Source organism: Triturus cristatus, chromosome 1_2 (genome assembly GCF_964204655.1).
Source record: "Triturus cristatus chromosome 1_2, aTriCri1.1, whole genome shotgun sequence".
Classification (NCBI taxonomy): Eukaryota; Metazoa; Chordata; class Amphibia; order Caudata; family Salamandridae; genus Triturus; species Triturus cristatus.
This window is the reverse complement of record NC_140580.1, coordinates 843,593,521-843,665,609: the sequence shown is the minus strand read 5'-3', so window position 1 is coordinate 843,665,609 and position 72,089 is coordinate 843,593,521. Positions and strand designations below refer to the sequence as shown.

Sequence of the window (72,089 nt, the reverse complement as noted above, 5' to 3'; positions counted from 1 at the left end):
ATAAAGTGAGGCACGTGACCCCTCCAGCGCACCGTCCTCCCAGCCCCGCGCCTTTATTGCGGCGCTGCCTTTCTGCGCATCAGCTCTCGCAGACAGCTCGAGGGAGCAGCGCAGAGGAATTCACCCTTGACCTTGGCGCGAGGTCAGCGGGCTCTGACCATCTCACTCCAACCACGTGACGTCAGCAGTTTCCTTATCACCCTCTGGATTGCCAAACAAATACAAAATACAGACAGACTATAGACGGACGGAACTCTAAGTACCCCCGCCCTCCTGCCTCACACATCTGGAGATGTCCTAGACCCCATGCACCAGACGAGCCGGGAATTTTTTTGTCATGTAAATCTTGCAAAAGACATCATCTAAAAATGTGATAAAAGTCTCGTCAAAATTTAACAGAGTAAATTTCTTTAGAATGTATGTGTTTCAGCTTAGTACATCAAGTTATATCACTGCATTAAGAGGCGCCTATTATTACTGATAGTTTTTCCCTGAAGACAATGTAATCAGTGAACTAAAAGCAGGCCAGTTGTCATGTTCATTCTATAAGTGGTCTCGAATATTATTAAAGGAGACAACACTATTAAATGAAACACAAAGTTGTTTTTTGTGTAGCACACTTCGTTAACTCCCATATTTGTAGGTCTTCTCAAATGTGAAAATAAAGAAAAAGGAGGCTTCATGAAACAAAATATTTGCCTAGGATCACAAAATTTGATTATGTGAGAAAGTCAGAATTTGTGTAAGGTTGTATGCTTTCGGCTGTAATTCAACCACTAAATGGGTATCTCATTCACCGTACGTTTTAAATTAAATGCTAATAATTTGGCCCTTCTTCCAATGTCGGGCGGAAGGCCACCCGACAGCTCGTCTGTGGCGGTCCGCCCGACATCTGCTGCTGCGGTCCGACTGCCACTATACAATCCGTGCGGTCGGAGGCAGCAGGCAGAGGGACCGTCCAATGCTCAAGGAGCCCGTCGGACTGTCGGGCAGACAGTAATCCTTACAATAGGCCTGATCAGATACCACTCAGATACCGCAATAGGGATTACAATGTGCCTTTCCACCTGCCTGTGTATGGCAGTCAGACCGCCATAGAAAGTAGACAGATAGGGACTTTGGATGCCCCTAGAAGGGCCCCCGTCTCACCTGGACCTCCACTTTGGGCCCCGGAGGGCCCTTGTGGTGTCCCCCAAACATCCCTGCATAGTGTGGCAGGCACAGCATGGTGCCTGCCACACGGCGCAGGGATGTTTAAAAAGTGCATATTGCCTATTATGGCTTGTGCTGCAGCCGCATTAGGAAGTAGGCACTTTCCGACCGACGTGAAAGCGGTCGCATCATTATCAGGGAAGCTGGACCTCCAACTCCTTGTCGGGAGGTCCCGTTTCCGACACGATGCCGGTTGGAGGCACGTCTGACCGGCATCGTAATGAAGCCCTTTGTCTTTATTTCTTGGCAAGGTTAGATTGAGGATGGCAGATAGAAGTCTCGGCTCGTTTTGGGCTTGAGGTTCAAAAGGTCCTGGAGCTGAGTCAAAGCTTGGTATCTGGCTTGAACTTAGCTCAGGCTTTCAGCGATCACCCACCTCTATATGCCACACACATAGCATCCCACTATGAGCCTCAGCTCCCCCTTGACTTTCCCTGGCTCCGTAGCTATCATATGTACCAAGGTTCCAAGATATGCGGGTGATTCTCAGTTTTAAGGCAATAAAAAAATCAGAATTTAGCATTGAATGCTTCCTTTACTTGAATGCAAGTTAATGAGAAAACATGATTCCCTCATTTTTATTTGTTGCCAGATGTTTTTTCCCACTATACCAGACTCATATTACCTCTATCCTTCTGCATTGGACTTCTACTATCTCAATCTTCGCACTCAGTGGTCGAAGTGCACAAAAAACTATGGGTCTGTGATCCAGAGTACAATGGTGGCTGGGTCAGTGAGTTTGTTGATGTGGGATCAGAGACATAGCTAAAAAGAAAAAAATATGCCTAACTACTTTGTTGACTTTCCAACACAGGTAACATAATATAAAATATAATGCACACACCTTAAATGAAAAATACATGTAGGTTGAATTAAACTGTGGGAAATGCATTGATCTGATTGTAAAGCTCAGCTGGTTACTACATTCACTGCACATGTCATCATGCTTAATCAGAGGGTCATTAATATGAATCCTGGTTGGTGCACTGGGGACTAGTGACGTGTGTGTTTATAGTGCTATGAAGTCCCAACCAATGACCGAAAGCACTGTGAATATGTAAGTCATTGTTTAAAAATGTATTACACATAGTATAGGATAATGTGCCACACAATGTGTAAATGATTCAGTGTTTAAGTGCTTACAATGCTTTTAAAATGTATGCATTTATATTTTCAGTAATGCACAATCCATTAAAAGGACAAATTGCAATACTAGTAAAACCTTTATAGCACCCCTCAATAAAAAATACTTTGCTAGCAAGAAGCTTCAAATTATTCTATCAATTGAAGTATAACTGGATCACAGGCAACTTGCTTCTAGATTTGTTCATTAACCAATTGCACACATTTACATTTCTTTCAGGTAGCAGGCACCCTATTGGGAAGACGTGTTTCTCCTTTAGCTGTCTGTCCCTCCTCTCCACTGTAGGGGGGAACGGTTCCTTCCCTTTCAAACTGAGGCAACTCAATGTCGGCATTAAGGTTCGGGTTGAACGGTTGTTTTTTTAAGAAACAGTATAGGAACAGTTTTGGTAGAAGTAAAAATGTTTGGGGAAATTGTTCCCAATTGATCCTGCCCACTTAGACCTCTGTCCAAACTCCACAAATTCCACTATCCTCCTCCCATTACACTTCTGCTGCATCCATTAACATGATTTTCACTACCCTCACACCTCTCCCATCCCCGCTGTCTCCATTCCAACTGAACTCCCACTGTTTTTAATACTAACATCCTTTATCTCCCACACTCTCCATTCTACAGATCTTTCACTATCTCTAATGATACCCCAATGTTTTCAGACTATCACTGCCCCTCCTTTACACTGGACTCTCACTAGCTCCACACATCCCACAAACCTCCACTATTTCCTTTCCCACCGCACTAGTTAACTAGATTTCTACATTTGCCCAGTCTCCAGTTTTCCCTATCCCCACCCTACTCGACTAACCTTAGCCCCATATTCCTCCACACCCTTGAACTACCTCCTCCTATCCTACTGGACACTTTCTGCATCCCTTTTCCCACTGACTCCACCCAACTCCACCCCCACATCTCTGGCCTACCATTACTTATATCCTTCCCTAACAACCCGGATGTCCCTTTAAGACTGTCCTCAAACCACTGAGCCTCCCACTGTCTCCTCCCCCTGCTTACACCTCACTCCCATTATCTCCATCCTCTGCCATTGTACCTCCCTCAGGCTCCATCCCTGCATTTGGATTGGTTCTGTCTCCTCATGCCCCATGCATGAAGCCCGCGCCACATCAACCCTCCCACAGACTCCAGCTATTTTATCCCCCTCTCGGCTCCCACTGTCAACATACCCACCACACTAAACACTGTGTCTTTGCATATAGTATTCCATCTATTACCATACCACGACTACGGGCTCCGCTATCTCCAGGCACACACATTATCCTGAACCCACCATCTCCTTCCTATCGTTAAAGCACTCTTACCATGTATATCACCATTCTCAAAATATTTCACTCCATCCTAACTCCCATTGCCTCCATCTCCACCTTACTGTACTTTCACTGTCACCCTTCTTTCCTTCCCAAACAATCATCTCAGTCCCTGTTGCCACCACCGGCAACTACTATCCTTAGCTGTATATTCACTACACTTGTATTGCCGCTGTCACCAACCACATCAATATCTAATTGTCTCTGTTTCCTCCTCATCTGATTCCTTCTGTCTCCTTCCAATAACAACCCTGTTATGTCCTTACCCTCTGCTACTCGAGTCCCACAATCTCTAACCTACATGACCCGCACTATATTCATATCTCCTTCCAGAGATGTCCTCTTTCTCCATCCCTCCCATTGGACCTGCTCTGTCACCATCGCGGGCATGAACTCCACTATGTCCACAATCCTCTCACGGATTCTAACTTTCCCCATGCCCATCGAACTCCTCTTGTTTGCATACCCACCACACTGGACTCCATGTGCTACCCTACCCATGATTATCTCTATTTTACTACCCCCCTACTCCATAGATGTCTTTATATCATTCTAACAGGGTTTCCACTATCTCATTCACACACACCGAAGGCGCCTAATAACTTCCTTCCCTTCTTCAAGATAGTCCCTCCCTTCATAATTGACTCAGAATATCTTCTCCTCGACCCTTCTCAACTCCTACTATATCCATTCATTTCCACCCCAGATAACCATAATCTCAGCTCCCAGCCCCCACTGCTCCCACGACCTCCATCTGGAGAACTTGATGCTCAGACACAGGTCCCTTCTTCCACTGCTGGAGTTGGGCGTACATGGAGGTGGAACACTTCAGGTGTACCTGAAAGAAACAGTTTACATAGGCATCAGAAATCAGAGGCAGAGAACCTTGTAAAAAACACAGAAATTTACATTTTGAGTCACTGGGATTCACAAAGCAGTAAGAAAAAACAATGTAAAATCAAAAAGAATGGAGACTGTGGAGGGCAGGACATAGGACTGTAGCCAGCAGCTGCTGGTGCCAGAGGTGTTAGGCAGGACTTTCAGATTAGATTAATATCAGAACCAATTAGAGCAAGGTAAGAGGGAAGGTGTGGGCTTCTAGGGGTACTTAGGAAGCAGCAGTGGAGGCTGGCAGTCACTTTGCAACTGCTAAATTTGTATGGATCCTCAATCTATAGATCGACCACCGGATTTCCTTTCCTGCATCTTTGTTGTTTTTAACTACCCTCCCCTGTTACCCCCCTCTTGCAGTTACCACCATGTTTGTGCTCACCTGAATTCCCTGGCAGAGTTGGATTTTTCGTATTCTAGACTGCGCTGCTTTCTAAATGACTACCCACATACATACATTCCATACCCATACCGAACCCAACTTAGGGCCTGAGTACGATCTGGCTAGGAAAGCCCTCCATACGACTCGTATCCGGAGGACTTTCCTAGCGAGCTGTGCTCTGCGAATCTGAGCGACCAAGTATGATGCACCCGTATGGTGACGGACTCGGTTTGCTCGGACTCCCATTGAACTCTATGGGAGCCTGTATACTGAACGCTTACACAGACTCCTATAACAAAAATAGGTGGGTGGGGAAAAGTGTACACCCTGTGGTGGACACCACACACTGTGCATGCATGGAAAGGGGGGACCCATGGGTACCACCACGGGACCGATTCAGAGGGGCCTGCTACAGCCCCCTAACGTCCAATTCCCACAGCCGTTTCGTCTCGCTGAGACCGAGTCGATATGGCTGTCCAAATCGTGCATCGTGCTCGCTCATTCGGAAGCAGGCTCCATTGCGTGGCACGATGTGGCTGTGAGCGAGTCGGACTGACAGGATCGGGTTCGGAAATGATTCGTTCGACGCGGACGAGATCTTCGCAACGTACTGGGTCGTTTGGAACGGTGGACGATTTGGTCAGAAACATAGGCTCTGAATCGGATTTGCTCGTCCCGGAACCCGTCTAGAGGCCTTCCTAGCGAGATTGTACTCAGGCCCTAATTTTAAAAGGATGGATAATTTAAACTAATGTGTTGTAACTGGTTTTGTGTTTTATGTAATGAGGTTTTTTCAATTGATGTAATGACTTATAGACTGTGATAAAATTTACAAATACGATTAATTAATTTGTGCTAAATTGTGAAATCTGTGTGGGACAACTATTTGTAGGCTTAATTCTGTATATTTTAACTGTTATAAAAAATAAAATAAAAATTATATATGAAGAGTAATGAACATTTTTTGACTAAGAATAGGAGACAGATATGAACCAATAACATATATTATTGGTTCACAATAAGACACATCTTTCAGTGCAGACTTATTGGATGATAAGTGTCTTTCATAGCACAAAAGGGAACCTGTGTTTTTAGATTGTTCGATCTACCCTATCCATTTTGGCAAAAGAGGGTGACTCTCTTAAATTTGGAGGTATCACTCAGCTCATACACAAGACAGACCAGGGCCTGGGCTAATTTGTGGAGTACTGTCTGTTGCATTGGTACAGACCAGGCCAAAGGTAAAATTGAAAGGTCAAGTCTATCGTAGAACAGAAGAATGAAATCTGGTGCTAACTTTGAATGGGTATTATTGTCCATCACTGAGCATCGGTGCCAACTAAGGACTGAAATGAAATATACAGTTGCTCAGCATTCGCGCAGACCCCCAGCTTGAGCTGAGAATGTAGATCTTCTTTATCACACAACACCAGTGCTGACCCCCACTTAACTGAAACTGAGGGGGTCCTGTATCGATGCCCAGGTGTTTTGTCCCTTTTGTGTTGAGCTTGAGGGACGTCTTTAGGATGAAACCTACCAGACAGTGCAGCTGTCTGGTTTGCTAACGACATCTTGGGGACATTCGTAAGGCTTCCCCAGGAATGCACTCTGCTTACCATTGGCATTGTGGTTTGTAACTCTGCACCACTGTGATCTACGCCACTCAACTCTGCACCACTCTACTCTATGCCACTGCACTCTACACCAATGCTCTCTACGCCACTATTCTATACACCACTGCTCTCTACAACAGTCTGCTCTGCAACACTTCACCATCTGCCACTGAACTCTATGCCATTGTAGTCTATGCCCCTGTACCACTCTACTCTATGCCCCACTATGCCAATTCAATCTACACCACTGCAATACTACACTATATGCCACTGCACTCTACCCTGCACTACTCCACTCTACTCTGCACCACTCCACTCTATGCCACTTGTACTCTGCAACAATGCACTCTCTGCCGCTGAGCTCTATGCCACTCTACTGTGCACCACTGTAGTCTATGCCATTGCACTTTACTCTATTGCACTGTACGACAATGGACTGTATGCCACTACACTCTGCACCACTCTGCTCTGCATCACTCCACTCTACACCACTGGACACTATGCCAATTTATCTAAGCCACTCTAATCTACCCTGCACAACTGCACTCCTCGACACTTCACTCTTCAACACTCTACTCCGTGTCATGGCAATCTACGCACCTTTACTCTACTCAAAGCAATCTACTCTACTCCACTGCACTCTAAGCCACTCTATTATACTTCGCATCATTCACCTCTATGCCACACGACACTATGGTCCTGCAATCTACCCTGCACCTATCCATTCCACTTTGGACCACCCAACTCTATGCCACTGCACTCTATGCCACCGCACTCTACGCCAATGCATTCTACATGCATTTCATTAAAACCAATACACTCTATGCCACTGCACTCTATGCCAATCTACTCTTCACCAATGCACTATCCACCACTATACTCTACCATGCAACACTCTTTTCTATGCCACTTCACTCTACGTCACTGAACTCTACACCCCTCTAGTCTACTCTGCACCACTGTACTCTGTGCCATTGCTCTCTATGCCACTTTATTCTGCACCACTATGTACCACTGCACTCTACACTAATGCACTGTACGCCACTCTACTCTATACCACTACATTCTATGACAGGCTACTCTGCAACACTGCACTCTCCTCTACTGAACTATACACCACTCTAGTCTGTGCCACTCTTCTTTGGGCCAAGGCACTGTGCTTTGCGCTACTCTACTCTACGCCACTCTACTGCACTCTATTCCACTACACTCTATGCCTCTGCACTCTATGCCAATATACTCTATGCCAAAGCACTCTACTCTACAACACTCCACTCTATGACATATTTATTCTGCAGAACTCCACTCTCTGCTACTGAACTCTACTGAACCACTGCACTATATGCCATTGCACTCTATGCCATTGCACTCTACTCTGCACCACTCAACTCTACGCCCCTCAACTGCACTCTATGCCAATGCACTGTACGGCACTCTACTCTGCATCTCTCCACTTTATGCCACTGCAGTGTACTTGCCTCTACTCTATGCTACTCTAGCTGCCCCACTCCACTCCAAATGCCATTCTAGCCTTCATCACTCCACTCTATGCCACTTTACTCTACTCTGATATAATCTAGTCTATCCCACTACACTCTAATCCACGGCACTCTACTCTGTGCCATCCCACTCTATGCCATTGCACTCTACAACACTCAAATTTACGCTGCGCCACTCCACTGTACTCGACAATGCGCCACTCCACTCTACATCACTGCAATCTATGCCACTTCACTCTACCCTGCACCACTCCACTCTACACCACTTCACTCTATTCTGAAACAATCTACTTGATGCCACTACAAACTACTCCACTGCACTCCACTCTGCACAACTCCTTTCTCTGCCATTGCACTCTATGTCACTACAACCGATGCTGCACCACTCCACTCTACTCTACTCTGCATCACTCCACTCTACGCCACTCTACTCTATGTCAATGCAGTTTACGCGAGTGCAGTCTATACCACTTTACTCAAAGCCAATGTACTCTATGCCACTGTAGTCTACACTGCTAGGTCACCCTACTCCAATTTAGAACACTCCACTCTGCAACACACCACTCCACGATGCTCCACTCTCTGACGCTCTGCTCTATTAAACTCTACTCCACTGTGACGCTCTACTCCACTACACTCTACAGCACTCTACTCCACAACACTACTCCACTTGTTAGAATTGAAAACGTACTTGCTTTATTGCCCATGTTTCATTCTGTGTTAAGTTAGCATTCATAGCACCATTTTATTAGAAGCCACCATCATGTTCAATGATTGAAGCTGGGTCTCTGTCACACATTGCTTGCCTCAGCAGAAAAGCTGCTTCGATGTCTCCTTAGCTGATAACAACCCAAGGCCGAGTTTCGCTGCACTAATGAATGTACACTCTATTATGACATACCTTCACTGTTAGGTACGCTCGTTCCCACCTTCTATAATGGCAGGTGTGGGCGAAGCAACCTTGAGGTGAAGATAACGGGTACCCGGTCTCAGGACCATGGCTTATCCTTCTGTGCCTCCTTTGTTCACTGTTGCCCGGACCAGAATTTTCCAGCCTGGGTGTGTTCTTGGTGAATTGGAAATGTATAATATCTAATGAAATGTTGGGGGAAGCCAGTCCCTCGGCAGTCATCTTAGTTGGCTGGTCAGACTGGGTTCCACGGCAACGCAGAACTAATAAATAACTTGGCATGTATTCTCTACTCTCTGACCGACTCTTCATTTGTGTGGCAGGCTGAGAGGTGGTCATGAGTGACCCGGGTCGTCCTAATCGGGTCACTTCCTTCAGTTGGTGCCCGAACATGGACTCCATCGGATGACCCATCCTTGCCTGCGGATGGGTGAGGAGGACGGAGAGGTGGATCGGGGATCCCTGCACGAGAGAGCCTAGTACTTGCAGCTGCCCCGCCAGTCTGATCAGGCGGTGCCTCACCCAGTGGTCGTCCCGGCTGGGGCCCTGAAAGGCGAAACCCTTAGATTAGACCATTTGGTTCGGAGAGTTGGCATTGGAGAATAAATTTGTTCGGCCTGTGTGCACCAGGTGAGTTTGCTTTGGTTCTTTGTTCATGTGGCGCCCTTTTGAATAATATTTGATATGGTCTAAGGACCATTTGCTTTGCACTTGGCAGGTCTACGGACCGCTTTGGGTACAGAGTGTCTGCAGACACTTTGCCAGGCAACATTATGGATTTGGCTTACTTTTGAAAATGCCTGGGACTTGGCTGATTTTTTTATTTTTGTTGTATTAACTTTGGTTTGTCAAATTCAAAATTCAAATAATCTTTATTCGGATATTAAAAATAACCATAAAAGATACATGTTATATTCGGACCATCTTCCATTCAAAAATTCAACCCAATGTACACATATCTCATTAAAACAATAATAATAAAAAGCCCAACAATATAAACGTTAAAAACCGGGACAATTCAATTCATAGTTCTGTTCATTTAGCCATGTAGGGTTTCCCCCATCACATGGAAGGAGAAATCATAAAATACACCAGTCTCACTGCAAACTTTGCTGTGCCAATCATTTATGTATCTTTCAGTCCTTCCACCCTTTGTTTAGACCATCATGATTAATCCTCTCCTCTGGTCTTTCTTAATTTGACTGCCAATCGTAAAAAATGTACTGTGCTAAATAGGGTGAAAGGGTCAGAGGCGAGTTTAAGAAATAAAAGGGCCGCTTTAGCCTGTCTTATATTAGAACGTATTAAAATTGTTTTTAAAAACAGAGACCTTGGGTAAGCATAGAAAGGGCAAATTAGGACGAAATGAAGGGTGTCTTGCGGAGATCTAAGATCGCAGCCGCAACACCCTTTTAGGCTTACATCATGTGCAAAACCCGCTGGAACCGACAGGATATGATGGAAAAGATTTAGTCTAAATCTCGACATTAAAAATCTATCCTGTCTGTTGTACATGTTAGAGAGATAAAATTCCATACTCGGTGTTGCTTTAGTAAGCTGATATAACCTTACTGTAATTTTCCGCCCTTCTCTGTCCTCTCTAGCCCTAGCTAGGTGCTGCATAAAAACTGTCTTTATAACACCCTTTGGTTTGTCTCTTTGGTGCAGTCTGAGGAATGGCTTTTGGGTTGTCTTTGTTTGACACGGTCTAGGGACCGATCTTTCGGAAGATAGTTGTGGATTGTTCATCTGGTACGAATAGTAAACTTGTTTCCTTGAGCAAGTTGTGTTGTTTTGGTGCCGCTGTTGTTCCGCTGATGCTCGATTGGAAGAGAGGCTGCCTGCGCCTCCGGAAGGCACCCCCAACTTTGACATGTATGTGAAGCACGGCCTTGCCCCTATTATTTTTAGTACACTATGGCACAAATATACGAGGGGCAATGCCAAGTTGTAGTGGCCGCTGACAGGTATCTTTGATGAACAGAATTTGAATTTCCTGCAGGATAAATTATTTGCAAGACGAAGTAGGCAGTCGATGTTTTATTAGCTCCAGGTATGGCAAAAGGAAGCTAAACAAAGACGAACGAGAAAAGAAAAAGAGACTCGAAGAGGAAAGATGCAGACAGTAACTCAGAAGGCAGTAGCGTATGATAGATCCAAAGTTTAGGTTGCAGTGTGACAATTACTATGTTGCTCGAAAAGAAGGTGTTACATTTGTAGAGGATCTGTTAGATACCTGAGCCCCACCTCCATATGCTCCGCAGAGAATATACCCTGCTGTCCCACAGCCCCAGTCTTCTGTATCTCTTGCCCCTACCTCTGGTTCTCCTGCTATTGACCTGGCTGCTTCGGCTACAGCACCTCAGGTTTCTATTTCGGCTTTGCCAATCACGTCTGCAGTAACTGGAGGTCTCCCTGTTACGTCTCTTACTCCAACTGCTTCTCTCTCTCCATCACTTACACCCATGACACATTCGTTAGTAACTTTGGTACCGACCCCTTCGACTGTTGTCCCCTGTCCACATCTCCTCTCCCCGACATTATTGAATATTGGAACGCCGGTGCTTGGACTGGATGACGGAGATTGAGCGACTGCAAAGGAGCGAATGGGGCGGATGCTGATTCGGTTTGATGTGGGAAATGCAGAGAAGCAGATGGTTGCTAACCAGGCTGCCCAGTGGACCCAAAGTCCGATTTATAGTGTGGAAGATGTGTAGAGCATACTGAAAGAGTATGAGCTGTTTGTACAGCAGCATGCCCTCAAGCATTTGCCGGCTACTTTGATTGGATTGTGGGAACAGTGCTTTAATAGTGTTGGGCCACAAATTATTTATGACATCCGGGACCACTTGTATGCAACTGACATGGCCCCTAATGAAGTCTTTAGTAATGTCGCAACGTTGATTAAATACCGAGGCAGGTTACACCAGAAGAACCCGACAACAGTGTCTCAGTTTCTGATGAGGGAAGTACATCCCATCTTCCACCCTAAGATACTGGAGTTGCAAGATCAGAGGGATGCTGTCATCAGACAGTGAGTAGAGGCTCATTTCCAAGAGCAGTGGCTTTACACTCCTTGGAAGAGCCAGTTACTTAACCCTAGGAAAAATCCAACGGCATACTATAAAGAATTAACAGAGGCTGTGTCGTCAACGGTTATGACGTTGGCTGATATTGAAATGTTTTTCAGTTTATTGGTGCCAGTTGATATCTGGCGGCAGGTGCATATGCAGGACCATGTTGTGGATTTGGGTGGCACTTGGGATGAGATCAGGGTATGGGATAAAGAGGGGAAGCCTGGTGACATGCCTAAAGCTGAGATACTAGCTTTGCCAGGTCGAATTATTTCTTACATGCACTCTCTGATCACACCTAGAAGAGTGGATTAGGATAAGTTAACAGCATGTCGTCAGAAGAAAGATGAAAGTGTATCAGATTTCTTTACTAGATTTGAAGGTGTGTTTTGGGATTTCAGTGGGCAGGACTTGTCGATGGAGGGAGGTGTCCGATTGTTTGTTAAAAGATTTGTTACGAACCTGCTTCCTGAGATCCCGACTCGGTTGCAAGCTTCGGAGAGCACTTGGCCTACCGCCTCCCCATCAGTGATATTGAGTACGGCACTGTATTATGGGCATAGAGAGAATGACGAGAAGGAGAAGGTAGAGAAGAAAAATAAGGAGTTGAAGACGAAGGTGTTGAGGCAGCAGGTGTCCAGGGGGAACGGTAGAAGACGAGGCATTGGTCGGGGCTGACAGCTGCCCCGCACTGGAAAAAATGCCGCGCCTGTAGGGCCGAACCAGTGTGCATATTGGAAGAAGGAGAGACATTGGCAAAGTGAGTGTCTGACATTGTTACAAAAGGTTGCAGGCTCCTAGAGGATGGGGTTCTTGTAGACGGGGTCGTGGGATCAGTTCAGATACCTGTAGATAAGCGCGGACCTTATGTTACGGCCGATTTGCAGGGATCAGCTAAAACATTCTTAGTGGATACAGACGCAATGAATAGCTCCGTTTCTTGTTCACTAGTCCCCTTGGCAGCCCTGTCCAGCCAAAACAATGTTTCGGTAGGCTTTTGAGCAGGCCTGGGCGTAGTTTGCAGAGTTTTGCTACGCGGAACTCAGCGAAGTTACAAAAATACTCTGTGAAGTTCCGCGAGTGGTGGAGTGCAGTGCGAACTGCAGTATGTGCTGGTATTCCTGCTGCTCGGGTAGAAATTCTACCTGAGCGGCAGCTCACGCTCGCGAACTTACCGTTTGCGATCGCGAGCGGGGAAAAAACTCTGCTGCACATCGCGAAGCGGAGTTTTCTGCACTCCGCGAGCTCCGCGGAGTGCGGAGTGCAGAGTGCGGAATGCAGAAAACTCTGCAAACTCCACCCATGCCTACTTTTGCGGTATACCTGTTGTGAGCCCCATTTCTGAGCCACTTGCCTTGACTATTGGTCCTTTCACTGTACATTCGCACATTCTGTTGACATCTAAATTGCATGCAACAATTTCTTGCTCCCTGGATGGTGTCTGTATGACAGTAGGACCTAATGTAGTGAGCTCTGGGCAATGTTTGTCAAAAGATAAGCTCCTTCCCGCTGAGTTTAAGGACGTGCCAACCACTTTATGGGCCACAGGTGATACGGTCGTAGGGCTGTTGCAGATACCTCCAGTTTCTATCAGGATCAAGGACAATGCTGTTCTTCCTTGTATCTCTCAGTACAAAATACCACAAGCAGGGGAGCGTGCGCTATTGCAGATTATACAGGATTTGATTAGGTCAGGGGTTGTTGAAGAAACGACTGCGAATGTGTGTAACAACCCTATTCTTCCCATTCTTAAGAGGGCACCATCGGGTTCGTCTGATGATCATCTGGATGTTCATCGGTTTGTGATTGATCTGTGTGAGGTTAATAAGATCGTGGTCCATCGGTTCCCCGTTGTTCCAGATATCACTGCCCTTCTGACTATGATTCCTTCCTCTGCCAAATTCTTTTCTGTCATTGATTTGAAGAATGCATTCTTTAGCATTCCAATACATCCAGATAGTAGGTATCTGTTTGGATTTACCCTTGCTGGCAGAAGCTTTAAATTCTGTCGAGCTCCTCAGGGCTATACTGAGAGCCCTAGTATCTTTAGTCAAGCGTTGAAAGGCCAATTGGATTCCCTCACACTTCCACCAGATAATGCCTTACTGCAGTATGTGGACGATCTTTTGATCGCTTTTGACGCTGAAGACGGTTGTAAAGACACAACGGTTAAATTGCTGCTACATTTGGCACATCATGGACATAAAGTGTCCCTTTCTAAATTCCAATATTGTCGACAGGAGTTCACCTATTTAGGTCACCTGCTGTCAAAGGAGGGAATGAGACTAACACCTAACACCTGACGAGTTAGTGCTATTGTTAAAATGCCCATCCCTGCGACTCAATGGGATGTGCGTGCTTTCATAGGCATTACTTCGTATTGTCGGCACTGGATTCCTAACTTTTCCTTACTAACAAAGCTGCAGCTAACCACTAAAGATGTGCATGAACCCCTGCCCTGGGTACCTGAATGTCAACAAGCTTTTGAGCAACTAAAGGTCGCACTTTGCTCTGCGCCTGTGCTTTTCACGCCTGACTGCCAGAAGCCGTTCGTGTTGTATGTACACAAGACGGCTGGCTGCACACTCTCTGTCTTAACACAGGCCTTTGAAGGTAAGCAGAGGCCGTGTGCTTATTATTCTGCACTTCTGGATAACGTCGCAAGAGCCCTCCCGAGCTGTTTAAGAGCGGTCGCAGCCGTGGCTGTCTCTATCCGACAATCGGCAGGGATCATTCTTGATACCGATCTCACATTCATGGTAACGCAGCTGTGGATACACTTTTGAACAGAACAAAGACGCAGCACCTTACCAGTGCACATCTGACTGGCTATGAGCTGACCCTGTTCGCACCACACATCACCATCAAAAGATGTGCCACCCTGAACCCAGCCACGTTACTACCCCTCCCTTCTGAGAGTGAGGAAATTCACATTCATGATTGTCTTTTTTGTACTGAAGAGACGAAAGGATGGGTAGACCTGACTGATGTTCTCCTATCAGTCCCCCATGGGGAGCTATATGTCGATGGCTCTTGTTTCAAATTACCAGATGGCACCACAACTGCGGCAAATGCAATCACTACCTCACACACAGTAGTCGAGACATCACGAGTTCCTTTATTAATCGGCCCAAGCTGAAGAATTAGTTGCCCTTCTTCGAGCTTGTGAGCTAAGTGAGGGACTGACGGTCAATATTTATACTGACAGTCAGTATGCCTTTGGAGTGGCCCATAACTTTGGAAGGCTCTGGGCAGAGAGAGGATTCCTAACTTCACATGGATTAAAGATTCAGAATGGCCCATTGATACATAGGCTTTTGTCAGCGCTGACACTTCCCAAGAAGTTGGCGATAGTGAAGTGCAGTGACCACAAGGCAATTACTGATGATGTGGGAAGGGGAAATGCATTTGTAGACTTAAACAGCTAAGGAGACAGCTCGGACGAAAATTAAAAGAATGTTTGTGGCAGGCCCTGCTAGATCAGTACCCGATGTTACTATGTTTGAGGATACACTGGATAATGTCAAGGAAATCCAAAGTGAAGCAACGATTGAGGAGCTAGCAGTATGGCAGGAAAGCACAGTACGTTTAGACGAAGATGGGTGTTGGACGGATAAGTCAGGAAAGCAAAGGTGAATGTTACAAGATGCCTATGTCCGCCCTGTAGTCACTATGGTGCATGGCCCAGCTCACATCAGCACCAGGGGCATATGCAAGCTATTGGACCCTGTGTGGCATAATAAAAACATCCCGAAAGTAGCTGCCCATTTGGTCAAGTATTGTATGGTATGCATGATGTACAACCCTGGGAAGGGCACTCCTACACCTCCTGGCAATTTCGCACCCCTTTCGTTCCCTTTCAAGGTCCTACAGATGAACTATATCAAAATGGAATGGGTTAACAACTTGAAATATGTGTTGGTGGTTGTTTGTGCATTCAGTAAATGGGTTGAGGCTTATATCACTAAGGAGACTACAGCTTTGGCGACAGTGAAAGCCCTCCTGAAGGAGTTCTTTCCCCGTTTTGGTTTGCCTCGTTTGATTTGGAGTGAGAATGGTAGTCACTTTAATTCAAAAGTTATTCAGTTGGTGTGTGATGGGCTACACATTAGACAGGAGTTTCACGCTGCACGCCACCCCCAATCAGCAGCCTTAGTTGAGAAGTACAATGGTACTCTCAAACTAAAATTGGCAACTCCTCTTTTGTCAACAAGAGATACAGCGCACACTAGAAGAGGACTATCACCATATGAGGTAGAGTTCGGATGCCCAGAAATGTTTGGGGCGTCCCTCGTCCTAGATGCTTCTCCGATATTGAATACCCACTGTTAATAGATTATCTTTTTGAGTTGACTAAAAATGTGCGTTCTATTTATCAACAGATCCACGAGACGCTTCCACCGCCAACACAGGGGCCCGAACACACCATCCGACCTGGGGATTTTATCATTGCCCGGCACTTCCAGAGGCGAGGGGGCCTGGATCCTTGGTGGAAGGGGCCCCTGCAGGTGCTCTTTGTGGCCAGGAGTGCCGTCAAGGTGACCGGTTGAAAGAACCGGCTTCACCTCAGCCACTGCTGCCAGGTGCCATTGCCTCTCCCCTATGACCAATGGGTGATCGATGGCATTTGTTGTAAATTGGCAGCGATTGGGTTAGCATTAGCGGAATCCATCTTGTATTTAGAGGCTATCTTGTCCATTTTGTGGAATCCATTTTGTATTTCTGGCTGCCATTTTGCTTGCCATGTGCTGCCACGTGCTCACCATGTGCTCTGTCCTCCCTCAGTGTTGACTGCTGTTGTAATCTGCCTTGAAACGAACTATATTTAGCTTCTTCCACCTTCGCACATGCCCAGTTGAGTATGCAGCTGTCCTTGCAGCTGTTAGTAGTATGTAACTGTCAGGATGTGTTTACTAGCATTGGCAAACTGTTAACTCCTCCTACTTGTCGACTGTGCATTTCTATATGACCTTATATGTACATAAAACCTTCTCCTGTACTTGTACCGCCCTCTTTTGAGCCCCTGTGTGGGTATAAAAGGACCATGTTCCTTCTGTTCGGTGTGCTACTTCATTCAATACCGAAGGGTGCTGTGTGAATGTAGTTCCACCTCATCAGGTTTATTAAACTTTGTTTTTTCTATTCCAGTTTCTGTGCCAACCTCTTCCTATTGGTCTGAGGACTCTGTGCAGAGAAGGGCGAACCCCTAGCACTGGTAGGCCTAGCTGAGGTCCACTTCTACAAATTGGCACCCGACAAGTGGGGCTCATCGGCGACTCGGATGCCCAAAGGATTGGTCGCGACAAAGGATTGGAATCTCGCTCTGGACGCGATTGCTGCCCGATGAGACCCGAGTCTTGGCAACCACGGCGTTTTGCTTACTTTCTGCTCTGACCATCTAGGTGGTGCCGGTCCTCGACTGAGATCTCTTCTGTTGATTTGCCGTGCAGTGACCATTTGGTCGATTTTAGAACTTGGTAGTTGGAACCTGGACACCAAGTGATTGGTAAGAGTCGTTCTGCGGCGCTTGCTAATGGCTTTTATGCCTGAGAATGGTAAGGTAGTTTAGTAACACTTACTGCGGCTTTTGTATTTTGGAATTTGTGTTGGCCAACTTAGATTTCTATGTGATTCATATATAAATTGCAATTTATATAGGCAGGTAATGAGGAGAATTTTCTCTATCTAAATTGATTTGAACGGCACATCGTACTAAAGGCACCTTAAGTGCTACTTTAATTATAATACTGCATATTCTGCACTATTTTTGGCATGCCTGTTTTTAGCACACTTCGTAGGATGTGTTGCTTTGTAGTGGTACCAATTTGAGACTCGATAAAGCACAACCGGCCCCCCCCCCCGGAGGGGACACCTAATAGGGATATGTATATTAAGTATGGTCTTTCTTCTATAATGTACAGCACATTATGGAATAAATACACTCGTAAGGATCCTGAGTTGCGTTGGCCTATGCATGGGTCATTTGATTTATGAAAGATTGAGTATGTGGAACAATGTATGTTTAAGCGAAAGACTAGGCAAGATATGTTTGACTGTGTACGAATGTGGGAGAAAGAAGTGCGTGAACGAATGAAGTGTGAGCAAGCCTTGATTGAAAAAGAACAGCGAAAGAACATTTATGCGAAAGCATTAGAGTTGAAAAACAAAGAAATAAAAGAGTTGAAAGAGAGAGAAGATAGGGAGCGCAATTTACAGGTAACTGGCCAATACGCTGTTCGGCGGCCCCTTTATCCTATACTTAATAAACCACAAGATGATTTCTTATTATTAGATCGTCCTCCACCTCCGTATACTGTTCCTTCTGCCCCTCATGAGTCAGATGAGGACTCCGGTTCGGTGGAACACAAGGCACGAGAAACTCGTTCTATGTTGACCGCTGAGCGTGCGTCCCAGTTTAGATCTGCTGCTCGTAAAGCAGTTCATGGCACTGCCCCCGCCTCTGAACTTCTAGATAGTATGAAAGGGTGGCAGGAAAGGGAGCAGCTGTATTTTACTGAGGTGTTAGCCGCAGAGGTCCTTGAGCTGTTTAGGAAATATTCTGAGGAGTTAGAGCCCGAAGATGTAGCAGATAATTGTAAGCAAATGCGTGATGGTCTTTTTGTTTTCTCCCAGGTGACTGATACAATCAGGCGTTTGCTTAAACTGCGTGTTGATGCAGTCCGTTTGCGAGAGGAGAAAAAGGTTGCAGACGTAGCTGCAGAGACATCTCAGACCGGCATGGCACAAGCTTCTATCTTCGGAACAGATAAGACTATGATAGTTCATGCAAAACCTATGCGGGAGGCCGCACCTTTGTATGTTCCTCCTAAAGGACAGGGTACAAGTGATGATAAGGCTTCTATTGATGCAAAGGGTTATTTTATTTATAATTGGGTTTACACTCCTTGGAATAGGACGGATGTCATGGCACTTAAAACTGCATTGCCTGATCCGTGGAAAAATCCAGCCGCTTTTTATGAGGAAGTTGAGGGTGCTATTAGCTCTTGTACCATGACTTTGCCTGATATTGCTTTATTTTTCGGATTGATATTACCGCCTGATATGTGGAGAACTGTTCGTAAAATTGATGATCGTGCAGCTTTTGGGGCATTATGGAAAGACTTAGAACAAATGGATGTAGAAAGGGAACCCGCACAGAAGCCATGTCGGTTAATTTTAGATCTTCCCGCAGCTATATTAGTTAAGGTAAAAACGATTATTCCCCCTAAAAAGATAGGTTGGACTGTTTTAGCGTCTTGTAAGCAAAAGGCAGATGAATCGGTCTCTGATTTCTTTACACGCTTTGAAGAAGCATTCCACGATTATAGTGGCCAGTCATTGACAGATGACACGGGTAGACATCTGTTTGTCGATAAATATGTCGCAAACCTGTTGCCAGGAATAGCTAGTCACCTAAAAGAAAGTGAGAGTTCATGGACTACCTCTTCTCCGGTTTCTCTCTTGACTATGGCTCAGTATTATGAACGCCAGGAATTAGAAGCAAAGGGTAATGAGGATAAGAAGACTGAAGAATTAAAAACGAAGGTTATGTTGGCTCAGGCTTATGGTCCGCCTTTTAGAGGTAGTGATAGAGGTGGACGTGGATCTTATGGTTCGACTTTCCCTTCTTATACTCGTTTGAATTTGTCTGTTGGCCAGTGCGCGTACTGTAAGAAATTTGGGCATTGGGCTTCCGATTGTCCAGCACTGCATGCTCAGCAGTGTCCACGTGGTCGGGGACAAATGAGAAATCGTTCAGGATATTCAGGGCCTAGAGGAAGCACAGGTGATCGTGCTAGGTTTGATGCGAATATACGTGGGCAGGATGGGTTTAACACTTTTGATAGAAGGAACCAATATCAAATGTCTGACTATGTGCCGTCTAATTTTCAAGATTCTGCTTATGCATAGGATTGCCTAGGATGGGGTAAGGAATCAGTTGAAGTTCCAGTAGATCAGAGGGGTCCCTATGTTACAGCACATGTTTTGGGTTCTATTGATCAGTTTCTGGTTGATACAGGAGCTACTCATAGCGCCTTGTCTAAACAAATGGTTCCAAGGGCTCCCCTGTCTGGCTTTAACCATTACATCGATAGGTTTCGATGGAACCCCTTCCCTTAGCCCACTGTCACAACCACTTGCATTCCATTTGGATAAATTTACTGCTCCATGTCCATTTTTGCTTTCCCCGAATACACCAGACAATATTGTGGGTCTTGATATGCTCAAGTATTTCAGGGCTACGATACGATGTTCTCCAGAAGGTGTTTGTGTTATCTTGAATGACAACCATCCTGTGACGGAGAGAGATTGTCTTGTTAAAGAGGATATTGCATTAGCTTCACTCCCTAGTACTTTGTGGGCTACTTCAGACACTGATGTAGGGCAAATGGCTATACCACCAGTACATATTAGTGTCAAGGAGGGCGCTGTGCTACCATGTTTGCCTCAATACAAAATTTCACAGGAAGGCGAAGAAGCACTCACACGTATTGTCCATGATCTCATTGAAGGGGGGGTTGTTGAGGAAGTTCCTTACAATGTTTGTAACAGTCCGATTCTTCCTATTCTGAAAAAAGATACTGACACTAGGATTTACCGATTCATTATTGATTTGCGAGAAGTTAACAAGATTGTAGTACCACAATACCCTGTGGTTTCTGACATAACAACACTTCTTACTTTGGTTCCTCCGACAGCAACTACATTCTCTGTTATAGACTTGAAGAATGCTTTCTTTTCGAACCCTATTCATCCTGATAGCCGATATTTGTTCGGTTTCACTTTGAATAACCGATCGTATAGATTTTGTAGAGTTCCTCAAGGCCATACTGAGAGTCCTAGTATTTACAGTCAAGCATTAAAAAGACAACTTGATTCTTTCATTTTGCCCGAAGGTGTGGCTCTCATACAATATGCCGATGACATCTTGTTGGCAGCCGATACCCCTGAACAGTGTGAAAAATGTACTTTGTCCTTGCTTTCTTTTCTTGCTTCCCATCATCACAAAGTGTCACAAAAGAAATTGCAATATTGTAGACCGAAGGTAACCTACTTAGGTCACCTTCTGTCTAAGGAGGGACGTGCACTCACACCAGATCGTATTCAAGCTATTTTAGACACACCAGTGCCCCGTACTCAGAAAGATGTCCGTGCATTCATTGGTCTTACTTCTTTTTGTAGGCAATGGATATTAGGGTTTTCACACATTGTTAAACCCTTGCTAGCACTTTTGACTAAAGATACTCCTATGCCCCTCCCATGGACAGATGAATGTGAGACTGCTTTCCGACAGTTACCGCAAGCTCTTTGTTCAGCACGAGTGTTAGGTACTGCAGATTATACGAAGCCTTTTATACTCTATGTACATGAGAAAGATAGATGCGCATTGTCAGTTTTAGTGCAGACACACGGTGACAAACAGCGTCCCTGTGCATATTTTTCAACAGTACTTGATTCTGTTGCTCGTGCGTTACCTGGATGCTTCCGTTCAGTTGCAGCAACAGCTGTGTCAATATGTCAGAGTGAAGGGATAGTTTTGTCACATAAGCTGTTGGTGCTAGTCCCCATACGGTTGATGCCCTTTTAAATCAGACGAAGACGCAGCATTTAACTAGCGCTCGTCTGACAGGATACAAATTGACATTGTTGGCCCCTCACATTACATTGAAGAGATGTGCGACACTAAACCCAGTCACTTTGTTGCCATACCTGATGACTCAGTCTCAGTCACAGGAGTCTCATGATTGTATATTCCTTACTGAGGAACAGACAAAGGGTTGTGTCGATTTGCAAGACACGCCCCTTTCAAGTGTTGATGGAGAACTATGGGTTGATGGGTCCTGTTTGAAGTTACCAGATGGTACGTCATCTGCATATGTAATTACAACACTTCAGACGGTAGTTGAGACAGCTCGGATTCCACAGAAGTCAGCTCAGACAGCTGAGCTAATAGCTTTGACACGAGCGTATGAACCTAGTACTGACTTATCTGTGAACTTTTATACAGATAGCCGCTATGCTTTCGGAGTGGCTCATGATTTTGGGCTACTCTGGAAGGAGAGGGGCTTTCTTACATCCCACGGGATGCAAATAATGCATGGAGAATTAGTACATAATCTCTTGACTGCTTTAACATACTCGAAGAGAATAGCAATTGTTAAATGTAGCGCACATAAGAAAGTAATTGATAAGATAGGACAAGGCAATGCTTTTGCAGACCAAACAGCCCGTGAAACTGCCATGCAGCGAAGCACCACGTATATGTACGTAGTGAAGTCACAGGCTGAACGCTGGCATGATACAAGACAGGAAGTGCTAGATATGCAGAGATCTGCTTCTGCAGAAGAAATTGAGCAATGGTCTAAGGAGGGAACATTGGACGATGAGGGCTGTTGGAGGAATAAAGAGATGAGCAAGTGGAGATTGCCTACAGCCTATTTACAACCTATGATTCATATGGCACATGGGCCGGCACATGTTGGAACCTCCTCGATAACGAAATTGCTCACGCAAGTTTGGGAGCATCCAGAAATTGCCGGCACAGCTAAGAAGATGGGGCAGTCTTGTCTGATTTGTCTTCAACATAATCCTGGTAAAGGGACACGAACTCCTACAGGAGGGTTTGCTACACCAACCGCACCTTTTTGAAGTTTTGCAAATGGATTACATCCAGCTTGAGCGCTGTAACAACTTAAAGTATGTATTGGTAGTGGTATGTGCCTTCAGTAAATGGATAGAGGCATACCCTACGAAGGACAATACAGCTCTCACTACAGCAAAGGTACTTTTGAAGGAATTCTTCCCTAGATTTGGTGTTTGTAAACTTTTATGGAGTGATAACAGACCCCATTTTATTGGGCAAGTTGTCGAGTATGTCCTGAAGGGATTAGGGATAAAGCAGAAATGTCATGCTGCTTTCCATCCACAATCAGCAGGGTTAGTGGAAAGGTATAACACCACACTTAAATTGAAACTGGCTAAAATACTGTCTTCCACATCCTTGAATTGGCCAGACGCATTACCTTTGGCGTTGTTGTCCATTAGATCAGTGCCACATTCGCGATCTGGTCTTACACCATATGAGGTGGTGTTTGGAAGCCCTATGAACATTTGGGGAATACCTAAACCACGTCCCATACATGATGTACCATGTGTGTTGATGAGTGACTACCTATCACAATTGACTGACAGTTTGATTTCTATTCATCAACAGGTTCGAGAAGCTCTTCCTGATAGGTCTGCAGGTGTAGGCCATGGACTTCAACCTGGAGACCAGGTGATGATCCGATCATTCCAGAGGTCGAGCAGCTTGGAACCGAGGTGGCGCGGCCCGGAGCAGGTGCTCCTTTCAACGAGAACTGCGGTCCGAGTGATGAACAGGAGGAACTGGGTGCACTCCACCCACTGCAAGAAAGTGCAATCTACCTTGGTGGATCCTGCTGCCTTGATCGACCATCTGGACATCCTGGATACAGAGAGAGGCCAAGCCATATCACCTGACGAACCTGAGGAAGTCTTCCCGAACCACACGATTCCTGGAGTATCCCGATACCAACTGAGACAACGGAAAGAGCCTGCATCGCCGAAATAGACTGGTTGAGCAACCGCCCTGGGTTAGTGAAATGGAATGCCGATGTGGCAAGGGGGGGATCAGTCTTGTATAGTGTAGCGACACCCGTCTTGACCCTCGGTGATGAAACCAACGGCTGCCCAGGGATAAGAGCTCCAACTATTGTTTTCAACGACAAACTGATCATGTCCACAATGATATCAACTGTTGCTAAGAGAAAGATCATTTGTGCTATAGGGTTTGTTGTTGCTATGGTGGCTGTAGCAATAATAACCTGGTTTGTTGAGAAAGTGGCTCCTGCTCGAGAGCTTTTGCTCGCCACTACTCCAGTATCAGTTGAACACTACTACTTTACGCTTCCCTACCATGAGCAGAAGCATCGACAATCCTACTTAAATAATACCTTTATCCAGATGTTGCATCATACTCATAATGCCACAAATACTACCAACTGTTGGGTGTGTGGAATGATACCTGCACATCACAAGAAAGGAGGAACACCTTTTATTCCTCTTCCCTTTTCTCATAATGGTTCTTGTCAAGCTTGGTATGCGCTTTTGTTTGCATCTGGAAGACGTACAGTAGGCGGGCTTCTTTTTCGCCTTAATAAAGTATGCTACCAAGATAAAGATGGTTATCCTCAAGCCAACGGGACCAAATGGGAATGGGAAGAGTATCAACCGGACAATATTTCAACACAATATGTCTTCACAAATATGAGAACTTTTACCAGTAATGAACAATTTGTGATTTCTGTTACTAGAGCTAAAGCAGATCTATGTATAAGCAGTATTGGGAGAATTTTGACTATTGAAGGTGTAAATAACAGTAGTTTTATAGCCTCAGATAATACTTACTTTATCTGTGGTAGCCACGGATATTATCAACTATTATCAACTACCTGCTGGGTGGTCAGGTATGTGCTATGTGTCCTTTCTATTGCCCCCTGTGTTTCTGGCACCTGCATCATACCACCGGGACCTTAAATTATTCAACGATATCTCTAGAAATAGATACAAAAGGACAATAAGTGCTGATGAAGTAGACCAAACTGATACCACTCTGCAACAATATGTCAATTTTAATTTAGGTTTGTTCTTCTTTGTGGGTGCTGCATTAAACAGTAGGAAAATAAGACGCTTGACTAGAGTTGTGGAAGCTGTTACCAATCAGACAGCTATGGCACTTGGGAACATTACGGAGGAGCTGCAAATTGCAAGGATTGTAGCTCTCCAGAACCGAATGGTTCTAGATGTGGTTCTGGCTGATCGAGGTGGTGCATGTCGCATCATCGGTAGCAGCTGTTGCGTATTCATACCGGATCACTCACCTTCAGTATATGACACAATATCAAAACTGCATAAGATTGCTGCAGAAATTCATCCAGAAACTGGTACTTGGACTTTTGCTGGATGGTTTTGAACTATTGTTTCTGCTTGGGGCTGGAAGCTACTGACTATCCTGTGTGTAATGATTACGATACTTTTTACATGCTTTGTATGTATCCAATGTGGTCCAATGCTTTGCTCCATTTGCATCTCTGTCTGTATACCTGTCTAAAGGAATGTTGCAGAAACAAAGGCCCAACAAATGTTGAATAAAGAGGTGGCCGAAATAATGCTAATAGATGTACGGGATGCATATTTAGATTACCCCAGAGGAACAAATGTCTTCAGCTAATGTTAAAAGGGTCATCTGTTGTAAATTGGCAGCGATTGGGTTAGCATTAGCGGAATCCATCTTGTATTTAGAGGCTATCTTGTCCATTTTGTGAAATCCATTTTTTATTTCTAGCAGCTATTTTGTTTGCCATGTGCTGCCACGTGCTCACCATGTGCTCTGTCCTCCTTCAGTGTTGACTACTCTTGTAATCTGCCTAGAAACGAACTATATTTAGCATCTTCCACCTTCGCACATGCCCAGTTGAGTTTGCAGCTGTCCTTACAGCTGTTAGTAGTATGTTACTGTCAGGATGTGTTTACTAGCATTGGCAAACTGTTATCTCCTCCTACTTGTCGACTGTGCATTTCTATATGACCTTATATGTACATGAAACCTTCTCCTGTACTTGTACCACCCTCTTTTGAGCCCCTGTGTGGGTATAAAAAGACCATGTTCCTTCTGTTCGGTGTGCTACTTCATTTAATACTGAAGGGTGCTGTGTGAATGTAGTTCCACCTCATGAGGTTTATTAAACTTTGTATTTTCTATTCCAGTTTCTGTGCCAACTTCTTCCCATTGGTCTGAGGACTCTGTGCAGAGAAGGGCGAACCCCTTGCACTGGTAGGCCTAGCTGAGGTCCACTTCTACACATTGGTGACAACGAGACGGAGAAAATGCCACGTTTCGTCCCCTTTTCGGATACTCGACTGACGTGTGTACAAACAGAGGAGGAGAATGATGCTGCATTGAATGAGGCAGTTCCCCCAGAAATAAGGGCTGCCCAGGATTCCTCTCCACCTAACCCACAAGTGCTTGAGTCTCAGTCCTTTGGCCCCTCTGAATTTGAGCCCCTGTTTACTGATCACTCCGTGCACGGAGTGGCTAGGTACAATTTGCGTCCTTGACGGAGGGACAGTGCACTGAAGGAAAAGTCAGATTAGTAGCGATGGACTACATGGATGAAGAATAGGATGTATATACTCTGCCCGCAGTACCGACAGTAGTTTAGGGAAAGGGAGTTTGGTGCATTGTCCGAGACATTGGACAGGATAAGCTGAGGGTGTTTCCCCAGAAGAGGGGGGGTGCCCTATCCTGGACGGCATGGGATTTTTTCAACAGGCTGCGATCGCGCAACCCCACCGCTGTGCTCAGTAGCACCACCATGAAGGAACAGTAGGAGTCTCCCAGCGAGACTTAGAAGGACGCTGGAACATTGTTGCCCATCCTCTTGCTCACTTGTCAAAAGATCCCTTGCACTGTCTTTTCCTCTTTGACCACCATGTATCCTTTTGGCCGCCCAATTGTTGAAGAGGAACAGCCTTTTACAGCACCACGTTTGGAGGAGAATGGGGTTGGTTGGCCCAGTTGGTTGAGAAAAAGCAATATTGTGTTGTTGTCAATAGTCCTTATCTCTCTTGTAGCAATCTTGGCATAATGTGGTTCCTCAAAGAGAAAAATCCTGTGCATTCCTTGATTTGTACAACGCCTGCTGCCCTTGAACATATGTTTGTAACTTTGGAACCTCACAAGGGCCAACACCGAAAGACGTATGTAGATAATGTGTTCCTCCAAATGTTACACCAAGTTCATGGTACGTCCAACGTTACCAATTGCTGGATCTGTGGCCTCCTCCCTTCTGTGGCACACAAAAATGATGTATTGTTGTCAATGCCTTTCTCTTACCTCGGGAGTTGCGAGGGCTGGTTTCACCTCTTCACTATGGTATACACTCATTATCACTCCGATACTATGAATATGACATTAGCTGACTATGAAACAGTCTTAGAGTATATACGTGTTCATCAAAGATTTACCCCAGGGGAACAAGGGACACCAGACACCTTGTCTCCGACAGCTTGCATGAATGTTTACAAAAGATAACAAAATGTCACATGGCTTCAAAATGAGATGTCTGATTTTTGGGATTTTAATGTCACTGAATACTTTATGTCCTTCCAGATGCGAAACATTACTCATGCTGTGGCAATGCTAGTGCCAGTGGTAAACATAACAGCAAGTTTCTGTGTCAGGGGAAAGGGGGAAGTAGGGGTAGGGGTGAGTAATTGCAACTACACCTATGTACTGAGCACTGCCAATAGCCCACCTTTGCTACCCCCTCACAACGTTTACTTTGTCTGCGTGTCTCAGGCCTATGTTTGGCCTCCACGAGGGTGGTCTGGGATATGCTATGTCTCTTTTCTCCTCCCCCCAGTGTATATAGCACCATCCAACTATCATAAGGGCCACCGTCTGCAACACAGGAGTGTCCATCTGACACGTGTTAGACGAGGTATAGACACTGGAGACATTGATCAGACAGATACCACATTGCAGCAGTTCACCGATGCCATGAAAGGTTTTGTCCCCTCCTGGGGCCCCATGTCCAATAGCCTAAATATTCGCAGACTCACTAACGTGGTGGAAGGAGTGATAAATAGAACTGCTGGTATTCTGACTAACATTACAGCTGAGCTTCAGGCTACAAGACTTGTTGCTCTTCAAAACCGGATGGTGTTAGATGTCATCCTCGCTGACAGGGGTGAGGCCTGTCGCGTCATCGAAAGTAGTTGCTGTGTGTAAATACCAAATCATGCTCCGAATGTATATGCTGCTATGCAGAAACTCCATAGGCTTGCCTCAGACATACACCAGGAGAATATCAAATGGTCTCTCAGGGGATGGTTTTGGGGCCTATTCGCATCCTTGGTTTGGAAAATTATAATTTTCCAGGTTGCCATAGTTGGTATCATTCTGACATGTTGTCTGTGCATACATTGTCTTCCTGCCTCTTGTGCCTGCTGAGTAAAAATATTGACATTTCGTCCAAAGCCTTTGGAATATGATTCCACTAATAAATCTATGATTAGGCAGGATATTCAGGATATGATGTGTATAGACGAGGGCTATTTTTAATGTTAATGCTATATGCCTAGGCTTATAGAGTTTTTGGTTGTTGCTGGTAGCCACATAAAGTAGAAAAGTTGCCTCAGACCGAATTTTCTTCCTATTTTTTAGAACTGTAAAGACCTTTACCTGATGGCAATAATAAAATTTAGCTATAAATGCTAAAAGGAGGGTCTGTTAGAATTGAAAACGTACTTGCTTTATTGTCCATATTTTGTTCTGTGTTAAGTTAGCATTCATAGCACCATTTTATTAGAAGCCACCATTATGTTCCATGATTTAAGCTGGGTCTCTGTCACACATTGCTTGCCTCAACAGAAAAGCTGTTTTGATGTCTCCTAAGCTGATATCTTCCCAAGGCTGAGTTTTGCTGCACTAATGAATGTACTCTCTATCATGACATACCTTCGCTGTTTGATACGCTCGTTTCCATCTTCTATAATGGCGGGCACGGTGGAAGCAACCTTGCGGTGGAGATAACTTATACCCAGTCTCAGGACCATGGCTCACCCTTCTGTGTCTCCTTTGTTCACTGTTGCCCAGACCAGAATTTTCCAGCCTGGGCGTGTTCTTGGTGAATTGGAAATGTATAATATCGAATGAAATGTTGGGGGAACCCAGCCTCTCAGCAGTCATCTTAGGAGGCTGGTCAGACTGGGCTCTGCTGCAGTGCAATACTAATAAATAACTTGGTTTGTATTCTCTACTGTCTCACGACTCTTCATTTGTGTGGAAGGCTGAGAGGTGGTCACAAGTGACCTGGGTGGCCCTAATTGGGTCACTTACTTCACACTCAATGATGCTCTACAGACCTCCCTGTACACCATTCATTGCCACTTTACTCCACTCTATTCTACAACACACTACTCCACTCTACCCCACTCCATCATTCCACTCAATGTCACTCCACTCCACCCTATGCCACTCCACTCTACTCCACTCTAAGCCACTCTCTTCCACTTTGTGTCATTTCACTCTACTACATTACTCCACTCTAAGCCACGCCACTCTACGACAATCTCCACTACTCTATGCCACTCTACTCTACACCTCTCTCCTCCACTCTATGAAACACTCTCTACACCACTCCACTCTACTCTAAGTCACTCCACAACACTATGCAACTCCACTCTACTCCACTCTATGCCACACGATGACACTTGACTCCACTCATCTCCACGACATTCCACTCCTCGACACTCTACTCCACTCTACTGTACAACACTCTACGACACTCTATGCCACTCAACTCTATGACACTCTTCTAAACTATATGCCCTTCTACTCTATGACACTCTACTCCCTCCACAGCACTCTATGCTACTCAATGCCACTTCATGACACTCCACTCCATGACTCACTACGCCACTCCATAACATCCCAGTCTACTCCACTCCACTCAACTCCATGAAACTGTTCTTTACGCCATTAACTTTTACCCCATGCTGAATAGCAGCCATGCTGGTGTTCCAGATGGCTAAAACATATTGGCAAAGCTCATAGTTTTTGTATAGGCGAGACATTTAGGCTTTGCCAATGCTTCTTTTAACTGGAAAGATTCCAGCATGATCTTTACCTAATAGCACTGCAGGAAACACCGCTTCAAGGAAAGCTAAGTGATCCTGTCATCAAGCACTGGAACAGACTCCACTTCAACGTCAAGCCAAGGGTTTAGGTCACTGTATGGAGGTGTTGCCCCTTCTGAGCTGAGTTTCAGGTTCCAGTTTATCAAAATGAACCGAACAGGCCCCACGTTGTGCTTTATCAGATGGAACTGGAGCAGACCCCGGATCCCCCCATATCGAATCTAGATGGTCGCTTCATGTGCACCAGTGTAGACCCTACGGAGGTTGTGGGGTCTTCTGTATCACAAAGAACCAAACAGACCCCAGCCAGAGCTGACAGTGCAGACGATCCCTTTCAAACATCCCTGTTATAGATGTTAGACTGGTACAGACCCCAGCCAGAGCCGACAGTGTACATGGTAACTTTCACACATCCCTGCTACAGATGTAGGACAGGTGCAGACAGTCCCTTTCACACATCTCTGTTACAGATGTAGGACTGGTGTAAACCCGGGTCCCTTTCACACACCTCTATTACAGATGTAGGACTGGTGCAGGCGGTCCCTTTCACACATCTCTGTTATAGATGTAGAACTGGTGCAAACCAGGGTCCCTTTCACACACCTCTGTTACAGATGTAGGACTGGGGCAGACGGTCCCTTTCACACATCATGGTTGCAGATGTAGGACTGGTGCAAACCTGGGTCCCTTTCACACACCTCTGTTACACATGTAGGACTGGTGCAGATGGTCCCTTTCACACATCACTGTTACAGATAAAGTACAGGTGCAGAGGGTCCATTTCACACATCCCTGTTACAGATGTAGTTCAGGTGCAGACGGTCCCTTTCACACATCACTGTAACAGATGTAGTACAGGTGCAGAGGGTCCCTTTCACACATCCCTGTTACAGATGTAGTACAGGTGCAGATGGTCCCTTTCACACATCCCTGTTACAGATGTAGTACAGGTGCAGACGGTCCCTTTCACACATCCCTGTTACAGATGTCACACATCCCTGTTACAGATGTAGTACAGGTGCAGACAGTCCCTTTCACATATCACTGTTACAGATGTGGCACAGGTGCAGACCGTCCCTTTCACACATCCCTGTTACAGATGTCACACATCCCTGTTACAGATGTAGTACAGGTGCAGACGGTCCCTTTCACACATCCCTGTTATAGATGTAGTACAGGTGCAGACCGTCCCTTTCACACATCCCTGTTACAGATGTAGTACAGGTGCAGATGGTCCCTTTCACACATCCCTGTTACAGATGTCACACATCCCTGTTACAGATGTAGTACATGTGCAGACGGTCCCTTTCACACATCACTGTTACAGATGTGGTACAGGTGCAGATGGTCCCTTTCACACATCACTGTTACAGATGTGGCACAGGTGCAGACTGTCCCTTTCACACATCCCTGTTACAGATGCCACACATCCCTGTTACAGATGTAGTACAGGTGCAGACGGTCCCTTTCACACATCCCTGTTATAGATGTAGTACAGGTGCAGACGGTCCCTTTCACACATCCCTGTTATAGATGTAGTACAGGTGCAGACGTTCCCTTTCACACATCCCTGTTACAGATGTAGTACAGGTGCAGACGGTCCCTATCACACATCCCTGTTACAGATGTAGTACAGGTGCAGACGGTCCCTTTCACACATCCCTGTTACAGATGTTGCACATCCCTGTTAAAGATGTAGTACAGGTGCAGACGGTCCCTTTCACACATCACTGTTACAGATGTGGTACAGGTGCAGAGGGTCCCTTTCACACATCACTGTTACAGATGTGGCACAGGTGCAGACGGTCCCTTTCACACATCCCTGTTACAGATGTCACACATCCCTGTTACAGATGTAGTACAGGTGCAGACGGTCCCTTTCACACATCCCTGTTTTAGATGTAGTACAGGTGCAGACGGTCCCTTTCACACATTCCTGTTATAGATGTAGTACAGGTGCAGTCATTCCCTTTCACACATCCCTGTTACAGATGTAGTACAGGTGCAGACGGTCCCTATCACACATCCCTGTTACAGATGTAGTACAGGTACAGACGGTCCCTTTCACACATCCCTGTTACAGATGTCACACATCCCTGTTACAGATATAGTACAGGTGCAGACGGTCCCTTTCACACATCACTGTTACAGATGTGGTACAGGTGCAGATGGTCCCTATCACACATCCATGTTACAGATGTAGTACAGGTGCAGACGGTTCATTTCACACATCCCTGTTACAGATGTAGTTCAGGTGCAGACGGTCCCTTTCACACATCCCTGTTACAGATGTAGTACAGGTGCAGACGGTCCCTTTCACACATGCCTGTTACACATGTAGTACAGGTGCATACAGATGTAGTACAGGTGCAGACGGTCCCTTTCACCCATCCCTGTTACAGATGTAGTACAGGTGCAGACGGTCCCTTTCACACATCCCTGTTACAGATGTGTACAGATGCTGACAGTCCCGTTCACACATCCCTGTTACAGATGTCACACATCCCTGTTACAGATGTAGTAAAGGTGCAGATGGTCTTTTCCCACATACCTGTTACAGATGTAGTACAGGTGCAGACGGTCCCTTTCACACATCCCTGTTACAGATGTAGTTCAGGTGCAGACGGTCCCTTTCACACATCCCTGTTACAGATGTAGTACAGGTGCAGACGGTCCCTTTCACACGCGCGCAGATGCAACAGAGGCACGCTGATCTGCTGAGCAGTGAATTGTAATTAAGATACTGTATATTTTAAACTGCACTTGGAAGCTGTTTTAAAATTTGTATTTTCACCACCAATATAGCGCTGATACCACTTGTTACTCTTACCTTTGGCTGTTTAGTTGCTCCTCCCCGGTCCACCATGGGTGTAGTCCCGATTGTGTGGAGGGAGAAGAAGGCAACTTCCGGTTCTAGGGGTTAGCGCTCTAGCTTTCGCGCTACTCACCCCTTAAAACCGGATGCTTTGGCAAACGCGCAACGGACACGCGCAGATGCAACAGAGGCACGCTGATCTGCTGAGCATTGAATTGTAATTAAGATACTGTATATTTTAAACTGCACTTGGAAGCTGTTTTAAAATTTGAATTTTCACCACCAATATAGCGCTGATACCACTTGTTACTCTTACCTTTGGCTGTTTAGTTGCTCCTCCCTGGTCCACCACGGGTGTAGTTCCGATTGTGTGGAGGGAGAAGAAGGCAACTTCTGGTTTTAGGGGTTAGCGCTCTAGCTTTCGCGCTACTCACCCATTAAAACCGGATGGTTTGGCAAACGCGCAACGGACACGCGCAGATGCAACAGAGGCACGCTGATCTGCTGAGCAGTGAATTGTAATTAAGATACTGTATATTTTAAACTGCACTTGGAAGCTGTTTTAAAATTTGAATTTTCACCACCAATATAGCGCTGATACCACTTGTTACTCTTACCTTTGGCTGTTTAGTTGCTCCTCCCTGGTCCACCACGCGTGTAGTCCCGATTGTGTGGAGGGAGAAGAAGTCAACCTCCGGTTTTAGGGGTTCGTGCTCTAGCTTTCGCGCTACTCACCCCTTGAAACCGGATGCTTTGGCAAACGCGCAGCGGACGCGCGCAGCGGGCGCGCCAAAGGCAAGCCCGTCTGCGCCCGTCCGCGCCGGAACGGGCCCAAGGGCCACAAACGCTGGCGAAATCAGCATGAAATTCATCACTTATAGCTCCCACCTACTTCACTCACTACGCACTCACAATCCAGATAAGTGCAGGCACTCTATGAATGCCTTGAGTGAAGAAACTCAGTGCTCTCATTGTGACTTCATCTTCTCGCCGATCTGTAAAGTTCCTGAAAGCCCTGATACCCCTTTCTTTTTAAACATGTTTTTACTGAATTGTAGATCTGTCTCTAAACACACTTCTGAATTTGCTATGCTGCTGGAAGACCTAAAGCCTGATGTTCTCTTCCTTACGGATTCAAAAACAACAAAGTCAGTGTCATGTAAACAAGGCAACTTTGCATCAAAAGGGCATGGGTCTACAGGCTCAGAACAAACATGTATGTTGTTAAGAGGAACACAGACCTACAAAGATAATACAGGTTATGTATAAAGCCCTCACTCGCCAACCTGGTTGGTGACATGCTTCATCATCGGGCTCCACTGGGTATGGCCGAATGCCATCCCAGTGTGCTGCAACGCCAGGTTACTGCGGAGCGGGGTTCATGTGAGGTGACAGTGAATTTAAAAACTTCCAATTGAGTCAAAAAAGTAAATTTATTAGTTTTGCTAATTGGAAATATTAAAAAGAGTGAAGGTCAAAAAATAAAAGACCGGTTTCACTCAGTGGCGGTCAACATGTTTCTGCCTAAATGAGTGTTCAACAGGCTTTCGTCAGGACCAGAGTGGGGGTGCAGAGTCCCGGTGGTGTGAGCGCGCTAAGGTTCACCCTACCGTGGACTACTGTGTGAAAAATATATACAGTGAAAAAGTCCGCCAAGTATTATCGTGGTGGAGAGAAACGAGTTTATTCTGGAATTAGGAAGACACACAAACAAAAGACAAAACAAGAAAGAGTTGTAAATGTTGATGGTCAGCTCGCAATCAAACGCTGTAGAATCAAGCGGAAAACTTTGTGCTCAAATGAAGAAGTGCCATTAACGTGTACCTCAGGTGCAGTAATAGTGAAAACAGTGCACCTAAGACTATCCAGATATCGGTGTCAGGTAAGTAAAATACGACTTATCCTGAATAGCGTGTCTAATAAAGTATATCGGAACACACGTGGAATTTAAACTCTGTGTGAGATTCTCGAATCACATATGGGCTGAGGCACGACAAAGCGTGCCCCTGTGTAAGTCATCGTAGACTTATAATACTAAGAGAATGGAGAACCAATCTTACTAAGAGGCATATCCATTTGAAGCCTCAGGGATCCCGGGAGGGGGGTGGGAGCAATATGGCACACCCTGCAGGAGAAAAAGAAGAGGATGACGACCTCGAGCAAAGGAACTCTAGGACCGCTTACCGGGACTCTGCACCCCCACTCTGGTCCTGACGAAAGCCTGTTGAACACTCATTTAGGCAGAAACATGTTGACCGCCACTGAGTGAAACCGGTCTTTTATTTTTTGACCTTCACTCTTTTACATTTTTTTTTTTTTGTTGAAACATTTTTATTGTTTTCCAAATCAACAATCCAATGTGCTGTCCAACTTCCCCATCCCCCCCCAGGAGTACTGTTCATTACTCAGCAAATCCCCGTGTCCAAGAGGAGTGCCGTCCCTCCCAACCCCAACTCGTTCCCTCCCCTCCCCACCCCCATATCACTGCGCCCCCATCTCCTTCCGCTCTCCCGATGTGCCCCACCTTCCAAGTAAATGATGTACGGGTGCTCAACCCCTCCCTGAGCAGACCTTCCCTCCTGACCAGGCCTCTTGTATGCACCCAGGGACCACCTCCGTTCCCATCTCACTCCCCAGTCCCCCCCGCTTCTTACCTATCCGACGTGCTCCCTCCTTCCCCTACCTCAGATATCAGCCCCTGGAGTTCCACCACCAACGCTTCCCATGCCCTACCCTAGCCGTCGCTAGCGCTTTCTCATCATCTCTCCGAAGAGCCAACTGCACCCGGAGCGTACCCTCCGCCCCCGCCCATCTCACTAACGCTGCCCTCCACCGCAAAAAGCTAGGCCCCCCCCGGGACTTCCAGTGCATGGTCAATTCTCTCTTGGCCAGTATCAACCCCAAATCATAGAACTTGCTAGTGACCTTCGTGCGACGGGTGTGGGGAAACCAAAGCAACAAGCAAGCCCCCATCTCCGGGGCAATAGAGCGGTCCGTCACCTGATTCAAGCAGTCCACTACCTCAGCCCAATAATCACTCAACTTTGAACAGGCCCAAAACATGTGGCTAAAATCTGCCCCCTCTCCCCCACACCGCGGACACGGAGAGTGTGCCCCTCCGAAATATTGCAAGACCTTGGCCGGCGTCAGATACGCCCTATGTAATGTGAAAAACTGGACTAACTGAAACCGTGCGTTCCTCGTTCCCTTCCAGGCCCTCCGCACCAGCGTGGACCACGTGGTCTCAGGGATCGCCTTCCCGAGGTCCGCTTCCCACTTTTCCCTCAGGGCGGCCAGAGGGTGTAAGCCCTCCGTTGACAATCGCCGATATAGGCAAGTAATGCCTTGGTCGTCCCCGCCGCCATCACTACATATTGACAGCCCGCTGCGGTCGGCGGTTCCGACAGCCCCATACTCCAATGTTTCTGGAGGCTCACCACCAGGGCTGCATGAAGCAGGAAGTCCCCCCGCGGGAGCCCATAAGCATCTTGCAAGTCCTGAAAGGGCAACAGCACCCCTTCACGGAATAGGTCCCCTACCATCTGCACTCCCAGCTCCTCCCAAATCGCGAGCCCGGACCAATCACCCCCATGCGGGAGTGCCGTACACATCCCTAGAGGGATCTCCGGAGCGTACGGGCGGACTATGGCTGCCCTCCTCTGACACCTATTCCAGCACTGCCGAAGGGTACGCTCCTCCAGGGTTAGCTGAGTCAGGTCTAGTCGCTGCTGGAGGACTATAAAGGCCAGCACATGCTGTGGGATCAACCTGCCCTGCGGGCCCTCCGGGCCTCTATACTCCCGGGCCACCGCCTGCGTGAGCCACTGAAGCTGGGCCGCCAAATAGTACCATTCAAAATCGGGGGCTGCCAGGCCCCCCTCCGCTCTTGGCCGCCGCAACGTGGTTAGCGCCACCCGCCTCCGTCCCGAACCCCAAATGAAGCCCGTCGAAAGTGCTCGTAGCTGCGCGAAATACAACGCCGGGATCCATATAGGAAGCGTGCGGAAAAAATAAAGGAGGCGTGGCAACGCCACCATTTTCAGCAACGCCACCCTCCCGGCACACGAGAGCGGGAGTGTGCTCCAAAACCCCATACTACCCCGCAAACCACGAAGGGCCCTGCCAACATTCCCCTCCAAGAAATCGGCCTGGGTATGATAAATGTTAACCCCCAGGTAACGCAAACAGCTTCCTTCCCACCGGATCCGTCCCCCCGCCTGCGGTGTCCTGCCGCCCTGTGACAACGGGAACAAACATGTCTTACCCCAATTGACCTTCAGCCCGGACAGGCGACCGAACTCCTCCAACAGGGCGACCGCTCCGCCCAACGCGTCCGTCGCGTCCCTCAAAAACATCAGCAGGTCGTCTGCATACAGGGATATATAGTGGGCGTCCCCCCTCAGGGAGACTCCGGTATAGGCACATCCCCGTCGGGCGTGAGCCGCCAGTGGCTCAACCGCCAGAGCGAACAACAAGGGAGAGAGGGAGCAGCCCTGCCTCGTCCCCCTCCGCACGCGGTAGGGGGCCGATATAGTAGCCCCCATCTTCACCCGGTCGTGGCACCGCTATATAGCAAGGTGGTCCAAAGTACAAAGTCCTCCCCCAAGCCAAACTCCCGCAGCACTTGGTACAGATATGGCCATTCCACACTATCAAAGGCCTTTTCTATGTCGACCGACAGTGTGCAGGCCTCCGGGTATTCATCCCGGTCCAGCTCCATCACCCGTAGCAGCCGCCGAATAGAGGTGGCCATGCTACGCCGAGGAATAAAGCCCGCCTGATCCGGGTGAATTAAGGCGGTCATATGGGTCAAGAGGCGCGACGCCAATATTCTACTCAGAATTTTGTAGTCCACCGTCAGCATAGAGAGCGGGCGGTATGCTGTACGCGCACTTGTCTCCCCACCGGGCTTCAGCAGGGGTACCACGATCGCCTCCCGAGCGGAGGCGGGCAACTGCCCCAGTCTCCATGCCTCGCTATACAGGACCTGCAGCTGCTGTGCCAGCAGTTCTGGGTAGGCCGCATAAAACTCGACGGGCAAACCATCCGCCCCCGGGGTCTTCCGAATGGCCATATGCCTAATTGCCACTCGGATCTCACTCAGCGATATAGCGCCCCCCAGGCCTTTCCCGGTCTCCGGGTCTAGTCGAGGCAGTCGGGCCTCCAACAAAAAGTCAGCAAGGCCTTCAGGTTCCCGCTCCATAGTACTAGCATACAACCCAGCATAATAACTGGCGAACCGCTTATTGATCCCCATCTGGGAATAGACCGACACCCCCCCTTCTTCTACCAGGGAGAGTATTGGGTCACCGCGCGCCGCCGGGTTCGCCAACCACGCCAGGAGGGATCCCACCTTATCCCTTTCCGCGTGCGCTCGCACAAGATAACTTTTATGGTCATAACAACGAAGCTGCTCCATTCGGACCGCCACGCTCTCCCGCGCCTCTACAACCACAGCTACCTCGCCGTCCCCTTCCTGATGCGCACGCTCCACCCTCCGCAACTGAGCCTCCGCTCCGTCCACCTCCTTTAACAAGGTCTTCCGCAGCCCGGCCGTGGACGATATGCAAACCCCCCGGACAACCGCCTTAAACGTGTCCCATTCCGTCGCCCGGCTCGCCGCTGTCCCCGAATTATGCCCAAAGTACTGTTCTATGCAGGCACTAATCTCAGCCCGGAATACCGGGTCCTCTAGCAGCAAGGGGTTAAGGCGCCAAGTAGGAATCGCCTGCCTCTACCTGGACCATTGCAGCATCCCCACACAGGGGTTATGGTCCGAGATGGTCTTGGCTAAATATTCACTATGCCGCATCAAAGGCTGAACATCCGGTGAACATAATATGCTATCCAATCAGACGTGCAACTCGTGAGGGGCCGAGTAGAATGAATAATCCCTGTCTAGCGGGTGATGGGTACGCCATGTGTCCACCAGGCCCCAAGTATCCTGCCAGGTCCGTCTACTCTTAGCCACCCGACAAACCACCGACTGTGCAAGGGGCGGGTGGGACCTGTCCAACTCAACATCCATTACTGAATTGAAATCCCCACCCAACACCACCGCCCCCGTCAGATACGCCGCCAGCTGACCCGACAGTCTGGAAAAGAACGCGGCCTGGTCCACATTAGGGGCATATACACTACACAAAGCCATATCCCTCCCGTCCAACCGCCCCTGCACCGCTACAAACCTGCCCTCCGGGTCCACTAACGTCATCAAAGGCTGGAAAGGGACCCCCGCCCTTACCCAAATCAGGGCACCCCGGGCAAACTTCGAGAAGGTTGTGTAGTACAATTGACCCCGCCAGCGCCTCTGCAACGCCTTCCCCTCTTCTCTGTCTAAGTGGGTTTCTTGGAGGAAGGCCACCTGGACCCCTCTTCGCACTAAGTACGCATGGACTTTATATCTCTTCACCATAGAGGTGAGCCCCCTCACATTCCAAGTCATAAATCGCAATTCTGGTGGGGTCCCCATCCCATCGCTGTACCAACCACCCGTTTCGGGCCCTCCGAGGCACACTGACAAGCCCCATAAACCCCGCAACTACCCAACTCCCCGATCTCCCTCCCCTCCCCAGAACAGGCGCTAAACCACAGTTACCCATCCAAATACTACCCCAAACAACAACCAAACTCTCTGGTAGCCACCAGAGTCTCACTATGTCCGTGAGGTTGAGGTGGTGGCTCTCCGCCAGACGGGCTTGACGATAGTCCTCAGCAAAGCATCTATGCCCAGTCACAACCAGTCCACCCCCAGCGCTCTGCTCCCTGTAGGCCCCCCCACTCTCCCCTCCAGGCCCCTCATGACCAGCTGCAGAGCCCCATCCTGTAACCGCCCCTCCCCGGACCCCGCAAAGGCCCAGCCCGGCCTCACTTTCAAAACACACCAGTTCCATACTGCCCGTGCCCTCCGGACCATGGTCCGAGAGCACCCCAAACCTTCAAGCGTCCAGCAGCTCATCAGCAGTCCCAGGGGTAACATCAGGTAGCAACTCCGCCTCCTCTTCAGCGCCATCAGAGTGGGAGTCCTCAGTGCCTTTCCGGGAGCCCGAATCGTCACTGGGCTGGGAGGCCGCTCCCGAGATCTCAGAAACCGCTCGCAGAGCAGCCCGCCGCTCCAACACCGTCTGGGATGCACCAGGTGATCGGACCCCCGCCTGCCGTGCTTTATTACGTCTGCTGCAACGGGGCTTTGCCAGCACTCCCGGCGGTCTCTCTCCATCCGCGTGCGCCGCCGCGCGGGTCCGGGCCGACTCCAGCCAACTCCAGGCCGCCGCGGGGTCAGTAAAGAAAGATGTCGCACCGTCCAGTACCACTCGGAGGCGGGCCGGGAACAACAAGGAGTACTGCAGCCCCTCATCCCGTAGCGCCTTCTTCACTGCCTGGAAGGAGGAGCGCCTGCGTTGGACCTCATTGGGGTAGTCCGGGTAAATGGAAACCGGAACGTTCTGCACCTGGTAGGGGCCCAGCGTCCGAGCCCTCTGAAGAATGATGTCTCGGTCCCTGTAGTGCAGCAGTCGGGCCACCACTGGCCGGGGCTGACGGCCCAGATCCGGGGGGCGAGCAGGCACCCTATGCGCCCTCTCCAAGGTGTAAAACCGCGTGAGCCCCTCGGGCGCCACCACCTCTTGCAGCCAGGTCTCCCGAAAGGTCAGCATGTCCCCCCCTTCAATCTTTTCAGGCAGCCCCACCACTCGAATGTTATTGCGGCGGTTACACCCTTCAGCGTCCTCGGCCCTCTTTTCCAGAACCAATACCCTCCGTAGGAGATCTGCCGTCTGGCCCTCCGTCACCTTCTGGGCTGGGGCTACCAAGTCCAACCTGTCCTCCGTGTGCTTGACCCTATCCATCAGCTTCCTGTGGTCCGCCCGAAGCAGCCCCAGATCCGTGGACACTTGGGCAATGTCAGCCTGCAATGCCGATTTCGTGTCCGCTATGGCCTGCAGGATTTGATCCAGCTGCCGTTGCTGGAGGCCCACCGCGGTGTCCGCACTCGTTCCGCCATCCCGGCCAGCGACCGCGTCCCCCGCCGGATCCGCTGGGTTCCCCCCCAGCTTGGGACGCGGTTTGCCCATACTTCGGAGCCTGACGCTCGCAGTCCGCCTCAAGGCCTACTCCCCGGCGCAGCGGCCAGCACCCGGGCCCAACGTGCCCCTCGTCCGCCGCAGGGACCCTCTCCGCTCTGTCTCTGGGCAATTTCGTCGCCGGGGTGTCCCCGCCGCCCTCTGTGGGGCACCGCGAAGTGCCAGGCCCCCACCGCACACCAGTGGCCGACGTCTCTGCCGGTTCGGGGATCCGTCCTGAAATCGGCCCCTTAGGCCTGCCGCCCCAGGTCAGTCAGCTCCGTACCACAATATCTCCCGCAGGACCAGCCGTCTCCCTCGTGGCCCCGTCCGCCTACCAGCTACGCCGGGTCCGCTGTCTCCGCTCCGGCGCCAGGGCCGTCGCCCCCACCGCAAGCCTAGCTCCCTCCTCCTGAGCGCCGCTCCACCGCTGTACAGTCTCCGCTGCTAGTTCCGGCTAGGGACCCTCAGCGCCGATCCTCCCGCCGCGGGTAGTCTCCGCCTCACTCCGTTGTCCAACAGTGCACGACCGGCACTTCCGGAATCGTTAGCCGGGTTCCCCGCACTTCCGGGCGGCCTCCAGCGCACTGTGGGCCGCGGCTGCCCGTCCACTCACAGGCCGCTCAAGATGGCCGGCAGCCACCCGCTTCTGCCGCGGCGCCAACCCTCGGCGCCGCGATCCTGGCTATCGGTCCGCTCCAGGGGCATAGACCAGGCGGGGGAAGCCCTCCAGGAGCTCCGGAGCGCCGGGGCACCACGTTTCTCAGGATTCTGGCTGGGCTGGATGCGGAGCTCGTCGCTCACGCGTCCATGCCCGTCGGCTGCCAAGCCACGCCCCACCTTCACTCTTTTTAATATTTCCAATTAGCGAAACTAATAAATTTACTTTTTTGACTCAATTGGAAGTTTTTAAATTCACTGTCACCTCACATGAACCCCGCTCCGCAGTAACCTGGCGTTGCAGCACACTGGGATGGCATTCGGCCATACCCAGTGGAGCCCGATGATGAAGCATGTCACCAACCAGGTTGGCGAGTGAGGGCTTTATACATAACCTGTATTATCTTTGTAGGTCTGTGTTCCTCTTAACAACATACATGTTTGTTCTGAGCCTGTAGACCCATGCCCTTTTGATGCAAAGTTGCCTTGTTTACATGACACTGACTTTGTTGTTTTTGAATTCATTCCCTTGAGGGGAGTAGTCGTGTTGTTCCCTTCCTCTCTCGTTGTTTACATATAGTTTCAGCAGCGCACAGCTGTGAGAGCTTACCTGCCTTTCCTCATACTAAGGGGGTTCCCTTTTCTTTCCACTTCTTCCCTCCCGGTGACTTACAATATGACCACTCTCGGACTTACTTTCTCAGACTCTGAGGTCGATGCTATCCTAGCACGTCCTTCATTATTCGCAGACCCCACTATCTCGCAGACGGTTACGTATGCCAGTGAATGGGAACAACTTTCAGAATTGAAGAAAAATCGTATACGTACGATACTCCACGGAACGATCCTAACTGAATATCTAAGGACCAATACAGCCCCTAGGGGCCTATTAGTTACCAATGCTCCCCGTATCTTCCTGGAGGATGCCACCTTCAGAAAAGAATGGGCTATGATCGCATGGCATTGCACCCGAGACTGGTTAGTCTTGATCATAAAAACAGCCGTCCGACTATCAGAAGCAATCATGATAGAAATCACCCAAACAGAGACACAATTCAAGACCACTCTAACGGGTTTCAAGAAGCGGCTTGATGAACTTAACAAAGATATTAATGAATACAAAGAAAATCTAACTCAAAGTAAGGTGAACCAATTTCAGAAAGACCTTAAGAAGTTTGAGTTCAACAAAATCTATCCTTACGCAGACCCTACCTTTGTTGCTTCACGCAGAGCTGAGACTAACACCTATGGCACAGACGATGACTCGTCCAACAGCAGTGGCTCTAGCAATAACAGTTTCAGACAGGCAAGGAGAGGGAAACAAAGGGGAAGAACACGCCCCCCTTTCAATCAACCATCATGGTTCAATTTCCCTCCACAACAGGGTGGTTTGGGCACTCATCCGATACAGTTCCATTACCCATACAACCCACAAATGGGCTGGAATCCTGGCTACGCGACCCCAATTTATCCACCTAATCATTTCACACAGAACTCTTTTTTAGAGAGAGGCCAAAGGGGCAAAGGACGGCGGAGAGGGCCCCACCAGAGGGTCCAGTGGGCACAAGACGACCCAGTGGGCAACCACACTCGGAGCAAACAACAACAGGACCAAATGACCGCAGGGATAAGCACTTCGACAGTTTGATAGTCAATTTATCAAATAAGACATTAACAACCCATGAGACGACAATACTAGAAAAGGGATTGGGTTTTGTCCCATCAGCGCGTCCTGATAAATTCCGTCTTCACTGTGAACTCTCTGCATTTTTTAGAAAGTTGAAACTCAAGGCTTTTTTTGAAGAATGCACCTTAGAGCAAGCAGAATCTGACGAAGGGGACACATCTCTACGACCGAAATCTACGTTCACCCCTCCTCCACATACCACACCAGTGGAAATTACTACTTTTAAACGTGCAGTTTTTGCAGAGATAGAGAATTTGGACATCCCCTCCAATTTTAAAAATCTCAGTGCTGAGGAATTCAGAGCCATCAACTCCCTGCGCCAGGATTCCAAGCTCACCATAAAACCAGCAGACAAAGGTGGTGCAGTGGTATTACTGAATACTGTCGATTACGATCAGGAGTGCCTCAGACTTCTCAGTGATCGTAAGAATTATACGCCACTCCCCAGCGATCCCTCTAATGATCTGAGAAATCAGATCAAGAGTTTAGTTGAAGAAGCACTGACACAAGGCATTATCACCAGCCCAGAAGCACGATTTCTAACCGAAAGTCAGGGAAGCATCCCGTACTTCTATACACTTCCAAAAATTCATAAGGATAGACTACCTCCCCCTGGACGCCCCATAGTCTCGGGGATTGGCTCTCTTTTGGAACCCCTATCAAGGTTCTGTGATCATTTCCTGAAACCACTGGTCCAACAATCATCTACATATCTTAAAGATACAAAGGACCTTTTGAAGCTATTGAACAACATTACATGCTCAGAGGACACCATCCTGGTCACGATGGACATCGAAAGCCTATACACGAGCATCCCCCAGGACGAGACCATCAGGGTCCTAGAGGAGTCCCTCAACTCCCACCCATGGGAATACAGAACTACTAAGGAATTCATCATTCAATGTGCCACTTTGGCCTTGAAAAAGAACTTTTTCGAATACCAGGGACATCTATATCTACAATCTACAGGTACTTCCATGGGGAGTACCTTCGCTCCCAGTGTGGCAGGATTGTATGTGTACGATTTCGAACAAAAATTCATCCTCCCTGAAACTAATCCACATCTATCCTCCATAGGCTTATGGAGACGATATATAGATGATGTGCTGCTAATTTGGCAAGGCAACATTAACGCCCTCCATACTTTTTTCGTTTGGGTTAACACCTTGGATCCCAACTTGAGATTCACCCATACTTACGACCGTTCTGAAGTAGTATTCCTTGACGTCGTAATTACAAAGAAACAAGGAGCACTTCACACCAAGACGTACTACAAACCCACCTCCAGAAATAACCTTCTGGATTTTACGAGCTTTCATCCTCGTACACTGAGGGAGAATTTACCATATGGACAATTTCTCCGTCTTCGGAGGAACTGCACCTCTCTGGGTGATTTCAAAAACCAATCCGATGATTTGACCTCCAAACTGACAGCCAGAGGGTATCCCCTTCCTCTACTCTCCAGAGGCTACAAACGTGCCAGAAACCAACCCAGGGAAGTGCTGTTGGTGGATTATGCAAAAGAGGTCACACCCATACCACTAACATGTGTCACCACTTACAGTACGCTATCCAACAAAATGAAGAAAGCCATCACTAAACACTGGTGTATTATTAACATCAATAATCGCAAATGGGAGAAACCTCTGTTCTCTTTTAAACGAGCTCAGAGCTTGCGCAACAGCCTGGTACATACACGCCCCCCCGCACGACCTGATACAATTCAAAGGTCTATCACAGAAGCTTGGGGCCTACCAAAGATAACTGGGCATTTTCCTTGCTCCGATTGTAGCATATGTCATCTGACCTCACATACAAACACTCTGAATCTCGAACCAGGCAGGATCTGGACCCAAAGAGGGCACACCAACTGTAATACGCCCAATGTAATCTACCTAATCACTTGCCCGTGTGGTCTACGATACGTAGGGATGACCACTAGGAAAGTCAAACTCCGAATATGTGAACACCGGAGTAATATTAGGTGCAAGCGCGTCACTACCAAACTGAGTGAGCATTTCCTGTCTGTCAACCATACCACAAATGACTTAAAATGGACTGTCATTGAGGAGATCACAGCACGAAAAGCCATTCCAAAAATCCTTTTTGAAAAGGAACAAAGATGGATTTACCGCTTGGGAACCAACCTTCGTGGCCTGAATGATAACATACCCTGGACCACCATACTATAACTCCCTTTCGCTAGCTTGTCAGCCATACAGAGTACTTAGTACTTATTATTCTTCTGACTCTCCATGTGCCATGACTGGCTCTACATTTTAAAAAAAATATTAAAATATTTTTTACACCTGCATGTCCGAAGTACCATACGTGCCTAACCCCACTTGTGTTCCGATATACTTTATTAGACACGCTATTCAGGATAAGTCGTATTTTACTTACCTGACACCGATATCCGGATAGTCTTAGGTGCACTGTTTTCACTATTACTGCACCTGAGGTACACGTTAATGGCACTTCTTCATTTGAGCACAAAGTTTTTCGCTTGATTCTACAGCGTTTGATTACGAGCTGACCATCAACATTTGCAACTCTTTCTTGTTTTGTCTTTTGTTTGTGTGTCTTCCTAATTCCAGAATAAACTCGTTTCTCTCCACCACGATAATACTTGGCGGACTTTTTCACTGTATATATTTTTCACACAGTAGTCCACGGTAGGGTGAACCTTAGCGCGCTCACACCACCGGGACTCTGCACCCCCACTCTGGTCCTGACGAAAGCCTGTTGAACACTCATTTAGGCAGAAACATGTTGACCGCCACTGAGTGAAACCGGTCTTTTATTTTTTGACCTTCACTCTTTTTAATATTTCCAATTAGCGAAACTAATAAATTTACTTTTTTGACTCAATTGGAAGTTTTTAAATTCACTGTCACCTCACATGAACCCCGCTCCGCAGTAACCTGGCGTTGCAGCACACTGGGATGGCATTCGGCCATACCCAGTGGAGCCCGATGATGAAGCATGTCACCAACCAGGTTGGCGAGTGAGGGCTTTATACATAACCTGTATTATCTTTGTAGGTCGGTGTTCCTCTTAACAACATACATGTTTGTTCTGAGCCTGTAGACCCATGCCCTTTTGATGCAAAGTTGCCTTGTTTACATGACACTGACTTTGTTGTTTTTGAATTCATTCCCTTGAGGGGAGTAGTCGTGTTGTTCCCTTCCTCTCTCGTTTTTTACATATACTCTTCCTTCGGAGACATGGCTCCACACGGAGTCTGACCCTACCCTTGTACAAACTATTCCTCCTGACTACTCTATACATAGGACTGACCGGAAATCTGGGAGAGGAGGGAGTATAGCCATTATATTTAAAAACACTTTTGAATGTTATACTACCGAAGGTCCGCTGTCTGACTCTGAGAGTATGACCTTCTCTCTGGAGGTCTCCCCCACAAGTACTTTTTCGGGCATCTTGGCCTACCGCCCTCCAGGCAATGCAAATAAATGTATTAGTGCATTACCGACCGTAGTAGCAGAATTAGCTATGAGGCCTGCAAATTTTACTCTCTTGGGTGATCTCAATCTTCACATAGATAATCTTTCGAACAAATCTGCGCTGGAACTGACAGAGTCTATCAGCCCTTCAGCTCAGGGAGAAGGTGATGAAGCCAACACACTCTAAGGGTCATCTTTTGGATCCAGTTTTTAGTATCTGTGATGAGCTTAAGACAGAACCCCAGTCCCTCTTCCTTGGACTGACCACTTTCTGATCCCCATAATATGGGAAATTATCAGACCTAAGACATCTGCTAACAGAACAATAGTATGCAGACGCAACTGGCCTAGACTCCCATTTGACCAGTGGAAGTCGGTCCTGGAAGACAACAGACCGCTCTGGGAGGACAACTGTAACGTGGGGAAAGCTAATGAGGAGTTTAACTCCTGGATTCAGGGCACACTGGATATGATACTTTCAAAAAAATCTGCCCCCATATCAAACAGGCCGAAAACTGCTCCCTGGTTTACTGACAACCTAAGGGTACTTAAACGACATAGCAGACGGCTTGAAAGGAAATGGAGGCTAGACTACTCTGACCTCAGTAAAACAGAATACAGGGAATCCGTTAAACAATATAAAGCTGCAATTAAAGCTACACAAGCCACCTTCTAAGAGCAAAAAAGTGCGCTAGCCGCAAACTCCCCTAAAGAAATCTTTAAAATTGCCAGGACTCTCACCAAACTTCCCCAGAAATCCCCCAGATTACATGACCCCACTGCACACTGCAACACTCTGGCAGACTTTTTTTTACAAAAAGGTTCAAACGATCTATCAGACCTTTTCACCTTCTCAAGCCACGAGCACCGTAGCTACCTCAGCGGAACCCATGGTAAAACCTCTTACCCTCTTAGAACAATCCCCCTCTCGATCTATCTCTATTAAGGCCCATTATGGCCCATATAAAATCGGGCTCTCCTATCGACCCTGCTCCTCCCCAGGCACTTACTCTGATGGCGGATACTATCGGCCCAATACTGTTGGACCTGGTCAATTCCTCCATCTCCACTGGTACAGTTCCATCAGCATGGAAAGGTGCTATGGTAAAAGCCGTGCTGAAAAAACCTAACCTGGATCGGGACAATTTGGCTAATTATCGTCCCATCTCACTACTGCCGTGGGTAAGTAAGATTCTGGAAAGCAGGAAAGGCATGTGAACAACACTCTGGTAGCCTTTCTAGAAGCCAACGGTCTACTTCACACCTCTCAGACTGGGTTCCGCCCTCAAATGGGTACTGAGACGGCTCTTCTAGCGGTGACTGAGGAATCAAGAAGGATCCTAGACCTGGGGGGAACTGCAGCTATTATCCTTCTTGACCTCAGCGCTGCATTTGATACTGTCAATCATTCCACACTGTGCACCAGACTGATGAATTTGGGAGTGTCTGGTATGGCAGTACAGTGGCTGCGATCTTTTCTTACTGGTCGCTCCTTTAGGGTCTTTGAGGGAGACGCCGTCTCCAATCAGTACCCCCTTCACTGCGGGGTACCTTAAGGCTCCGCCTTGAGCCCCACCCTATTCAACATATATTTGAAACCCCTGGTAGAAATTGTTCATTCATTTGGCATAAAAATTGTATCATATGCAGATGATACACAGCTCGTGGTAGCTCTTAACTACCTAGAAGGACCATCTAACACCCTAGCTTGCTGTCTAGAAGAGGTCACCAAGTGGATGGAACAATCATGCCGTAAATTGAATGGGAGCTCATGCTGTTGGGCAGCTTTCCTGTCTTCGACTTGACCTCCCTTTGGCCAGTCTGCCTAGGCCCGGCTCCTATGCCCAAAGATCAAATCAAGAGCCTAGGCATCTGGATTGATCATTCACTCTCATTCAGTCACCAGGCAACTAAACTTTCGTCTATTTGCTTTGGACTTCTGAGGATGCTTCATAAGGTCCTTCCCCTCCTGCCCTTCCACGCCAGAAGAATCATGGTTCAGGCACTGATCCTTTCCCGCCTGGATTATGGTAATGCTTTATACCTGGGAGCACCTCAATATACCATCAATAAGCTCCAGGTAATACAGAACTGTGCGCCTCGCAGTTTACTTCAGATTCCACGTCGGAATTCTGTAAAACAAGCATTAGAAAGCCTGCACTGGCTGCCGATCAGGCAAAGGATCCAGTTTAAGGCTATGTGTCTGTCCCATAAGGCCTTCTGGAGGAAGGGCCCCGTCATTCTTCAGTAATTTATTACCCCCTACCACCCGAAGAAAGATCTTCGGTCTTCCGGATCCTTCCTTGCCTCCCAACCTAGAATAAGAAGGTCCAGATGTGGTGGTCGCTCCTTCTCTTATAATGGTGTTATGGGCTGGAATGCCCTCCCTCTCCAACTACGTAAGGAACCCAATCTTCTATCCTTCCGCAAGCTATTGAAAACCTGGCTGTTCTAAGTCGTTCTCTTGCCTTTGTTCTTCTGTTTTCTGTCCGCAGCGCTGGGAGGCCTACGGGTAGCCATCGCGCTTTATAAATCTCATTTCAATTCAATTCTATTCAATCCCTGTTACAGATGTAGTACAGGTGCATACAGATGTAGTATAGGTGCAGACGGTCCCTTTCACACATCCCTGTTACAGATGTAGTACAGGTGCAGACGGTCCCTTTCACACATCCCTGTTACAGATGTAGTACAGGTACAGACGGTCCCTTTCACACATCCCTGTTACAGATGTCACACATCCCTGTTACAGATGTAGTACAGGTGCAGACGTTCCATTTCACACATCACTGTTACAGATGTGGTACAGGTGCAGACGGTCCCTTTCACACATCCCTCTTACAGATGTCACACATCCCTGTTACAGATGTAATACAGGTGCAGACGGTCCCTTTCACACATCCCTGTTACAGATGTAGTACAGGTGCAGATGGTCCCTTTCACACATCCCGTTTACAGATGTAGTACAGGTGCAGACGGTCCCTTTCACACATCCCTGTTACAGATGTAGTATAGGTGCAGACCGTCCCTTTCACACATCACTGTTACAGATGTAGTACAGGTGCAGACGGTCCCTATCACACATCCCTGTTACAGATGTAGTACAGGTGTAGACCGTCCATTTCACACATCCCTGTTACAGATGTAGTTTAGGTGCAGACGGTCCCTTTCACACATCCCTGTTACAGATGTAGTACAGGTGCAGATGGTCCCTTTCACACATCCCTGTTACAGATGTAGTACAGGTGCATACAGATGTAGTACAGGTGCAGACAGTCCCTTTCACCCATCCCTGTTACAGATGTAGTACAGGTGCAGATGGTCCCTTTCACACATCCCTGTTACAGATGTAGTACAGATGCTGACAGTCCCTTTCACACTTCCTTGTTACAGATGTCACACATCCCTGTTACAGATATAGTACAGGTGGAGACGGTGCCTTTCACACATCACTGTTACAGATGTGGTACAGGTGCAGATGGTCCCTTTCACACATCCCTGTTACAGATGTCACACATCCCTGTTACAGATGTAGTAGAGGTGCAGATGGTCCCTTTCACACATCCCTGTTACAGATGTAGTACAGGTGCAGACGGTTCCTTTCACATATCCCTGTTACAGATGTAGTTCAGGTGCAGATGGTCCCTTTCACACATCCCTGTTACAGATGTAGTACAGGTGCAGACGGTCCCTTTCACACATCCCTGTTACATATGTAGTACAGGTGCATACAAATGTAGTACAGATGCAGACGGTCCCTTTCACACATCCCTGTTACAGATGTAGTACAGGTGCAGACGGTCCCTTTCACACATCCCTGTTACAGATGGAGTACAGGTGCAGATGGTCCCTTTCACACATCCCTGTTACAGATGTCACACATCACTGTTACAGATGTAGTACAGGTGCAGACGGTCCCTTTCACACATCACTGTTACAGATGTGGTTCAGGTGCAGACGGTCCCTTTCACACATATCTGTTACAGATGTCACACATCCCTGTTACAGATGTAGTACCGGTGCAGACGGTCCCTTTCACACATCCCTTTTACAGATGTAGTACAGGTGCAGCCTGTTCCTTTCACACATCCCTGTTACACATGTAGTACAGGTGCAGACGGTCCCTTTCACACATCCCTGTTATAGATGTAGTACAGGTGCAGACGGTCCCTATCACACATCCCTGTTACAGATGTAGTACTGGTGCAGACAGTCCCTTTCACACATCCCTGTTACAGATGTCGCACATCCCTGTTACATATGTAGCACAGGTGCAGATGGCCCCTTTCACACATCACTGTTACAGATGTGGTACAGGTGCAGACGGTTCCTTTCACACATCACTGTACAGATGTACTACAGACGCAGACAGTCCCTTTCACACATCCCTGTTACAGATGTAGTACAGGTGCAGACTGTCCCTTTCACACTTCACTGTTACAGATGTAGTACAGGTGCAGACGGTCCCTTTTACACATCTCTGTTAGAGATGTAGTACAGGTGCAGACGGTCCCGATCACACATCCCTGTTACAGATGTAGTGCAGGTGCAGACGGTCCCTTTCACACATCCCTGTTGCAGATGTAGTACAGGTGCATACAGATGTAGTACAGGTGCAGACGGTCCCTTTCACACATCCCTGTTACAGATGTAGTACAGGTGCAGACAGTCCCTTTCACACATCACTGTTACAGATGTAATACAGGTGCAGACGGTCCCTTTCACACATCCCTGTTACAGATGTAGTATAGGTGCAGACTGTCCCTTTCACACTTCACTGTTACAGATGTAGTACAGGTGCAGACGGTCCCTTTTACACAGCTCTGTTACAGATGTAATACAGGTGCAGACGGTCCCTTTCACAAATCCCTGTTACAGATGTAGTACAGGTGCAGACGGTCCATTTCACACATCCCTGTTACAGATGTAGTACAGGTGCATACAGATGTAGTACAGGTGCAGACGGTCCCTTTCACACATCCCTGTTACAGATGTAGTACAGGTGGATACAGATGTAGTACAGGTGCAGACGGTCCCTTTCACACATCCCTGTTACAGATGTAGTACAGATGCAGATGGTCCCTTTCACACATCCCTGTTACAGATGTAGTACAGGTGCAGACGGTCCCTTTCACACATCCCTGTTACAGATGTCACACATTCTGTTACAGATGTAGTACAGGTGCAGACGGTCCCTTTCACACATGACTGTTACAGATGTGGTACAGGTGCAGACGGTCCCTTTCACACATCCCTGTTACAGATGTCACACATCCCTGTTACAGATGAAGTACAGGTGCAGACGGTTCCTTTCACACATCCCTGTTACAGATGTAGTACAGGTGCAGACGGTCCCTTTTACACATCCCTGTTACGGATGTAGTACAGGTGCAGACGGTCCCTTTCACACATCCCTGTTACAGATGTAGTACAGGTGCAGACGGTCCCTGTCACACATCCCTGTTAAAGATGTAGTACAGGTGCAGATGGTCCCTTTCCCACATCCCTGTTACAGATGCCGCACATTCCTGTTACAGATGTAGTACAGGTGCAGGCGGTCCCTTTCACACATCACTGTTACAGATGTGGTACAGGTGCAGACAGTCCCTTTCACACATCACTGTTACAGATGTTCTACAGGTGCAGACAGTCCCTTTCACACATCCCTGTTACAGATGTAGTACAGGTGCAGACTGTCCCTTTCACACTTCAGTATTACAGATGTAGTACAGGTGCAGACGGTCCCTTTTACACATCTCTGTTACCGATGTAGTACAGATGCAGACGGTCCCTATCACACATCACTGTTACAGATGTAGTACAGGTGCAGACGGTCCCTTTCACACATCACTGTTACAGATGTAGTACAGGTGCAGACGGTCCCTATCACACATCCCTGTTACAGATGTAGTACAGGTGCAGACGGTCCCTTTCACATATCCCTGTTACAGTTGTCGCATATCCCTGTTACAGATGTAGTACAGGTGCAGACGGTCCCTTTCACACATCACTGTTACAGATGTAGTACAGGTCCAGACGGTCCCTTTCACACATCACTGTTACAGATGTAGTACAGGTGCAGACGGTCCCTTTCACACATCCTTTTTACAGATGTAGTACAGGTGCAGATGGTCCCTTTCACACATCCCTGTTACACATGTAGTACAGGTGCAGACGGTCCCTTTCACACATCCCTGTTATAGATGTAGTACAGGTGCAGACGGTCCCTATCACACATCCCTGTTACAGATGTAGTACTGGTGCAGACAGTCCCTTTCACACATCTCTGTTACAGATGTCGCACATCCCTGTTACATATGTAGTACAGGTGCAGATGGCCCCTTTCACACATCACTCTTACAGATGTGGTACAGGTGCAGACGGTTCCTTTCACACATCACTGTACAGATGTACTACAGACGCAGACGGTCCCTTTCACACATCCCTGTTACAGATGTAGTACAGGTGCAGACTGTCCCTTTCACACTTCACTGTTACAGATGTAGTACAGGTGCAGACGGTCCCTTTTACACATCTCTGTTACAGATGTTGTACAGGTGCAGATGGTCCCTATCACACATCCCTGTTACAGATGTAGTTCAGGTGCAGACGGTCCCTTTCACACATCCCTGTTACAGATGTAGTACAGGTGCATACAGATGTATTACAGGTGCAGACGGTCCCTTTCACACATCCCTGTTACAGATGTAGTACAGGTGCAGACTGTCCCTTTCACACTTCACTGTTACAGATGTAGTACAGGTGCAGACGGTCCCTTTTACACAGCTCTGTTACAGATGTAGTACAGGTGCAGACGGTCCCTTTCACACATCCCTGTTACAGATGTAGTACAAGTGCAGACGGTACCTTTCACACATCCCTGTTACAAATGTAGTACAGGTGCATACAGATGTAGTACAGGTGCAGACGGTCCCTTTCACACATCACTGTTACAGATGTAGTACAGGTGGATACAGATGTAGTACAGGTGCAGACAGTCCCTTTCACACATCCCTGTTACAGATGTAGTACAGATGCAGATGGTCCCTTTCACACATCCCTGTTACAGATGTAGTACAGGTGCAGATGGTCCCTTTCACACATCCCTGTTACAGATGTCACACATTCTGTTACAGATGTAGTACAGGTGCAGACGGTCCCTTTCACACATGACTGTTACAGATGTGGTACAGGTGCAGACGGTCCCTTTCACACATCCCTGTTACAGATGTCACACATCCCTGTTACAGATGTAGTACAGGTGCAGACGGTCCCTTTCACACATCCCTGTTACAGATGTAGTACAGGTGCAGACGGTCCCTTTTACACATCCCTGTTACAGATGTAGTACAGGTGCAGACGGTCCCTTTCACATATCCCTTTTACAGATGTAGTACAGGTGCAGACGGTCCCTGTCACACATCCCTGTTACAGATGTTGCACATCCCTGTTACAGATGTAGTACAGGTGCAGACGGTCCCTTTCACACATCACTGTTACAGATGTGGTACAGGTGCAGACAGTCCCTTTCACACATCACTGTTACAGATGTACTACAGGTGCAGACAGTCCCTTTCACACATCCCTGTTACAGATGTAGTACAGGTGCAGACTGTTCCTTTCACACTTCACTATTACAGATGTAGTACAGGTGCAGACGGTCCCTTTTACACATCTCTGTTACCGATGTAGTACAGGTGCAGACGGTCCCTATCACACATCACTCATCACTGTTATAGATGTAGTACAGGTGCAGACGGTCCCTTTCACACATCACTGTTACAGATGTAGTACAGGTGCAGGCGTCCCTATCACACATCCCTGTTACAGATGTTGTACAGGTGCAGACAGTCCCTTTCACACATCCCTGTTACAGTTGTCGCACATCCCTGTTACAGATGTAGTACAGGTGCAGACGGTCCCTTTCACACATCACTGTTACAGATGTAGTACAGGCCCAGACGGTCCCTTTCACACATCACTGTTACAGATGTAGTACAGGTGCAGACGGTCCCTGTCACACATCCCTGTTACAGATGTTGCACATCCCTGTTACAGATGTAGTACAGGTGCAGACGGTCCCTTTTACACATCTCTGTTACCGATGTAGTACAGGTGCAGACGGTCCCTATCACACATCACTGTTACAGATGTAGTACATTTCCAGACGGTCCCTTTCACACATCTCTGTTACAGATGCAGGACTGGTGCAAACCCGGGTCCCTTTCACACACTTCTGTTACAGATGTAGGACTGGTGCAGACCCCAGCCAGGGCTGATATTGGCTGGTCCCATTACACTCCTCTGCTACCGACCCCAAGCCTCAGCAGACATTGAAGAGGTCTGGCGAACATCAGTAATACCACACAGCCTAGCTCAGCTGAGACTGAGGTGGTCCCATCCCCACCCGCAGGTGTGTCCACCGCTTCTGAACAGACACCGAGATGCCCTTTTAAGAACAAAGAGCCGAACAGACATCTGCCTGAGGCCTACCCGGAGCCTCCATTGAATGGCCCAGGGGCGTCGCCTGGGACTGGCTCGTGTGCCTCTCCAGGAGTGAACGCAGGAGTCGTGTCTGCCGGTCCAGACTTCATGTGCTCAGAGATGTGTGAGGGAGATAGGAGATGACAGGAGAGACACTCGGCTCCGAGGAGAGGAGGGAGGGCCGGGCTTCGGAGCACGAGTGATGACCGGAGGTGATGTGAGGCTGTCATAAAGGAGGAAGGTGGTCCCTAGGGACACAGAGACGACCAAACTACACCTGCTAAGTACACGCTGAGGCTGCAGGGTAGGTCCTGGCAGCGGGCACCGTTATTATGGCTAAGAATGGAGAGTGGGGGTGCTCTTGGAGAGGAGAGGGAGCCAGGGGTCCAAAGGATAGTCTAGAAAAGAGGGAGGTCGCTGATCTGGGAAGAGAGAAGTGGTGAGGTGCAGATGGAAGGAAAGGAGAGGGCTGCTGTAGGAGGGGTGGAGGGGCGTATTCAGACAGCTGGCTGAGGGAGGGTGGGGGTCGGGCATGGCGAAGTAAAGATTATAGACCACAGTAGTTCCTCCAAGAAATGAAGAGGTGGGGGGGGGGGTGATCGGTGGGGTTTGGGAAATGATGAGGTGGGTTCAAAAGTAGAGCTGGTCGAGAGGAGCTGGAGGGAGGAGGACGCTGAAAGGAATGAGGGAGTTATTTTTGAAGGCGAGGGGTGACTGGAAGAAGAGAAGGATTGGGTTTAGACCAGTGCTCGCAAGGTTTTTGAGAAGGGGGGCTCGTGTGTGACAGGTGCAGGGGGAGGAGGGAAGAGGATGCTCTGAGGGCGCAGGAAGGGAGATGGGAAGAGAGCGAGAGAAAGGGGCGAGTTATATTATGTTGATTTGTATAGCGCACTAACCACCCCAGAGGGTATCCAGGCGCTTGGGTAGAGATAGAGCGTATGGAGGGCAGTTTGTCTGGGAGGAATGGACATGAAGGGTGGAATAATGCTGCTCTGAAGGGGGTCTCGGGAAGGGCACAGGAGGCCTGGGATAGGAACAAGGAATAGGGCAGAGCGCCGCTGAGGCTGCAGGGCAGATATGGAAAGGGCGGGCTGGTCTGAGAGGGATGCGGAGAGGGGAATGCAAGACCCGTCTGAATAAAAGAGGGAGGAAGGGGTTGAGTGAAAGAGACGAAGAGAAGAAAGGGGGGGAGGGATGTTTCTGCTACATGGACAAGCGGGAGCAAAGCAGTTGCGTCTGGGAAATGAAATGAAGCTGAAGGAAACTGGCCTAGACGAGAGGAGGCGATGTGAGTGTGATGCTGAGCCCTGGTGCAGGAGAGGGGATGCTAGAGAGGGGGGTTTGGACTTGGAGGTCCAGGATGAAGGGAGGGGAGGGACCTCGTCTGGGAGGTTTGTGATGGCGGGGGTAAACACTGTTCGAGAAGAGGAAGGCTGTACTTGAAGACATGAGAGAGGCATAGCTCTCCTGATAGTAGCCTTTCACTTTACCATGTCTAGCCGCTGTGCGTAATCGGATATTCTATATAAATATTTCATATTTCCACATGCTTACCCAGAATGCCGTGCGCACAGGATGCAAGAGCTCAAGGTCCCAAAGACAGAGATGTATGGATGTAGCACGGTGGATAAACACTATCGCAGCACATATCATTGTCATTGGCTTAGATGGGCTTTTTCTCCAGTGATGTTTTTTTTATTAACACTGTGTTTATTTTGGGTTTATTGTGCTAATGAAAGTAGATCGATTAAAACTACTGCAGTGAGAAGTCTTACAGCGAGGCCTCCCCCGAGACCCTCCCTTACAGTGAGAACACAGAGAGCAGCAGTGGAGGCATCGTCCATGCACACAGGCAAGAAAAAAGCCCAATTTTTTTTTGAACAAAATTATATAGGAAACAACTTATAAAAGAGCAAGATAATGTACAGACAATTGAACACTTCTTATGTGTACCCCCATCAATCAATTATGACTAATAAAAGACCTTTCTTTCAATAAATCTCTTTATTTGTTATTTTGTATATTCATTTTAACAGTAGAGGGTCATTTCATCTTCCTTATTTCTTTATAGCCCTTCTTTCTGAATGTTTAATATCGTCAACATTATATTATTTCATGTCCATTCAGACGAATGCATTTATATTCCACATTTTAGATACAAAAGAAAGGAAACAAAAAAAGGACAGAGGGTAATCATTAATTATGAATTATGGCTAATATTAGGTCTACGTGCGTTTCGGCGTTCAGCCTTCCTCAGGTGGCCATATTTTTGATAACTCCTATAATAAGAGAAACACAAACTGTAATTGCCTGTACATATCGGCTCAATTGAGTGTACATTTACAATTCTAAAAACGCTTTCTTTATATACATTTATCTACAAACATATATACATCCTAATCTTATATATATTCATGTACATATTATTTACAAAAAGTCAAACAATCAATCTTATCCATTTCCAATTTACACTGACAGGTCTACAAAATCCTGCATGGCCAAAGACTGAGACTATTCAAAACAATCCTAGAGAAGCCGTAATTTATATCTAGGTGACTATGGCCTGCACGATAAAGAGTTATATCCCATCTACTATTTATCCTATTAATCTTGTATTTTTGTAATCTGAATACGTAGATTTTGACTAAAGCTCTATAACATAATGTTCACTATGATGCAGAATCATTTTGTTTCTTGGAACCTAATTTTGGTTCTAACCAGGTAACTATCCACAGACAATGGGTTAATTCATTTTATATTCCCTTGCTCTGCATATATAATCGCATTAGCGTATTATCCTTGTTACCTTGGTTTTTATATGTATATCAGTTTACAGATTTCCGATGTGGATGGGTTTAAAAAGTCCTCCCTTCTTGTTTAAGGATATCTTGTTATTTCAGAGACCTGTGGGCCGTGCTAGTAGCTCCGATTCTGAAACACATAGAAACAGAAATGGCACAAATGTTTTACGGGTGGCGCCTTCTATATACTTCGGGCCTATAAAGAATATTCAAATAAATGTAACACTTGCTGACTTACTTCCAGATGCTCACGTAAGTCTAATGTTTGCTGGTTAATCGTTTCCGCCAAACTGAAGGCGTGTCAGTGAATGCTCACTTTCCGGGTTATGCTACCTCGCCATCTAGAAAAAACGTGCATTAACACTATTGTTTTGAATTAACGTCTCGTCATAGAGATATCACTCACTATTGCCATGGACTTGATGTTTTTATCGAATACTTACTGGAGAGTGTTAGCGTATTACGGGCGGACAGCAATTAGGTTATCCCACCAGAATCACAGCGTTTGGTTGAACCGCTCATTCTCTTACAGATGCAGTACCGCCATCTAAAAGTAAGCACGCATCATTATAACTACCTGTCACAACCGCAATGTTCAAAAGAGAGGTTTCCCTATATTCGCTTAGGAACATATTCAGGCCGCACTCACCAGGTCATCGTCATTTTCATTTCGTCTGGGTTCAGAAAGCCGCGTCGACGTAAAGCCAATGCCGTTAGTCGACGAGTTTAATATATGGCCTAAACCTTTCTGCTATTGGTCAAATGGTTATTTGGTTTGGCCAATAGCATGTCTTCAATAGTCAATGTCCATTTACAAGTTAAAGGCATATATACGCGTTACTGCAGCCACAGAAATCAGCAGCACCGCCAAAAAATATGTAGGGGTGGGGTCAATGCCCAACCGCACGCTGCAGACACATAAACGCGCCCCTATTTTGCATGTGATTGCAGTCACAAAAACGACAGAATCAAACAAATTATATGAACAAGGGGAACAATGGCCTACAATGCCTCAACACCCCGGAGGCATGTCCAATGCCCTGGGCTAGGATATAGAACCGTATACTCATTGTTGTTTCAATCATGCGTATTACGCGGCATCTATACTTTTTAACACTTGCCCAGAGTGCTGCCCCTATCATATTTAAAATCCCTGTATAGTTACTTGCATATTGACACAAATGTCCCATCATCACATAAGGTATGTAGCAACTTGTCATACCGATTCCTTTCAATTCAAAGCAAACCTCAAAACACACCAAGGACACGTCAAGTGTTGTAACGAATCGCTTGACTCCAAGGAATCTCGTTGTTTAAACCCCTTTTGTATGTGTCCAGAGAGAATATCCAATATACTTCCCTTCTCTTACGGATCTCCATTCCTTGGGGTCCACTGATGTTAACTTTCTCCAAGATTAACCATCGGATGTCCTCAATGGTATGATTAAAATCAATGAAGTGCTGTACCAGTGGTGCTTGTAATTTTTTCCTCCTGATGGCTGATCTATGTTCAGTTAGGCGGGTCGCCATAGATCTAGATGTTTCACCCACATAGGTCTTATTACAGGGACATAGAACTGCATAGATTACATTGGTAGTTTTACAATTCGTTAGACCTTGTAATTCTATTGTAACTCCGTTAATGGAGTATTGTTTTACCTCTAATGCAGAGTTGCAAGCAATGCATGACATGCATTTGTAGTTTCCTTTGATGACCGGCAGCCCTCCAATCGTAGTTTGTATGGAGGTAGATGTGCGCTTTGGCATCCGGGACCTTGTTATTAGATCTTTAAGGTTTTTATTTTTCCGATATGCAAACATGGGTTTTGGTAGGGGATTTAATTAGTTTCTTGTTGCATTGAGAATGTGCCAGTTCGAATTGACAATCTGCCGTACAGACTCATTCATAGTCGAGTGCCTCATTACCATTACCAAACGGTTTTGTTCTTTGGGTGTCTTCTTATTTAACAAACATTGGCGATCATAATAGCGTGCTCGTTTAAAGGAGTCGCGTATCAATGTTTTAGGATGGCCTCTAGCTATAAATTTAGCCTTCATGATCTCTGACTGTTTATCAAAATCCACAAGATTGGTACAATTCCTCCGAAGACGGAGGAATTGTCCAAAGGGGATAGTTGTTTTTTGTGTTCTAGGATGGTAACTAGAAAAATGCAAGAGTGTGTTCCTTGCCGTTGGTTTGGTGAACAGATCCACCCATAATTGCTGCCCATTAGATTTAATAGTCACGTCAAGAAATTCGACATTATTTTTATTACTGACAGCTACAAAGCGGATATTCGTGTCACAAAGGTTTAACCAAGAGACAAATTCCGCTAAATCATCTTCTGCCCCATTCCAAATGTAAAAGACATCGTCTATGAATCTAGACCAACTAGTGATAGATTCGCTGAATGGTGCCACATCGTTGTAGATAAATTTATGTTCGTAATGCGCCATGAAGATGTTTGCTACCGTTGGGGCACATGAAGCCCCCATGCTTACTCCCTGGGTTTGCTGATATAAGGACCCATTAAATTCACAGGTGTTTTCTTGGAGTATGATTTCAAGACATCCCAGTATGAATTCAGCCGGGCAATTAATTTCATAGGTCTCAATGAACCATCTCACTGCTTCAAGTGCTGCTGCTTGCGGGATATTGCTATAGAGGGCCTCTATGTCCATCGTGACCAAGAGTTGTGCCGCCTGATTAAAATTGATTTGTTCAATTTTATTGATGATATCAGACGTATCCCTAATATAGGATTTTATTTTGGGGACATGAGGGCGTAATATAGCATCAACATATTTGGATAGTGCCTCTGTGGCTGATCCAATGGTGGTTACAATGGGCCTATACGGAGGGTTTATGACACTTTTATGGATCTTAGGGATCCCATATATCGAGGCCATCTTTGGTTTGGCCACATTCAGAAAAATCCATTCTTGTTCACAAATATCCCCATTGTCCAGGGCATTTTTGGTCAAATCCTCTATCAATTTAGATACCCTTTTGGTGGGATCAATACTGATGGGGGCATAGTGGTTTCGGTTGGATAACATGGTTGTCATATTAATGACATATTGGTCTGTATCCATCACCACTATGCCCCCACCCTTATCACAGCCCTTAATCGTAATATCCTTGTTGTTTTTCAAGATGTCTAACGCTTGATGTTCCTCCCGAGGTATATTATATTTGGGCGCTGTGATAAATTTGGTGGCTGCTGTGATTTTATTGAACACCACATGTTCAAAAACAGCAACCCCAGGCCCCACCGGTTCAAGTGTTGGAACAAATGTGGATGAAGGTGCTAGCCCAGATCTATTGGGTGTAGACGACACTTGACTAGGTCGTTCCTCAAAAAAAGCCCGTAGTCTGATCTTTCGAAAGAAGGAGATTAAATCCTGGAATAGTTCAAATTTATTTGTTTTTGTATGGGGGATGAAAGATAGCCCTTTGGTTAACATAGATTCTGTCTGACTATCAATGTTAATGGTACTTAAATTAAAAATAGGAATTTGGTTCACTCGCGCCAATAGTGAGCATGTCTCGTCGTCAGTACTTGGGGGTCGTCCTGATGGAAATTTTGTGCCTGCGGGTAATTGTATGTCTGTTGGTAGTTGCCCCGTTGTCGCCGCTGGTATCTGGGTCGCCATCTGGTTCTCCGCGCCCCTCGCCGGGCTAAACAAACCAGATCTATCTAGAGAGGGGGGTTTGGACTTGGAGGTCAAGGATGAAGGGAGGGGAGGGACCTCGTCTGGGAGGTATGTGATGGCGGGGGTAAACACTGTTCGAGAAGAGGAAGGCTGTTCTGGAAGACATGAGAGAGGCATAGCTCTCCTGATAGTAGCCCTTCACTTTACCATGTCTAGCCGCTGTGCGTAATTGGATATTCTATATAAATATTTCATATTTCCACATGCTTACCCAGAATGCCGTGCGCACAGGATGCAAGAGCTCAAGGTCCCAAAGACAGAGATGTATGGATGTAGCACGGTGGATAAACACTATCGCAGCACATATCATTGTCATTGGCTTAGATGGGCTTTTTCTCCAGTGATATTTTTTTATTAACACTGTGTTTATTTTGGGTTTATGGTGCTAATGAAAGTAGATCGATTAAAACTACTGCAGTGAGAAGTCTTACAGGGAGGCCTCCCCCGAGACCCTCCCTTACAGTGAGAACACAGAGAGCAGCAGTGCAGGCATCGTCCATGCACACAGGCAAGAAAAAAGCCCAAGCAATCCCAGTGCAGGCTTTCCTTGTGCCTAACTGGTGCAGCAAAGACAGCAGCAATTTATCTCCCCAACAACCCTCGCAGAGCACCAGTAGCAATAGTGCAAGCTTCCTTCATATGTATAGAAATAGTATAGCGCAATCAGCAGTAGTGCAAGCTTCTTCCGTGCTCTCAGATCAAGTATAATGCAAGGAGCAGTAGTGCAAGCTTCCTCCGTATGCACAGAATCATTACAGCGCAACCAGCAGAAGAGCAAGCTTCACCTGTACACACAGAACCACGAATGCACAAATAGGAACAGCACAAGCTTCCCTGTATGCACAAAACCACTATAGCACAAGCAGCAACCAGGAGGAGTATAGCAAAAGGAGAGTCAGTGCATTCTTCCTCTTTACACACAGAACAAGTATAGCACAAGCAGCAGCAGTGCAAGCTTCTCTTACATGGAATAAGAACAGCAAAAGCCGATATCAGCAAGGCACACATCGATCTGATATAATGTTGTCAGCAGCGGTCCAGATTTACTTACAAATAACAAGCACTACACAGGGCAATACCAGCAAAATCTTTCCTCAGACGCAGAATCAGTGCAAGCTTCAGTCACGAACAAAGCAGTGCACGCTTTCTTTATATGAACAATACTATTAGACATGTAAGCTTCCCTTCCAGCAGAGTAGATGTAGTATAGATATCGGCAGCATATGCCTCTGTGACATACTCAACAGTTGTAATGCATCTGCTTAAGTGATGCTTGATGAAACACTGACATATCCATATGATTCCTTATAATAAGTGTACCAATGGTGACTTAATGATACCAGCAGCATGGTGAGGGTCACCAGATCAGAGAGAGACACCATTCTTTCTCTCGAGTCGCCTGTTAACTTTTTTCCTGCATTATAATGTGCAGATATTCAAAAGCAATAACAATACTGAGAGCAAAAGTGAATTAAGTACGGAATAAAATATCCACGGCTGTAAATTATAAGGATATTGCAAGTTGTCGAGGAGTTTCGATACCATATAGAGAAATGAGACCAAAGGCCAAATTCTTTTATAAGATTATAGAACTCTGAAGTGACTTGCAATAGCCTTATAATGTACATGAAAGGGGTTCTTGATGCCATATATTACATTGTCACACCGTAACCCTTCCCACAACCTCCTACAGGCATCTTATATCTGTGATGTGGTGCTCATTCACATGAAAGAGGATGTTTGTTACTATGTAAATACAGCAAAATACATTAAAGTTTCTGTGACAAGCAATCATTACCACCGCCCTGCTTCATCTGTCCAAGGAATTAAGGCATTAGCTAATCCCAAATTGTGCCACAGACCCCTCTTAAATCATAACTTCCTGAGCATACTGTATAGTATAAGGCTCAGGTTTTTAGGTCTTGCCTAAGACAGGTCACATGCGATGTCTCTCGCTAGACTTTTTCCCTGGAGCCCACCAATTGCTTTCCATTCATTGGCTTCATTGTAACTCTTTCTACTGCTGCCTAATGTGCCGGTGCATGCCGATTTCTCTTCCTATTCTTTCGCATGGAGCATAGGCCAAGTACTGATTGCTACATTTTGATTAGTGACCTTCCGCAGCTTGCGTTATGATTGAGGTGCTATCAGCTTGCATTATGATTGAGGTGCTATTTTTATTTCTTCTTTCCCTGTTGTTTGTTGTTGTCTGTGTTGCTTCTTCCATGTTTCTTCTTCCCTCCCACATCCCTTTGTCTGTGTAGCGTCTTCCCTCCCACTTCCTCCTGTCTGTGTTGCTTCTTCCCTCCACCTCCCACCCTTCCATTGTCGATGAAGCTTCTTTCCTCTTACCTCCCACCCTCCAGTTGTCCGTGTTGGTTCTTTCTTTCCTCCCACCCTCTTATTGTCTGTGTTGCCCTACCATAAGAAAACCAAATGTGCTATGATGCGTCCAGCGCTTGCTGCCTCATAGCGCTTCTTTTTACCCTCTGATTGCCAATGCTGCTTCTTCCCTTCCGTCCTCCTTCCCATTGTCCATGTTGCCCACCCCCCACCTGCCATAACAATAAAAGTGGTATGATGCCTCCAGCACTGGCCATGTCACAGTGACTTTTTTCTAATTTTTAGCCATGCTGCATAGCACCTAAACTAAAAGACATCTGACAAAGCCAATAGCTCTTGCACATCCGAGACCTTTGGCTCGTTTAGAATTGGGATCTCTAATACTTCTTTAAAGGCTACAGGAACCAGCCCCAGGACAGACAGCTGTTCAAGATTTTTACATAACGGAGCCAAAATGGCAGCCGAGCTGCTTAAGTAAGTGCGCTGATCAGGGATCAAGCTGAGAGTCTGACATGTCTAGATAACGAGGCAATGGCTGAGCCTAAGCAGCAGCAAATAAACTTGGAAAGGAAAGGGCAAGCCAATGCCATTTACTGCACTAATTTATTTCATAAAATATATCTTTCACATACATAACTCTCTGTTATGCAGATTAATTTTCCAAACCCCCAAATACCGAATTATGAGACATTTGCAAATTTTTCCTGTGAAAAATCGTAGAATTTGCTTGAGTCAATCCAGCATGCACGGTGAGAAGACCGCGCCCTCGCAATGCTGGTGAGTAGAATTCTTCTTTATTTGTTTAACTAGTTTAGAGTGCTCAGGAGGGAGCTGCCAGCTAGCATGCTTCTAACTGCCTAGTTTCTACCCAACAGAAACCTCCCCATATTCTAAAAGAATCTGCACACGTCACATTGACGCCCTGTGGAGAACACCCAGATATAACACATCTACCTCCATATATCAAACAACTCTACTAACACTAAATAGATGAATAGTCAAATACAATAACCTTGAAAAATATAATAACAATTGGTTTTTATTTCCTGAAATACAGGATCCGAAATACATGGGAGTAGCTCAGTGCCACAAAACGAAAAGGGCTCATCCCAATACATATTCTCCATGCCAGGCAGGCGGACGCCTGGTCCTCTCACGACATGGATTATGTTTTTCTTGCACCCCACTTTCTTCAAACTGAGCCTCTTCCCTTCCTTCAGCAAACAGTCAGCAACTTTCACCATCTTCTTGTAGTTCCACACATTGATTGCCATCACTGAATAACACCGTATAGGGTTCACCTATAGATGTTCCAAAAATCTTGCCAACCTCTTTTCTTCTCTCCACCCCTTTCGTACACCCACCTGCTCTCCTTCCACAATTTCCTCCTGAAACTCGCCGATTTTTCCACTAAGTTTCTTTTTTTCCACTCAACCCAATAGCTTTCCATCCTTGCATAACTTCAAATGGTACTTTCCCAGTGGCACTGTTAGGCATAGTGTGATATACCCACAAAACAGCTCTCCTCCACTGATTGACTTTACACAATGGCAACTGTAAGCCCTCCTTTAAAGTCCTATTCCATCTCTCAAACAGCCCATTGCTCTGGGAGAAATATACAGAAGAGCTTATGTGCTCCATTCCATTGATTTTCAAGAATTCCTTCATCTCCTGGGACACAAATTGTACACTAATGTCAGTAACCATGTACTCAGGTATCTCCTCTCTTTCTCATACTTCTTCCAGAAATTTGATAACATCTAGCAGAGACACACAATCAGTAAATTAAAATTCTGGCCATCTTAAAAAATAATCAATGGCTACTAAGGCAACTTTGGGATAAGAACCTAGAACCACATGGACAAGAAATAGCAAAACCAATTTTCCTCCATGAGGAATCCATTTTTTCATTCACTACTGGTGGACACTCCCCAGTCTTTTTTGATTTGTCACTCCAAGCCCACGGCGCACATTCTTTTATTGTTATCTCTATATCTCTATCCAACCCTGGCCACCAATACTCCATCCTCACTCCATGCTTAGTTGCACTCATGCCTGTCTGCCCATCATGCACCAACCTCAAGATGTGTCTTCTCAATACTTCGAGCACCACCAAGAGTACATCTCTAAGTATCACCTCGCCTACTACAGATAACTCTGTACTCACATTCCTGAAGGATACCGCTTCATCAGAGGCTTTCGCTGGCCAACCCTTGTCAAATATGTGATCAACTCTTGTAATGTTCCATTATCCTTTAATGCTTGGACCCACTCCTCAATGGATGTGCGCCCCTCCGTGAGTGCACAGACATTCGCCACAAGCCACTCCTCATCCCCCTCAGCCACTTCTTCCATACTATTAACTGGTAACTGCGACAAACAATCAGTCACCACATTTTTCTTGCCTAGCACATATTTCATCCTGAAGGTGAACTCCATCAACTTTAAAACCCATCTTGTGATCGTAGATGAAACCTGACAGGTACCTTTATTAGTGAAAACATCCACCAAAGGGCGATGATCAGTTCAAATCACAAAGCCCATTCCCCAAATACATTTCCAGAAGTGATTCATGCTCCACCAAAATGCCAATATTTTTCTCTCAATTGTGGAATACGACAATTCTGCTCTCCTCAAAGGTTGTAAGGCATATGCAATGGTTACCTAGCTGCCATCCCTGTACTGAATTAAGACTGCCTTCAAGCCCACACTGCTCGCATCCGTACAATTATTGTTACACGTGTCAAAAGGTTTTAAAACTGGGGCCCATGCTATACTCTTGTTTAATTGTACCAACTGATTCTCACATTCCCCATTCCACTCAAACTTGACATTCTTTGCCATCAGCTTCCTCATACACTAAAATGTATCCGCAAACATCAGAATAAATCAGGTATAATACTCCGACAACCCTAAGAATGAACGTAGTTGGTCTTTACTCTGTGGTAATGGTGCATCCTCTATGGCCTTCACCAACTTCAGCTTAGGCGCCACGCCCATCCAACCAGTGACTTTAGTACTCCACCCCTTTCATTCCAATTGTACACTTGTTGTTCCTAATGGTCAGCAAATAATCCTGCAAAATTCCCAACACAATATGCAAAACCTTGCTGTGCTCTTCCACACTTTCTCCAAACACAAATATGTCATCCTGGAAATGTGTCACATGTTCTTCTTTTTTGAAAAGCTTATGCCTAGCTCTTTGAAACACTGCTGCGGCCAATACCAGCCCAAAAAGCCATGCGTTTGAATCGGTAAGCCCCTTCTGTTGTAATGAATGATGTAAGTGGTCTAGACTCTGAGTGTAAGGAGATTTGAGGATACGCTGAGGACTTATCTAATGTGGAGAGAAACGTACCTTCCTTGATTGTAGCGAGCATATCACCAATGTTGGGAAGAGGGTGACGGTCCACCCAAATGGCCTTGTTGAGCTCACAAAGATCCACACAAAGGCCTAGGTCTCCATTGCCTTGTGTTGGCAAAACAACCGGGGTTAACCGTTCGGAGCCTTTAATTAACTCAAAAATGCCCTCCTCACATAATCTTTGTAGCTCCCTTTGCAAAGGCTCCCTCAATACACATGCACTCTTAGACACACCCCATCCTTTAAAATGATTTATGCACAAACCCTTTTAGTAATCCCAGTTCTTTCTTAAAGACTCCTGAAAATTTTTCCTCCAACTTCATGTCGTCCATCGCATTCACACTCGCCTGCGCTCCTAGAAATTGGTCAGAATGGTGAAGATCAAGTTTAATTCATAAATCTCTCTGCTGTGGGCACCCCAGCAGCCATGAACCATCTTTGGCAACATATATTTTGGAACGTGTTTCAACACCTTGAAATTCTAGTGAGCCAACAAAATAGCCTACCAAATCAATTGGTTTATTCCCATATGCCCAAAGCTTAATATCTGGAACACACCATTGCGCTCTCCTCCTGGGATAAGGTCTGAAGTTCTCCTCATCACCAGTAATAAGACCCCGCTTATGAAATGCTGGTAAGTAGAAGTCTTCTTTATTTGTTTAACAAGTTGAGTGTCCTCAGGAGAGAGTCACCAGCTGGCACACTTCCAACTGTCTATCTTCTTCCCAGCAGGAACTTCCCCAAATTCTAAAAGATCCCCACATTCTAAAAGAATCTCCACACACTACATTGGCGCCCTATGAAGAACACCCCAGCATAACACACGGGAATGTGAATAATTTTGCTTGGAAAAATGTGCGTGTTTATTGATGTTGAAGATTGGCAAGGGTTCCTTTCCCCCTCATTATCATTGTCTGCTAGTATCAGAAACCTAGGCATGAATCTGTCTAGACTCTCATTCAAGCAGATTTGTTAAAGCTTTTTGCTAGTATCATAGAGTGGCACATCATCTATACCTATGCGTTTTATGCGCCTTTATCTTTCAGGAAAGAGAAGAGCAATATTGCATGTGCTGGCTTAGTTGGATGTATGTGCAAACAACTGCAGTAAAGCAGCCTTGAAACAGCAGTGAAGCAAGAAAGTCAGAATATTTTGTGTGGCCTGGTGCCAATAAATTTGTGGGACTGCTTTTCGGTTTTCGCTCCAGAGAGCATGAGGCTGGGACAAAATAATCCAGCCGCCACCCCCTTGTGACGATACTGCAGGAGAGTGAACTCAAATCCTTTAATGCTGCCCGGCCCATCGGTCAGTGCACACTTCAAACTAGCTAAGTCATTCCAAATGGTTAGGGTGGATGAAGCTCACAGCTCACGTTCCCTCTTCAGTGCAAACCCGAATCCAAAAATGCTGTATATTTAAAAACTCAATACTCACAATGAAGATTGAGGGCGTGAGTAACCTAGTAATGGACAGTTGCATTTCATCATTACTAGCATCACTGAAGTAGAAGATCATCAACCAGGTTAAGACCTCGACTTAAAAATAAAGTTAAACCTAAAATAAAGAGGGATTATTGTAAAAAAGGAAAGACTTAAATCATTGCATAATCATTGGCTAAAGAGAATGGAAGTTACAGTTATAATAATGATCAAGGAACTAGAGAGAGGGGAAGAATCTATCAGTCCTGTTGTATGATATTTACATAGCAGTCCTCAATCAAGCACTGGCCAGCGTAACATTCTTACCACCTCTTAGAGGTCCAACATGTTGCCCTGCAAAATTTAGATTATACCATCCTCGTTGACAGAACACGAGCCAGCCTGAAAAAGATATTGACTGAAAAATCAAAAATATTTGTTTTTGGATGGAAAACAGTCACTTGGTTTTTATACCGGAAGGAGTTTGACCATATGGCTGTCGACAAATATGTAGGGCTGTGACTACATGAAAAGGGCTGGCACTTGCAACATCTTTCTTATTTAAAATTGAAGGTCCTTCAATTTTGCCTTATGTCAGTTTTCCAAAGGACTTAAAATGCCCTCTTTGGCCACTATATTGAGAATTATAAAGGGAAAACTCATGCCCACTTTGACTTGTGGGAACAAGGCTTATCCAAGTAGGGTCTACCGGTGGGTATGATCCGGCTCCCTGTTGCACCTTTACAATCCTATTTGGCCTACCTAATACTACAACCCCAGATCAAACCAGATTAGAATGTGGCTTAAGCAAACCAACTCGCTTAATGGAAGCTAGTTTCTTAAACGCCTGACTTAAAATATGTTCATTTCCGAGCCACACTTTATGATCTTTCATATGGAAAGAGATGGCTCTTCAAGTCATCTATAGGCTCTGCTTTTTCATAATGCCTGGAAATCCTCTGGGATCTAGCATAAGTGAAACTAATTTTAAAGCTTAAAAACAAATTAGCTGAGCTAGCAAAGCTAAGCCTTTCGAAGAGAATTTCCTAATTTTTTAACAGAGATTCTTGGTTTGTTCTTCATTCTTAATGTCCTAGTACTGTATAACCTTATGTTAACCCAACTAAATTGTTGGCAGTGAGAATCCAAGTAATTAGGTTTTAATTCCCTATTGCTCTCCAGGGGGATTTTTGGTGAGTCTGCAAATTGTGCTCCATCTAATATTGGATTTAGACCTTGCGATTTCAAGAAGGAATCATTATTACTGTTTGTGCTGCTGCCTAAATCTCAGCAAAGTACATAGGCTGTTTTTGAAACTGGTGTTCAATAAGCTGTTGTGTCTGTAGCCATGTCATGATGCGCTCTAAACCTATATGCAGGCGCGGTGCGTCCATTGGGGCGTGGGGGCGTAGCCCCCCCGCCCCCGCACCTGCCCGCGCCCGCAGCTCCCTCCTCGTGAATGTCAGTGAGCATGACGTCGGACCGTGGGCGGTCCGGCGTCATGTTGACTGACATGCATTGTCAGACGCCAGGGAAAGGCAGCACAAGTGCGCATGAGTGGGCATGGAGCTTAATTTTTTAACCCTTGCCCAGTCATGCGTACTTGTGTTTTTACTGCCTTGCGCATGCCCATTAGGAGCCCCTCGGTCTCCTAATGGGCAGGCGGCGGGCGAGGAGTAGGCTGTGCCCTCAGCCAATCCTGGCACTGCAGCAGCGCCAGGATTGGCTGAGGGCCGGGTTGCCAGTCACTTGCGTCACGTGGTGTTCCGGACCGGTTTGAAGGGGCAGAGAGGCGCCAACGCGGACCAGGAGAAGAGGCGGTCAGGTAAGTGTCTTTTAATTTTAGTTTTAGGGTGGTTTGGCTGGGTTGGGGTTGGGAAGGTTTGGCTGGATTTGATTTTGATTTGTTTGGGTTGGTGTTGGGAAGGTTTTCCAGTGGTTTGGCAAAATTCGATCGAGATTTGGCTGATTTTGGGGTGTTTTTGTGGGTTTGCGGGGGGCACGTGTTTGATCGAAAAGTCGTACCCCTTCCACTGGATGGATTTGTGTGATTCTTGGTGAGATTCTTCGTAATCGCTGGAACTACTGTCTCAGTGAGTTTCAAGAGGATACAAAGTAGATTCAAAACATTTATGGACACAGCCTTAAATTTAGAAAAGAAATTATCTGCTGAATTTTGATCTGTGTCCGAATCACTGATTTTATTGCAATGAGTTGGCACTTCCTTGTGATTATTGCTTTTCTAGCATTTGTTAGTAAGGCCAGATCAAATGTAATGCTGTTTCTGTACTTTCTTTCTATTAATCGTGCAAATAACAGGTATCTATTTATTGATAGATTGATTGATTGATAAACAGAGAGAGTACTGCAATCTAAGCATTGTTTGCCCTCACTCCAATCGAATCTCTGAGTACGATAGCTCTGAACCTAAAATGTGTGTTGCAGACTATACATTTTTTATGTGGTGCTTCTCTTCTGCGCCAAAATATGCTCATCCCACAGACATCAGAAATGTCTTTTCCTAATCTCAATTTTGAAGGTCCAGGTCTGCTCCCGCTCGCCGGTTGATACAACTATGATTTTTGTTTTTTGTTGTTCTTTGGCTTTCCTGTGTGGCGCTTGCTTTTAATCATACACTGACACATTAAATGTCAAATAAAGCAAGTTACATAAAACACTTGAAAAGACCTGAAGTTTACTTGCTTCTCTTATAAACGAGATTAAAGACTATGGGGCAGATTTATGTTTCCTGGCGCATCCCTGCAAATCAGCAGGGATGCGCCAGGAAAGATGCGTCATGCAAGTTTACCCTTGCGCCACCACAGATGCGCCGCATTTACAATGCAGCGCATCGTGGCGCAAGGACAAACAGATGCGTGACGCATCTGATGGCGTAAGGGCGGCGCATTGCTGGAGTCGTGTCGCTAGCACGACGCAACTCCAGCAATGTTTAGGGGCTGCCCATACCTAACATGCTGCGTCATGCCTTACGCCTGCTTCAAGCAGGCGCAAGGTTTTGACGCAGCAACGTCGGAAAAGTGACTGAGTGAAATCTTGTAGATTTCACTGCGTCACTTTTCCGAGGCTTTTTCCGATGGAACGCCCACCCTACATACATTAAACCTGACGCAGGTTTAATGTGGCGCAGGGCTTTACAACGTGACGCATCTCCATAGATGCGTCACGATGTAAATGGGGCGCAACGTGGCGCAGGGTTTACGCCGCCGCTGCATCACAAAAGTGACGCAACGGCGGCGTAAAAGTGGCGCAAGTCTAACATAAATCTGCCCCAAAGAGCAGGAGTGAACGACGCTTTTATTGTGGCACAGTCAGTGCCACAATACAAGAAACAAACAGCCTATGTACATAAAAGCGGAGACTGGTTTCTCATATATTAGTAGAAACATGAATTGCACAACTTCTGTCGAGGTGATCCCAAATAGGACACGGCTGGCAGATGCCGGAGGAACCAATCGGCAAGGGACATCAACTGAAGAAGACAAAA

The 72,089-nt window shown here is 46.7% G+C and overlaps 1 long non-coding RNA gene across 1 annotated transcript; it reads right to left on the bottom strand.

Moving 5' to 3' along the window:
* Nucleotides 1–56,989: 56,989 nt before the first annotated feature.
* On the bottom strand, nucleotides 56,990–58,316 carry LOC146868129 (uncharacterized). Its single transcript, XR_014966182.1, has 4 exons — nucleotides 58,186–58,316; nucleotides 57,981–58,083; nucleotides 57,748–57,872; nucleotides 56,990–57,220 (listed from the first exon to the last, which is right to left on the bottom strand). It is a non-coding gene; the product is annotated as an uncharacterized LOC146868129 (long non-coding RNA).
* Nucleotides 58,317–72,089: the final 13,773 nt, after the last annotated feature.